This window comes from Equus caballus, chromosome 9 (assembly GCF_041296265.1).
Source record: "Equus caballus isolate H_3958 breed thoroughbred chromosome 9, TB-T2T, whole genome shotgun sequence".
Taxonomy (NCBI): domain Eukaryota; kingdom Metazoa; phylum Chordata; class Mammalia; order Perissodactyla; family Equidae; genus Equus; species Equus caballus.
In genome coordinates, this window is record NC_091692.1 from 49,855,150 (window position 1) to 49,927,238 (window position 72,089).

General features: G+C 38.5%; 2 long non-coding RNA genes across 2 annotated transcripts; both read left to right on the forward strand.

Moving 5' to 3' along the window:
- The first annotated feature begins 15,537 nt into the window (after positions 1-15,537).
- Positions 15,538-27,125, forward strand: LOC138915546 (uncharacterized). The gene is made up of 2 exons (XR_011421600.1): positions 15,538-17,072; positions 25,673-27,125. It is a non-coding gene; the product is annotated as an uncharacterized lncRNA (long non-coding RNA).
- A 32,346-nt stretch (positions 27,126-59,471) lies between these two features.
- LOC106780983 (uncharacterized) lies at positions 59,472-62,072 on the forward strand. The gene is made up of 2 exons (XR_001377460.3): positions 59,472-59,608; positions 61,548-62,072. It is a non-coding gene; the product is annotated as an uncharacterized lncRNA (long non-coding RNA).
- Positions 62,073-72,089: the final 10,017 nt, after the last annotated feature.

Genomic DNA, 72,089 nt, shown 5'->3' on the forward strand with positions numbered 1-72,089 from the left:
TGTGGACAATCCTGCCTCCAATGCCCTTCCTGTTGGCAGTACACACACCAATTAGCTCCTGAGATTTTTGGTGGCCTTCTAGTCCCTTGGTGGGATCCGTGGATACTCACCCATGGCATATCCCTTCTCTCCTTCAGGTTACCTTGAGTAGACTTGAGAGCCCCACCTAGCAGGACAGCTTTCCTTTTCATCTTCCACTTTATGCTGGTTATTAAGTGCCCTAAATGCAGCCACTAGTAGTTATGCCAGACTGGGATCAGGACCTATAGCCAACTTTTGGAGTTTCCTATGGATGTCTGGCGCACTTTTGAGATCTGAAGTCAGGATTAAGAATCACTGTACTGCCCCGGGCCATCAGATCCCAATTTTTGTATCATCTGTGGCAGTCCCTCAACTTCTGGAAGAAAGTGGAAGGGTTTTCCTCAGGACCCTGTTGGCCTCTCTTAATTTAGACCATTTAATGGGTGGCTGGCTTACTCTTTTCATAGCTTTCAAAAGCAGACCTCAAAAATATCCTAGCTTTTCTTGATCCTCAGGATCATTGGGCTTTTCCCTGGGTCACTGCCTGGCACGGCTTTTTCACTAGACCTCTGGATATCTGATCCTGGGTCATTTTCCTTATCTGCTTGTTATCCAGCTTTGAACAGGACAGATAACTTTTCCTTAGCCATGAGGAGGGTAGTCAACAGGCTTGGAATATCTGCCCAGGTTGAATCATGTGTGGAGAAGATTCCCTTTGTCAGCTTTATGAATTCCTCTGGGTCAGCCCTCAATCCTTTAGTCTGTGCCTTCGAATTATACAGATCATAGGTGGAAAAAGGGACATGAACATTAATAAATGTCCCCTCACCATCAGGCACCTGTCTTAGGAGGTATAGCCCAGGTGTGTAACTTGTTCCTAATCTATCTGGAAGAGGAGGGGGAAGGATCTTTGGTTGTGGTAGAGTCCAATTCCCTCTTGTGAGATCACTGGGGGAGATCTGCAGGGTTTTGGCCCTGTTCTAGCATCTGGCTTAAGCATAGTTGATGTTGGGGGATAAGGTGGAGGTCCTCCAAGGCTCACCAGCTGGTGTAATGGTGGGGCCAAAGCTGGAGTATCTGAGCAAGGTGGACTCTGACGTGGGCTTTCCTTAGTCCCACATTTCCTGATTTGGAGGAGCAGGTCCTCCTCATCAGAAAGATAAGTCTTTCATTCAACGTTTAACCCTTCATTGGAATACAGTGCCACGACGCACTGGACATAAGGGATTTCTTCCTATTTCTTGGTTCTCTTGCAGATTAGATCTAATTGTAGTACAGTGCTAACATTTAGGGTCCCATTTTCTGGCTATCTTTCCCCATCTTGTCGTGAATATTGTGGCCAGGATGAGTTATATAAAAGCATCATCTGCTATTGGGTTAAGGGGAATACCCAAAGGCCTTCCAATACTGGAGGATGCAGCACAATGGGCTTTCCTCTGGGATGGAGCTTGCTGCCCCATATGCTAGCATCTTTTCCAACCTTCCAGGTGCAACTTGTAATGGCTAGTGGTGGCACAGATGACATAAGGGTGTGCCCAGAGGAGGTTGAGAACCCTAATAGCCTGGAACAAGACCCAGGCCAAATATCTAAATCCTTAGAGGGAAAAGAAAACTCGTGGATGTTGGGTTTCACCCAGGGATTTCTGATAGGGAGGACATAGGAAAAAGAAAAGGAAACCTAGGATTCCAGAAATGCGAGACTGTGGACAAAGAAGAACGCTGTTGAGTGTACTTGACAAAAACAAATAAACTCCCAAGAAAACCAGACTCCAACTCCAGAGGGTCCTTGACCCCAGCTAAATTGTCACCTCCTCTGGTCATAGGCTCAACAAAAAGACAAACTTGGTGACTTCAGGGGAAGTTTAACCTCATATGAGGGGGCTCATTCTCTGATTACAGGCACAACACAAAGACAGATTCAGTGACTTCAGGGGCAGTTTAACCTTGTCTGAGGGGGCTTATTCTCTGATCACAGGCACAACACGAAGACAGACTCAGTGACTTCAGGGGGGCTTCGAATGGCCAGCTCATCACTCCAGAGAACACTCTATTTCCAGAGGGGAGTCGAGCCCCTGACTACTCAGCAGGGATTGCTCTCATTCACCAGAGTAGCTGGGTCATGCAGTCAGGTGAGAATCAATATCCCGAGGGGACTTGAACCCCTAACTAGTCAACAGGGATTGCTCCTGTTTTGCCAGAGCCAAGCATCAGCCCATCTGGAGTGGCCGGGTGGTGCAATCCTTCCAACCCCAGAGGGGACTCTCACTCCCCTGATCCAGACTACCTTTGATGAGGACTCAAACTCTGAAGCCAGGCCCCAACAGGCAGGCTTTGTGAGACAACTTAAAGAAAGAACTCTCATAACCATGCTGCAGGGTTAGTGCCCCTCACCTCTATTGAGAGCATCCCCAAGCAAAGAGCACTGTGGCTGCTGGGTCTCCCAAGGCAGCAGCAATATTAAGCTGGCAGCACAACCATCATGAAGGGGCAAGTCCCACGTTGGGTGCAAACTTGTTACTGAGACGAAGTGGGTTCTCTCCTGGTGAGTTAAATCAGACTCTAACCAGAAATAGTTGTCTCACAAAGTAAAGTATATTTGATGCAAATATGAGATCATCAGGAATCATTTCCAGCATCATGGCATCCCCCAGAAAAGGGAAGCAGGGACATTTATTTGGGATACGGAATGAATATTCAAAAGGGAGAGCTCTTGCACAGGCTCTGTTGGAAAACATGATTCAACATACACTGCAGGTATTGGTAATGAGGCCTAAGCTCCTCCTGGAGAGATATTAGTACTAAAAATAAGGCAAAAGTCACAGAGGTACTTCTAGTGGTGAGGCTTTGTCCTTGTCAGGGTGGTTGGTGATGGAATCTCTTTATCATAACAGAAGGAAAACGAAGAGTTTGGAAAAAGTTAAAATATCCAAAACCACTCTTGATTTCCTCAGCTTAACTATAAGTTAACAATAATTTTCCTTTGTCTTATGGGTGTGAGAGCCCATTGAATTAAAAGTCACTTATGAAGACAATATTAATGAGCCACAAGCAGGAGCTTATTTAAACTGTGTAGCTGCATTGTATGAAAGTTACACATAATCATTCCCAGCGGTTGTGAAACGATTTTAGTATCTCCTTGGAAGAAGTCTTATCATAGGTAGGGCCAGCTGAGGGCAGCAGGAACAGGCTTTCATGAAATTGGTGAGAGAGACTGAGGGGGAAGGCCATGAAATGCAATGTGAAAGCCTCTTACCTAGATGATCTCAAACAGCTAGAAGCCAGGACTTTCCTGCACAGTGTACTTTCCTGGAATGTATGTTATAGACATAGTCTTGCAGTAGTAGTGAAATGTTTAAACTCTCTCCTGGGAAAAAGTCACTACCACCTCATGGCATGGTGAGGCCACCCATAGTTTTCCTGCATCACATGAGTGTGAGAGCCTTTGTCTGGACTCCTTGGCATTGAATTAAAAGTCACTTATGAAGACAATATTTAAGAATGACAAGCAGGAGATTTCTAAACTGTATAGCCACATTGTAGAGAAGTTACACATGATCATTCCCAGCGGTTGTGAAATGTTTTCAGTCTCTCCTTGGAAGAATTTTCTTCACATCTTCAAGCAGCTGAGAGCAGCAGGTACATGATTTAAAGTCATGGAGCAGAGAGCCTGAGTGAAGGCCTAGAACTGCAATGTGTGAGGCCCTTAAGACAATGATCTGAAACAGCTAGAAGCCAGGGCTTTTCTGCACAGTGTCCTTTGCTTGAATGTGTGTCATAGATTTTGTCTCCCAGTCAGAGCGAAATGTTTAAAAGAGCTCCTGCTAGAATATGACTTCTACCTCTGGGCAAGCCAAGCTCAAAGTAATTTTCCTTCATCACATGCTTATGAGAACCTGTGAGTAGATTGCAAAGCATCAAATTAAAAAGTGGCTTATGAAGACGATATGAAAGAACCACCAGCAAGAGTTTTTCTAAACTGTGTATCCTTGATGTACAAAAATTACGTGCAACTGGTGCCAGCAGTAGTGAACAATTGTCCATCTCTCCTTGGAAGTAGTACCTTCACAGCTACAGGCAGCTGAGGGCAGCAGGAACACACTTTCATGACATTGGTGAGAGACCTTGGGGGAAGCCTGTGAACTGCAATATATCAACCTCATATCTAGAGGATCTGAAACAGTGAGAAACCAGGGCTATTCAGCACAGTGTACTTTCCTCAAATGGAGGTTATAGATATTCTCCTCCAGCTGTAGTGAAATGTTTAAAAGCTCTCCTCAGAAAATCTCACTTCCACATACTGGCAATCTTATGTCACCCATAGTTTTCTTTCATCACATGCATATGAGAGCCTGTGTCTAGACTGCTCCACATTGAATTAAAAGCCACTTATGAAGATGATCACAAACAGCCACAAGCAGGAGGTTATCTAAAGTGTAAACCCATTGTCCAACAGTGATATATAATCATTTGCATTGGTAGTAAAGGTTTTCAACCTCTCCTTGGAAGAATTCCCTTCACTGCTATAGGCAGCTAAGGGCAGCAGGAACATGATTTAAAGTCATGGAGGAGAGAGCCTGAGTGAAGGCCTAGAACTGAAATGTGTGAGGCCTTTAACTAGACAACCTGAAACAGCTAGAAGCCAGGGCTTTTCTGCACAGTCTACATTCTTTGTGTGTTACAGATGTTGTTTCCTAGCTGCAATGAAATGTTTAAAAGACCTCCTGGTGGACTATCAATTGCAGCTCCCAACAAGCTGAAATCAGTAATAATTTTCCTTCATCACATGCATGTGAGAGCCTGTAAGTAGATTTCTCAGCATCAAATTAGAAGTCACTTGAGAAGACGATATCAAGGAGCCACCAGCAGAAGGTTTTCTAAACCATGTAGACTAATTGTGTGAAAGTTACACATAATGGGTCCCAGTAGTATTGAACCATTGTCAGTCTCTGCTTGGAAGCCGTCCCTTCACAGCAACAACCAGGTGAGGGCAGCAGGAACTCGCTTTCATGACGTTGGTGAGACACCCTGAGGGAAGGATGTAACCTGTGATGTGTCAGGCAGGGACCTAGATGGTCTGAAACAGTTAGAAGCCAGGGCTTTTCTGCTGAGTGTAGTTTCCTTGAATGTGTGTTATAGATATAGTCTCCCCGTAGTAGTGAACTGTTGACACTTTCTCCTGGGAAAAAGTCACTCCCACCTCATGGCATGGTGAGGTCACCCATAGTTTTCCTGCATCATGTGAGTGTGAGAGCCTCTGCCTAGACTCATTGGCATTGAATTAAAAGTCACTTATGAAGACAATATTTAAGAAAAAGAGCAGGAGGTTTCTAAGCCATGTAGCTGCATTGCAAGAGAGTTAGACATAATCTTTCCAAGCATTTGTGAGATGTTTTCAGTCTCTCCTTAGAAGAAGTCTCTTCACAGCTTCAGGCAGCTGAGAGCAGCAGGTGCATGATTTAAAGTCATGAGGGAGAGAACCTGATTCAAGCTTGGGATGGCAATGTGTGAGGCCCTTCCCTAGATGATCAGAAACAGCTAGAAGCCACGGCTTTACCGCCCAGTGCACTGTCTTCGAATGTGGTTATAGATCATGTCTCCTAGCCATACTCAAATGTTTCAAAGATCTCCTGGTAGGATGGGACTTGTGGCTCCCAGCAAGCTGAGCTCTGTAGTAATTTTCCTTCATCAAATGCATGTGAGACCCTGTGAGTAGACTGCTCAGCATTGAATTAGAAGTCACTTATGAAGAGATGTGAAACAGCCACCAGCAGGAGTCTTTCTAAACCATGTAGCCTCATTGTAGGAGAGTTACACATAATCAGTCCCCATGGTAGAGAAACATTGTCAGTCTCTCCTTGGAAGAAGTCCTTTCACAGCACTTGCCAGTTGAGGGCAGAGGGTATAGACTTTCTGGACATGAGGGGATAGTCCAAGTGAAGGCTGTGAAGTGCAGTGTGAGGGGATCTTGTGAGCTGAAACAGCTAGAAGCCAGGGCTTTTCTTTCTGCGTGGGGTACATCCCCTGAATGAAGGTTAGGGAGATTCCCTTGCAGCTGCTGTGCAGTGTTTATAGGCTCTCCTGGGAAAATGTGACCTCTGCCCCCTGGCATGGCGAGGTCATCAATAATTTTACTTTTACCACATGTGGGTGAGGGCCTGTATGTACACTATTCGACATTGAATTCAAAGTCACTTAGGAAGATGATCTGAAAGAGCCACAAGCAGAAGTTTTCCTTAGCTGTGTCCCCTCATTGTCCTAAAGTTGGAACTATTCAGTCCCCATACTAGTGACTGGTCGTCAATCTCTGGTGAAGTCCCTTCAGAGCTATGGCCAGCTGAGGGCAGCAGAAACCTGCTTTCAGGACACGGGTGAGAGGCCCTGAGGGAAGAGCGGGAACTGCAATGTGTCAGGCTCTTACCTAGAGGCTCTGAAACAGCTGGAAACCAGGGCTATTCAGTACAGCATCCTTTCCTCGAATGGAGGTTATAGATATACTCTTCCAGCTGTACTGAAATGTTTACAAGATCTCCTGGGAAAAAGTCACGGCTACCTCATGGCCTGGTAAGGTCCCCAATAGTTTTCCTTCCCGCTTGGGAGAGCCTCTGCTTAGACTCCTTGGAATTGAATTAAAAGTCTCTTAGGAAGATTATCTTAAAGAGCGATGAGCAGGAGGTGTCTAAACCTGGTAGCTGTATTGTAATGTAATTATGAGTGAGAATGTAATCATTCCCACTAGTAGTGGGAGGTTTCCTTACAATCTCTCCTTGGAAGAAGTTCCTTCAGTGCCCCAGGCAGCTGAGAGCAGCAGGAACAGACTTTCTTGACATTGGTGAGATTGCCCTAGTCAAGGCCGTGAACTGCCATGTGTGAGGCTTTTACCTAGATGGCCTGAAACAGATAGAAGCAAGGGCTTTCTGCACAGTGTACATTCCCTGAACAAAGGTTAGAGATAGTCTCTCACAGCAGTAGTGAAATGTTTAAAAGCTGTCACCAGAAAATGTCACTTCCACCTCCTGGCAAGTTTAGGTCACCAAGAGTTTTCTTTCATCACTTGAGTGTGAGAGCCAGGGTCGAGACTGCTCTGCCTTGAATTAAAAGTCACTTATGAAGACAATCTTAAACAGCCACAAGCAGGAGGTTATCTAAACCGTGTAGCTGCATTGTAGGAAAGTTACACATAATCATTGCCAGCAATTGTCAAAGTTTTTCTCTCTCTCCCTGGAAGAAGTCCCTTCACAGCTTTGGGCAGCTGAGAGCAGCAAGTGCATGATATAAAGTCATGGGAGAGAGAGCCTGAGTCAAGACCTGGGACAGCAATGTGTGAGGCCCTTCCCTAAACAATCTGAAACAGCTAGAAGCCAGGGCTTTTCTGCCCAGTGCACTGTCCTAGAATGTGGGTTATAGATCATGTCTCCCAGCAGTAGTCAAATGTTTCAAATATCTCCTGCTAGATTATCACTTGTAGGTTCCAGCAAGCTGGGCTCAGTAGTAATTTTCATCACATGACTGTAAGAGCCTGTGAGTAGATTGCTCGGCATCAAATTAAAACTCACTTATGAAGATGATATGAAAGAGCCACCAGCAGGAGTTTTTCTAAACTGTGTAGCCCCGTTGTATGAAAGTTACACACAATCTGTCCCCATGGTAATGAACCATTGTCAATCTCTCCTCGGAAGCAGTCCCTTCACAGCTACTTCCAGCTGATGGCAGCAGGAACACGCTTTCATGAGATTGGTGAGAGACCCTGAGGGAAGATCATAAATTGCAAAGTGTCAGGCTCTTTCCTAGAGGGTCTCAATTAGCTAGAAACTAGGACTATTCTGGACAGTGCACTTTCCTCAAATGGAGGTCAAAAGACTCTCTTCTCGAGCTGTAGTGCAATGTTTGAAAGCTCTCCTCAGAAAATGTCTCTTCCATGTTCTGGCAGTTTTAGGTCACCCATAGTTTTTGGTCTTCACATGCATGTGAGAGCCTGAGTCTAGACTGTGCCACATTGAATTAAAAGTGACATATGAAGATGATCTTAAAGACCCACAAGCAGGAGATCATCCAAACTGTGTAGCCACATTGTATGAAACTGTGACATAACGATTTGCATTAGTAGTAAAAGTTTTTGATCTCTCCTTGGAAAAACTCCCTTCACATCTTCCAGCACCTGAGAGCAGTAGGTACATGATTTAAAATCATGGTGGAGAGAGCTTGAGTGAAGGCCTAGGTCTGCAATGTGTGCAGACCTTTTCTAGACAATCTGAAACAGCTAAAAGCCAGGGCTTTTCTGCACAGTGTACTTTTCTTGAATGTGCCTCATAGATATTGTCTCCCAGCAGGAGTGAAATGTTTAAAAGATCTCCTGGTAGAATATTACTTGTAGCTCCTGGCAAGCTGGTCTCCCTAGTAATTTTCCTTCATCACATGCATGTTTGAGCCTGTGTGTAGATTGTTCAGCATCAAATTAAAAGTCACTCATGAAGAGAATATGAAAGAGCCACCAGCAGGAATTTTTCTAAAACGTGTATCCTCATTGTATGAAAGTTTTATCCATAATCCACCCCAGCAGTAGTGAATTATTGTCAGTCTTTCCTTGGAAGAAGTTCCTTCACTTCTACAGCCAGCTGACGCTGGTAGGAAAATCCTTTCATGATGTTGGTGACAGACTCTGAGGGAAGGATCTAAACTGCAACGTGGCAGGTTCTTACCTAGAGGATCTGAAACAATGAGAAACCAGGGATATTCTGCACAGCGTACTTTCCTTGAATGTGTGTTATAGATATAGTCTCCCAGCAGTAGTGAAATGTTTAAACTTTCTCCTGGGAAAAGTCACTTCCACTTCATGGCATGGAGAGATCAGCCATTGTTTTCCTGCATCACATGAATGTGAGAGCCTCTGCTTAGACTCCTTGGTATTGAATTAAAAGTCACTTGTGAAGACGATGTTGGAGGTCAACAAGCAGGATGTTTCTAAACTGTGTAGCCGTATTGTAGGAAAGTTACACACAATCGTTCCCAGTGGTTGTGACATGTTTTCAGTCTCTCCGTGGAACAATTCTCTTCACAGCTTCAAGTAGCTGACTGCAGTAGGTACATGATTTTAAAGTAATGGGGGAGAGAGCCTGAGTGAAGCCTGTAACCTGCAATGTGTCAGGAAGTGACCTTGATGATCTGAAACAGGTAGAAACCTGAGTTTTTCTGCACAGTGTACTTTCGTTGAATGTGTGTTATAGATATTGTCTCCCAGCAGGAGTGAATTGTTTAGAAGCTTTCCTAGTCATCTGTGACTTACTGCTTTGGTAAGGGGAGATCAGTAATGGTTTTTCTTCCTCACATGCATTATGCATTTGAGAGCCTGTGTATAGACTAAATGAGTATAATTTAAAAGTCACTTATGAGGATGATCCTAAATAGCTACAGCTTGAGAGGTAATGTTCAAGTTTGAGTGTACTTTGAACTCACCTCCACCCATGAACACAACCAAGTTACAACTATTTGAGAGAGAACTGAAAATTGGATAAAAAGAACCCCTGTGTCATAGGACATTCTTTACTGAGCTGGAACAGCCAGAAATTCCTTTCTGGGGAAAAAAGCCAACTGCATTTGCTGCAGAGCTTCACAGCTAGTGGGAGCAGCCCTAAAGTATGCAGCCTTCCCTGGAGGAGTGGACAACCTGACCAGGTGAATGTTACTGCTATAAGCATCATTCTCACTCAGCACAACTGAAACACTTGCCATAATATCTGGCTTTTCTGGCTGTTAACTACAACAGGGAATACCCCTAGAAAAGTTACCATAGAGAAGGAGAAAAAGGCCACCTCTTAAAATGCCCACACACAAACTCACCCATTTTTAAAGGCAACCTAAAATCACCAGAAAGTGATGTACAAAGTCCTTTGGTGAAAATAGACTCACCTGATAGTGTCTGGGTACATCTTGGTGAGATGTGAGACCTCTCCAAGAACTGAGACATTGGCAGCAGTGATTATGGTTACCTAGTTCAGGCATACTGACACAGATGATGGCAGATGCCACTGGAGTTCTTCCCCTGACATGTTAGTCAAGGGTGTTCCCTGGCCACTAGAGTACTTATTTAATCCAGCTCAGCCCAAGTAGGCAGCCCACCCTAGGGACAGACCCCACCCCACAGCAAATCCTTGAGTAACTTTTAGGCCTACACAGACAAGGTACCTGGATGTTCTGCAGGAAGGTGAATGGGTCTCCCTCTTTTGGACAGACTGGGGCTTAGGAGTGGGTAGAGTGTGTGGGGTCTTCTTCAGTGGGGCAACTGGGTCTGCTTCAAGGGACTGGGTTGTGTGCACTGGCCAGGACTGTGTTGCAGGTGGGTGTGAGCCTTTGGGCTGTGGGGATTATCAAGAGAGAAGACCAGTGCTTCTCAAACAGCCACATACTTGATTGGCCCTGCCTTCCAAGGCCTGAAAAAGTTGGGTGATCCTGTACCTGAGGCACGCCCCACTAAGCTACAAAACTGAAGGAGTGGACAACAGCCTTACAGATCAGAGGACTGCAGAAATTCTATGCCCCTGAACCTATGAACCAGCCACACAGTGGGCCTACCCACTTAACTGAAAAATTGCAAGAGGAATGTGCTGTTAGACCTTGCAGCCAACTGTGCTGGGGCTCCCCAAACATGATAAACCGACTGAAGGATCCATAGCAGACTCATGCAAGTGAGCATTACCACCATCCAGCCAGGGGGACAGCATAGATTCCCTAGGAACCTGCAGCAAGAGCAACCCTGCTGCCACAACAGAAGGACACATGTAGCCCACACAGGGTTCACATCTGGAACATTTGGAACTGGTGACAAGAAGGAAGCACACTGCTGGGCCTCAAAAGGTGTCTGCTACATAAAACCTCTTCTCCAAGATCAGGAGACATAGCTGACCCACCTAATACATAGATATAACCACAGAGAAAGAGGCAAAATGAGGAGGCAAAGGAATACATTCCAAGCAAGGAAACAGGGAGACACCCCAGGAAAAGTACTAAATTAAACAGAAACAATCTACCTGACAAAGAGTTTAAGCAAAAAGTCATAAGGATGCTCACTTATCTTGGGAGAATGATGGATGAACACAGTGAGAACATCAACAAATAATTGGAAAATATAAAAAAGAATCAATAAGAATAAGGAATACAATACTGGAAATGAAAAATTCACTAGAGGGACTCAATTGCAGAGTAGATGATTAGAAGAATAGATCAGTGAGCTGGACTAAAGACTAGAGGAAATCATCCAAGCTGCACAGATAAAAGAAAAAAGAATTAAAAAGAATGAGAACAGTCTAAGGAAAATCTGGGACAACATTGAGTGCACTAACATTCATATTATAGGTGTCCTAGAAGGAGAAGAGAGAGACAAAGTGGAAGAGAACCTATTTGAAGGAATAATAGCTGAAAACTTTCCTAACATATGTAAGAAAACAGACATCCAAGTACAGGAAGCACAGAGAGCACCAAACAAGAGACACCTAAAGACGTCTACACCAAGACACATTATAATTAAAACGTCCAAATTAAAGAGAAATAATCCTGAAAGCTGCAAGAGAATGGCAACAAGTGACATACAAAGGAAACCCCATAAGGCTATCAGCTGACTTCTCAGCAGAAACCATACAGGCTAGAAGGGAGTGGCGTGATATATTTATTTAAAGTGCTAGAAGGAAAAAACCTACAACCAAGAATACTCTCCCCAGCAAGGTTATCATTCATAATGGAAGGAGTGATAAAGAGTTTCCCAGACGATCAAAAATTGACAGTTTTACAAGAAATGTTAAAGGGACTTATTTAAGTAGAAAGGAGAAGATCACAAATAGGAATAAGAAAATTATCCAAAAAGCAATAAAATCACTGGTAAGGGCAAAAGTACAGTAAAGGTAGCAGATGAACCACCTATGAAAATAACATGAAGATCAAAAGACAAATGTATTAAAATTACCTGTTTAAGTGATAAGAGGGTAATGCATACACACACAAAAGAAGGGGTTAGATATGATATCAAAAACATAAAATGTGGGCAGAGAGGAGTAAAAGAGTATAACTTTTATATTTTAATTTTTAAAGATTGGCACCTGAGCCAATCTTCCATTTTTTTTCTTCTTCTTCTCTCCAAAGCTCTGTAGTACATAGGTGTATATTGTAGTTGTAGCTCCTGCTGATTGTGCTACACAGGATGACACCTCAGCATGGCCTAGATGAGCAGTGTCATGTCTGCACCCAGGACCCGACAGGTGAAACCCCAGGCCACCAAAGTGGAGCATGCAAAATCAACCACTTGGCCACAGGACCAGCCCAAAGGGTAGAGATTTATTTGTTCATTCGTTCGTTTATTTTTCCTTCTTCTCCCCAAATCCTCCCACTACATAGATGTATATTCCAGTTATGGCATGTGGGGGACAGCCTCAGCATGGCTTGATGAGCAGTGCTAGGTCTGCACCCAGGATCCAAACTGGCAAAACCCTTGGCCACGAAAGAAGAGCATGCAAACTTAACCACTGCTGGCCAGGGTAGAGCTTTTAGAAAGAGGTCAGACTAAAGAGACCATAAAGGGGCCATTCCAGTGGTGTAGTGGGTAAGTTCACACACTCTGCTTTGGTAGCCTGGCGTTCCCCAGTTCAGATCCTGGGTGTGGACATATGCACCACTTATCAAGCCATGCTGTGGCATGCATTCGACATATAAAGTAGAGTAAGATGGGCACGGATGTTAGCTCAGGGCCAATCTTCCTCAGCAAAAAAAGAGGAGGATTGATGGCAGGTGTTAGCTCAGGCCTAATCTTCTTCTTCAAAATAAATAAATAAAATTAAAAAACTATCAACTCAATATAATTGCTATGTATGTAGACTAATATCTATGAACCTCATGGTAATCACAAACCAGAGAACTATAACAAATACACAAATAATTAAGCGAAAGGAACCCCAACATAATACTAAAGAAAGCCATCAAACCACAAGGGAAGAGAGCAAGAGAAAAGAAAGGAACAGAGGAGAACTACTAAAACACCCAGAAAAAAGTAACAAGATGGCAATAAGTACCTATCTATCAATAGCTAGTTTAAATGTCAATAGACTAAATACTCCAATCAAAAGGCATAGGGTGGCCTATTGGATATAAAAACAAGATCCACATATATGCTGCATACAAGAGATACACTTCAGACTTAAAGAAACTCACAAACTGAAAGTGAAGGGATGGAAAAAGATACTCCATTCAAACAGCAAAGAAAAGAAAGCTGGGCTAGCAATACTTATATCAGACAAAATAACTTTAAAACAAACACTGTAACAAGAGACAAAGAAAGGCACTACATAATGATAAAGGGAACAATCCAACAAGAGGACATAACACTCGTAAATATCTATGCACCCAACACAGGAGCACCTAAATATATAAAGCAATTTATTAACGGACATAAAAGGAGAAATAGTAACAAAATAATAGGGGGATTTTATACTCCACTTACACCAATGGATAGATCATCCAAACAGAAGATCAATAAAGAAACATTGGTCTTAAATGACACATTAGACCAGATGGCCTTAATGGATATACGTAGAACATTCCATCCAAAAACTGAAGAATACACATTCTTTTCAAAGACACATGGAACATTTTCCAGGATTGATTACATATTGGGCCACAAAACAAGTCTCAATAAATTTAAGAAGATTGAAGTAGTACCAAGAATCTTTTCTGACCACCAAGGTATGAAACTAGAAATCAACTACGGGATGAAAATCAGAAAATACTCAAATATGTGGAGATTAAAGAAAATGCTACTGAACAACGATTGGGTCAATGAAGAAATCAATGGGAAAATCAAAAAATACCTGGAGACAAGTGAAAAGGAAAATACAACACACCAAAATCTATGGGATACAGCCAAAGCAGTTCTGAGGTATAAGTTTATAGCAATACAGGCCTACTCAACAAACAAGAAAAATCTCAAGTAGGCAATCTAACAGTGCACCTAAAGGAAATGGAAAAAGAAGAACAAGCAAAGTCCAAAATCAGTGGAAGGAAGGAAACAATGAAAATCAGAGAAGAAATAAATGAAATGGAGACTAAATAAACAATAGAAAAAAAATCAATGAAACCAAGAGCTGATTCTCTGAAAAGATAAACAAAATTGACAAAACTTTAGCTAGACTCACCAATGAAAATAGAGAGAAGGCTCAAATGAATAAAATCAGAAAGAGAATAAATTAAAATACACACTTCAGAAATGCAAAAGATTACGAGGGAATACTATGAAAACCTATATGCCAAGAAATTGGATAATCTAGAAGAAATGGACAAATTCTCAGAAGCATACAACCTTCCAAAACTGAATCAAGAAGAAATAGAGAATTTGAATAGACTGATCATCAGTAAGGAGATTGAAACAGTAATGAAAAGCCTTCCCCAAAATAAAAGTCCAGGACCAGACGGCTTCCCTGGTGAATTCTACCAAACATTCAAAGAAGACTTAATACCTATGCTTCTGAAACTCTTCCAAAAAATTGAAGACGGGAAGCTTCCTAACTCATTCTCTGAAGACAACATCACCCTCATACAAAACCAGACAATGACAACCCAAAAAAAGAAAATTACAAGCCAATATCACTGAAGAACATCGATGCAAAAATCCTCAACAAAATACCAGCAAATCAAGTACAACAATACATTAAAAAGATCATACACTATGATCAAGTGGGATTTACACCAGGGATGCATGAATGGTTCAACATCTGGAAATCAAGCATGATATCCCACACTAACAAAAGGAATAATCAAGATCACATGATCATCTCAATAGATGCAGCGGGAGCATTTCGCAAGATACAGCACCCATTTGTGATAAAAACTTTGAATAAAATCAGTATAGAAGGAAAGTATCTCAAAATAATAAAGGCCATATATGACAAGCCTACAGCTAATATCATTCTCAATGGAGAAAAACTGAAACCTAACCCTCTAAGACAGGAACCAGACAGGAATGCCCACTTTCACCACTCTTATTTAACACAGTATTGGAAGTCTTAGCCAGAGCAATCAGGCGAGAAATAAAAGGGATCCAAATTACAAAGGAAGAAGTGAAACTGTCACTATTTGTAGGTGAGTGGTATTATATATGGAAAACTCTGACTTCAAAATATACTATAAATCTATAGTAACCAAAACAGCATGGTACTGGCTCAGAAACAGACACAGATCAGTGGAAAAGAATCAAGAGCCCAGAAATGAACCCATGCATATATGGACTACTAAATGTCGACAAGGGAGTCAAGAACGTACAATGGAGAAAGTAAATTCTCTTAAATAAACGGTGTTGGGAAAACTAGATAGCCACATACAAAAGAATGAAAGTAGACCATTATCTTACTCCATAGACAAAAATCAACTCAAAGTGGATTAAAGACTTGAATGTAAGATTTGAAACCATTAAACTTCTAGAAGAAAACATAGGCAATACACTCTTCATCTGTCTTAGCAGCATTTTTTCAAATATGATGTCTGACTGGGTAAGGGAAACAATAGAAAACATAAACAAATGGTACTACATCAAACTAAAAGCATCTGCACAGCAAAGGAAACCATCAACAAAATGAAAAGACAGCCTAGCAATTGGGAGAAGATATTTGCAAACCAAATATCCGATGAGGGGTGAAAATCCAAAATATAGAAAGAACTCATACATCTCGGCAACAAAAAGCTAAAAAGACAGTTAAAAATGGGCAAAGGATCTGAACAGAGATTTCTTCAAAGAAGATGTACAGATGGCCAACAGGCACTTGAAAAACTGTTCAACAACATTAACTTTCATGGAAATGCAAATAAGAACAACAATGAGATATCACCTCACTCCCATCAAAATGGCTATAATTAACAAGACAAGAAACAATAAGTGTTGGAGAGGTTGTAGACAGAAGGGAACCCATGAGGGTTGCTGGTGGGAGTGCAAACTGGTGCAGCCACTATGAAAAACAGTATGGAGATTCCTCAGAAAATTAAAACTATATCTACCGTATGATACACTGCTGTGTATTTTCCCAAAGAACTGGAAAACACAAGTGCACAAAGATACATTCACCCCATGTTCATTGCAGCATTATTCACAATAGCCAAGACTTGGAAGCAACATAGATGCCCATCAAGGGATGAATGGGTAAAGAAGATACATACACGATGGAATACTACTCAGCCATAAGAAACGCTGGAATCCAGCCATTTGTGACATGTACAGACCTTGCAGAAATTATGCTACGTGAAATGTCTGAGACAAAAAGTCAAATATCCAAACAATGACAAACAAACACACAGCAACAGAGATTGTATTGGTGGTTACCAGGGAGGGAGTGGAGAGGGAGGAGGGCAAAAGGGGTGATTAGGCACATGTATGGCGATGGATTGTAATTAGTGTTTGGGTTGTGAACATGATGTAATGTACACAGACTTGGAAATATATTAAGATGTACACCTGAAATTTATTTAATGTTATAAACCAATAATACTTCAATTAAAAAAATAATAAAGGCAAACATTCACTTACGGAGAGGATATTAAAGAGCCACAAGAAGGAGATTTCCAAACTGTGTAACCTCTTTGAGTGAAAGTTACAGACAAACTGTCCCGAATGTAGTGAAGACTTAATTGTCTCCTTGGAAGAAGTCCCTTCACAGATAAGGGCAGCTGAGTTCAACAACAACCTGTTTTCACGACATGGGAGAAAAGCCTGACTAAAGGCAATCGTTGAGGCACTGACCTAGAAGATATGAAGCAGCTAGAAGTCAGGGCTGTTCTGCATAGTGTACTTTCCTTGAACAGAGGTTATAGATATTATCTCCCTGCTGTAGTAAAATGTTTAATACTCTCCTGGGAAGATGTCACTTCCAGCTCCTGGCATAGTGAGGTCTGAAATAGTTTCCCCTCAACACATGCCTGTGACAGCCTCTGTGAAGACTTGCTTGGCACTGAATTAAAAGTCCCTTATGAAGATGATGATAAAGAGCCACAAGCAAAAGTTTTTCTAAACCACGTACCAGCAATGTACGAAAGTAAGTGATAATCTGTCCCAGTGGTAGAGAAAGGTTTTCAATCTTTCCTTGGAATAAATCCCTTCACAGCTACAGTCAGCTGAGTTCAGCAGGAACATGCTTTCATAACATGGGAGAGAGAGCCTGAGTGAAGGAAATGAACTGCCATGTGTGTAAAGGAAGTTACTAGGTCGATCCTAAAGAGATATAGGCCGGAGCTTTTCTGCACAGTGTACTTTCTTTGAATATGTGTTATATATATTCTCTCCCAGCAGCAGTGGGATGTTAGAAGATCTCCTGGGAAAATTTCACTCTCCAACTCCTGGCATGGTGAGGTCAGCAAAGCTTTCCTTCATCACATGCGTGTGAGAGCCTGTGTGTAGACTGCTTGGCATTGCATTGAAAGTCACTCATTTATTTGAGCCTTCTCTCTTTTCTTCTTTGTCTTGTTTGTCAATTTTGTTTATCCTGTCAGAGAACCAGCTCCTTGTTTCATTGATCCTTTGTACCATCTTTTTTGTTTCAATTTCAACTTCTGCTGAGTTTGGGCTTTGTTTGTTCTTGTTTTTCTAATTCTGTTATGAGTAGTTTAAAATGGTTTATTTGAGCTTTTTCTTATTTGTTAACATGGGCCTTACTGCTATAAATTTCCCTCTTAGGATCACTTTTGCTGTGTCTCATAAGAGTTGGTATGGTGTGTTTTCATTCTTCTTTGTCTCCAAATATTTTTTTATTTCTCTCTTTATTTCTTTGATGACCCATTGGTTCTTCAGTAGCATGTTGTTTAGTCTCCACATTCTTGTTCCTTTTTACAGCTTTTTTCTTGTAGTTGATTTCCAGTTTCATGGCATTATGGTCAGAAAAGATAGTAGATGTGATTTTAATCTTCTTAAATTTATTGAGGTTTGCTTTGTTTCCCAATATATGGTCTATCCTGAGAATGTTCCATGTGTGCTTGAGAAGAATGTGCATTCTGCTGTTTTTGGATGGAGTGCTCTCTATATATCTATTAAGTTCATCTGGTCTAGGTTTTCATTGAAGTCCACCATCTCCTTGTTGATTTTTGTCTGGATGATCTATCCATTGAAGTAAGAGGGGTGTTGAAGTCCCCTAGTATTACTGTGTTGTCTTTGATATCTCCTTTTAGATTTGTTAATAGTTGTTTCATGTACTTTGGTGCTCCTGTGTTGGGTGCATACATGTTTATAAGTGTTATGTCCTCTTGGAGGAGAGTCCCTTTTATCGTTATATACTGCCCCTCTCTGTCTCCCTTTACAAGTTATATCTTGAAGCTACTTTGTCTGATATAAGTGTGGCAACATCTGCTTTCTTTTGTTTGCCATTAGCTTTGAGTGTTGTCTTCCATCCATTCACTCTGAGCCTATGTTTGTCTCCAGAGCTGAGATGTGTTCCCTGGAGGCAGCGTATTGTTGGATCTTGTTCTTTAATGCATCCTGGCACTCTATGTCTTTTGATGGGAGAATTCAATCCATTTACATTTTGAGTGATTATTGATATATGAGGGCTTAATATTGCCATCTTATCACACACTTTCCACTTCTTCTGCATAAACTCTTTTTCTTGTCCTGTCTATATTGGGCTACTGATTTGATCAGGTCATTTTCTATGTTGGTTTTCTTCATTTTTCTCTTTGTTTAACATGAATGTTTCTATTCTAATTATTTGTCTGGTGGTTACCCTTAGGTTCATATAAAAAATCTCATAATTGAGATAGTCCGTTTTCTGATGGCCTCTTATTTCCTTAGACTATACTGATTTCATCTCTTTCCTCTTCACCTTCTAAGTTATTTTTGTCATATCTTTTTCCATCTTGTCTTGTGAGTTTGTGGTTAAAATGATGAGGTCATTTTTGTTTTGGTATTTTCCTTTTCTTTATCTTTGATGTTAAAGTGAAGTGTTTACTAACCTGATCTGATAGTGAGCTGCCATTTTCCGATTATTGTCTACCTATTCATCTCCTTGCTCAGGGCTTTGTAGCCCTTTTGCTATTTTTTTTTTCAGGTATGACAGCCTTCTTGAGAATTTCTTTTGGGGGGGGGGGTCTTATGGCAATGCACTCCCTTAGCTTTTGTTTATCTGCAAAAGGTTTTATTTTTCTGTCATATCTGAGGGAGATTTTCACTGGATAGAGTATTCTTGGCTTCAAGTTTTTGTCTTTCAGGATTTTGAATATATCATTCCACTCTCTCCTAGCCTGTAAGGTTTCTGCTGAGAAATTCACTGAACTCTGATAGAGGTTCCTTTGTAAGTTTTTCTTCCACCTTGCTGCCCTTAGTATATTTTCTTTGTCCTTGGCTTTTGCCAGTTTCACTACTATATGCCTTGGAGTGGGTCTTTTTACATTGACAAAGTTAGGAGAGCTGGAGGCCTCTTTTGCATGGATTTCCAACTCCCTCCCCAGGTTTGGGAAGTTCTCAGCTATTATTTCTTTGAACAAGCCTTCTGCTCCATTGTCCTTCTCTTCCCCCTCTGGAATACTTATAATCCTTATGTTGCATTTTCCTGATTGAGTCAGATATTTCTCTGATAGCTTCTTCATTTGTTCTTAGTCTTAGTTCTCTATTCTCCTCCCTCTGAAGAATTTATATATGACTATCCTCTAACTAACTGGCTGATTCTCTCCTCCATATTGTCAGCTCTGTTCTTTGTGAGATCCAGATTTTTCTTTATTTCATCCATTGTGGTTTTCATCTCCAACAGTTCTGATTTGTTCTTTTTTATGGTTTCAATCTGCTTTGTGAAGAAGCTCCTGAATTCATTAATTTGGTTTTTGTGTGTGTGTCTTTTCTTGTAACTTGAGTTTTTTTTATGATAGCTGTTTTGAATTCTTTGCCTTTAGGTTATGGATTTCTGTTCCTTCAGGGTTGATTTCTGGGTACTTGCCACTTTCCTTCTTGGCTGGAGATTTAATATAGCTACACATATTGCTTGATGGACTGGATTTTGCTTCCTCATGGTGATCTTATCTGGTCCCAGCTGCCACGTGCCACCACTGCATGGGGAACAGGCACTGTGTATTCTGGGCCTGGCATGAACAGGGGCTCCCCAGCTCTGGGCACTGATGGCTTTTCTCTCTGAGTGACAGATTGATGACAGATCTGGAGGGGCAGGAGGAAGGCTACCCTCCTTCCCCAGTGCTTCCCACAGCCCATGCTTGGCTCTCTGGAGCTCTGGGCGATTGCAGGACTGTGCACTTTCCCTTTTTCCAGCCCCCATGCCCTCTCTCACCACTCCATGCACCAAGTGATAGTGGGGCTGGAGTGCTGGACGAGGATGGGGTATCTCTCCTGACCTCTACACTCTCCCCACCACCTCTGCCATGCTCTCTGCACCATGCTCCAGATGATTCTGGGTTTGAGCACTTTCCCTGCTCCCACTGCCAAGCTCTCTGGGCCATACTCCGGCTGATCCTAAGGCTGGAGTGCTGGGCGTGGATGGGGCACCTCTCTCTCCTGTGCACTTTCCCCTTCACTGCTGCCACATTCTCCACACTGTGAACTGGGCGATCCTGGGGCTGCAGACTTTCCCTGCTGCTACTACAATGCTCACTGCACTGTGCTCTGGACGATTCTGGGGCTCGAGTACCAGGCGGGGATGGGGTGCCCTTTTCACCTGTGCACTTGCCACCACCATGGCCCATCTCTCTCCATGGAGCTTCTGGAGATCAACTTCCACTTCCTCCAGAGGATCCAGCTCCACCACCATCTTCAAGCGTGTGGCTGCGTGGGTCTCTCAGACATCTGTTGTGATGCATATATGTCCTCTGTTGGTGTATGAATGTCCTTTTGGTTGTATCTAGAGGGAAGAGGTCAAGGGAAGAGCTCATTATGCCATCATGCTCACATCATTCAACCTACATATACTGTTTTAACGCCTACAACGCACAGCCAATATACATTTTAATTCAAAAAATGGCACCCTCATTCATCCAGTTATTCAAACCAGAAATTGTGGTTGCATCCTTGATTTATCTTTACTTCTTACCCCTCACATTGTCCTAAGTCCTATCAATTCTACTTCTTAAGTACTTCAGAATCTGCTGCCTTTGCCACATTCCCCACTGTCAATACCTATGTTGGAGTTGCCATCCTCTCCAGCATAGACTACTATGAAAGCCAGCTCACTTGCTCCCTACCTCTCCTCTTGCTCCCAATCAATCCATTTTCTGCAGGGCTGTTGCAACAATCTTTTAAAAATGCAATTCTGATCACGACACCCCCTTTTGTTTAAAGCCCTTTTATGTTTTTTCATTCTTCTTCTGATAGAGGCCCAAATCTTTAACATGGAACTGCACGATTTAGGCTCTGTCTTCCTTGCCAATCTTGGGAAGTCTTACTGGCATTACTGGCCACACAGACAAGGATGAATTCCATTATTTCACTCTCTCAGTTCCTTGTTTCTCTCCCTTAGGCCTTCATCAAACTGATAATTAATCATTTATGTCATACTGTATGTGATTTATTTGTGCCACTATTGGTTTAATGTCCATCTTCCCTACTAAACTGTAAGCTGCTCATAAGCCTAGTTGTTTTCTATATTTCTCCCCACCTACATTCCCAGTGCATAGGTAATGCCTATATTTATAAGATAGAGAAGAAATATTTACTATAGAAATAAAAGAGGAAAACGTGAATATTTGTCAATCCCCCATAAACAGCTGTTACAGTCATGCATCACTTAAAGATGGGGATGTGTTCTGAGAAATGTGTTGTTAGGTGACTTTGTTGTTGTGTGAACATCACAGAGTGAACTTACACAAACCTAGATGATATAGCCAACTACACACCTGGGCTATATGGTACTAATCTTATGGGACCACAGCTGTATATGCAATACATTATTGACTAAAATGTTGTTATGTGGCACATGACTGTACAGTGAGGATTTGCTCCCACCTAATGCATTTGCACTCTCTAGCAGGGAAAAAGTTATATTAAAGCAATTTTTTAAATTTTTAAGTGGATCTTATTTCCCCTTTAGGAAAGTTCACTTGAATATTCACATCTTCTTCTCCTGCCAACATGTCTCAAAGTCGCACACTGAGAAAAAGATCTGAAAAAATTCTGAGAACAGCTGGTTAGCATACTTCTTGATTTTTTAAAAACTTATATAGGAAATAAGTAAAGGTAAAGTCCTGAAGATCAGGCCTGCATATTGTCTTCTCAAAGAAGAGAACCTTAATCTAACCCTTTCAGTTGACTTTGCTTTAAAGAAACCAGCATATGACAAATTCTAGAAAATCTCCCTAAGTAAACGTTATATTTTTTTCAGGAGACCTCAGTTTCTTTTCCACTCTTAATTAAGCAAGCCCAAACCGAGGCTGTTGAAAACCATTCAAGCTTGGTGGAACCATTCCCAAAAGTGGTGTTTGTGTATAGGGGAGGAGGAGGGTAAAGAGTCACTAGGCTATTTTCAAATGCTAATATTATACTCCCAACATCTTTGGTTTATTGCTTATCAGAGCAATTTAAAAGATGAGAATGAGTAGGAAACAATGAACCATTTAAATAGATCATTCAAGCTTACAGTAAAATCTAATCATTAAATCTAATTACAAAGAAAAGGAAATCACTAAAGAAATTATTGCAAGTATATTAAGAACAATACAATAAGGATATTAGAAGTTAAACAAGTGGCTGCCATCTTAATGGCATTATTTGAACAGATGTAAACAAATAAAACACCTGAAAAAGAGGAGGGCAGTGATTTCTGACACCTTAGGCTACCTACCATAAACATATATGCTGCATTATATCAAGCTAACACTACTAAAATGAAGATAGCATACATACTCATTTTTGAGGGCTGCCATAACAAATACAACGGACTGGGCGGCTTAAATGACAGAAATTTATTTCTTGACAGCTCTGGAGGCTAGAAGTTCGAGATCAACCTACGGCAGGGTTGGTTTCTTCTGAGGGCCTCTCTCTTTGGTTTATTGATGGCTAACTTCTTCCACTGTCTTCACATGGTTGTCTCTCTGTGTCTGTCTGTGTCCTAACCTCTTCTTCTAATAAGGACACCTAATCCATGTTGGACTGGGCCTACCAATATGATCTCATTTTGCATTAACTACCTCTTTAGAGGTCCCATCTCCATACTAGGGGTTAGGACTTCAACATATGAATTTGAAGGGACACAATTAAGCCTGTAACAGCATATCTGCTAAAAAGATGGTCTCATATTTTCCTTCTACTTCCTATTTCTTATTTTTTTAATTGAGACATAATTCACATACTATAAAATTCACTCTTTTGAAGTGTACAATTATGTTTCATAGGACTCTTTGGGATAGAAATCTGTATATGTTTGCTTCCAGAAGGAAGGCTGTGTTTTCTAAAGTACAAACTTATGAAAATCCAGCATCCTTCATAAAATGATGTGGAGAATTTAGTTGAGACCCTGGTGAAAGTGAAAGGGTGTCATATATTTTTAGCAGTTTAATAGAATTTGTATACACTTATCAAATAAAATGGTGAATTCTTCTATTTTTCTACCTTTAATTTCTTACTCATTTAACCCAATGGTTTATTTAAAGTTTGGAAGTCAAATATATATGAGTTTATTTCCCAACTCAACTACCAATTATTAAATGCTAGTGGGGCATCGCCAAGAAAGTACCCATTCCCCCACTAGCCTTCCATAACAGGAAGATGGCATCTGAACAGTTTTCTTCCAGAAGGAAGTACACTGAGGCACGCATTGACATGGGTAAAAGTGGAGCTGAACACAAATGCTGCTAAGCATTTGTCTCATAATAATAGGTCATTATCTTGCCAACTAGAACAGCTCTTTGTTAAAATGTACCTTTCTCCCTGTGTGATTGGTTTGGAAGTTTCCTGTCCTCTTGAATAATAATCTTTGCTTTTCTATAACAGAAGAATTAATGTACACTTTCTCCAATAGAAAACCAGGTAGATTGTACCCGCCCCCGCCCCCACCCAACACACACAGAAAGAGAGAGGGAGATTTACACATTTATGGAGGGTAAATTCTCAGCCTACACAGTGAATATAATCTTTTAAAGAAAAATAGTGATATCACATCTGTAGTAATCTTATAAAAGTTGTCTAATTTTTAAAATGAAATATATACTTTATTCATGTTTGCTGTTTGGTTTTACTAACCATACTATTTCCATATCTGATAACCCTTTGCAGAAAAAAATTTCTGCCAAGTAATTTTCTCTTACCAGAAAATTAGTAAGTCACATTGTAACTTTATTGATAGTAAAATATATCATTCTAAGTAAATAGAACTGCCTTTTTCTTAGTCTAGAAACAAGCTATGACATAGCAGCATGCCAATTAATATTTCTGTGTGTTTTCCCACAGGCTGTTGGTATCCATGTGAGAGTAGATAAGGGGACTTAAATTAGCACTTCATTTTCCTTGGTGGCTCTATTAATCCAAAAGCCCACTGAAGTCAACAGGATTTTGCCTATAGCAGAAATGTTGTAATGTTGCACTTAGATTATCTCCATAGGAAAGTACAGCAGAAAAATGTTTTAAACTGGCCCAAATAGCTCAGTTACTTTCAGACACCCAACCTGGTTTATTTTAAAACTTAGAAGTTTCACTAATCTTTAAATTGGTTTTAGCACATCACTGGTAATGCTTATAATAGTGGTATAAGGCATCAAAAAAAAAAAAGATGACTTGTCTAGTTGATATTTAATGAGTTTCCTCCCTTTCATGGAATATTAATTTTCTTTGGTTTTATGGTTCCTTTAAAATTATGTCAGTATACAATAGCTCCCCTGTGTCCCTGACTAGGAAATCACAATGAACCAGTCCTGAAGCCTTTCTTCACTGATCGCCAATGCAGATCTGATTGCTCCAGAGACCTTCCTTCAGTTTCAGGGCAGAAGTAAATGCTTCTCTATGTGGGACACCAATCAGAGTGGCAGGCATTTCCTCTGATCTGACTAATCATCACTGCAGGATGAGAGTGAAGGAAAAAATAGGAAATATTTAGAGACACTTTCTTTCTAAGGGCTGGGACCTTAGTCATTAAATAATTCCCCTGAAGCTCTATCCTCTCACAAAAAAATCTGGTCAAGAACACCATCCGTTAAGATGTCTCTCACCTGGGTATCTGGGCTGTAGAATTAGATATATTCCATTCTTTTTCCTTCTTTGGGAGAGTTCTTATTTTCTTTCTGTCTCATTGCCCTAATCTGCAAGGTGCTTTTCAGGATTGCTGTGAGGATTAAATACAATGAGACTGGAAATGTGTCGCACACAGTAGCTCTCAAAAAATAGATGACAACAGTCATCTATTAAGCTACACAGGCAGTAGAGAATATCTGATTTACAGAAATAGACTCAAGAAGACAGCACTACAAGTCAAAAGAGAATAGAATGTAGCAGAAAGGACATTGGAAACTGGATTTGAACCAACATTCTCAATGTAATCAGTTATGTCAACAGAGAAAGAAATTTTCATTTTTTTCAAGCTAGAAACATGTCAACACTATTGCTCATACGTTGATATATACATTCAATTTTTCTCTGCTTTTGAAAAAAGTGTTTTGCTTTCTTTATCTCTAAATTTTTCTTCCTTTTTTTCATTTTCTTCTCCTTGTATTTAATCATCAGGTGCTGTATATAAGGCACTGGAGAGCCAGAACTGAATTATGAAGATCCTTAGAGAGTGACCTCAGTCTAATGAAGAAGACAGATATATAAAGCTACTTAGTGGGGACATACACATTGTGTCCTACTCTTTTCCTTGGTTTTTATTTCTAATTATTTTGCTTTGTTTCTAAAGTCTCAGTTTTAAAAGACAAATCTGATTCAATTGTGTTTAGATCAGAGAACGGACCCAGGGTGCCTAATTCAGTCATTCAGAGATTATTATCCTAGTGCTTAGTTAAAGATTAAAGTTGACTGAGGCTGTCAGGACAACTTTTACTGCTCCAAGAAACAAACCTTCAAGGATTCCTTTTCAGATGCTGAAGAACAACAATTAAGTTGTTGATGACACCATCTCCACCCTCAACAACCATCCCACACCCCAGTGGGGCTCTTCTGCTGGCAAAGTGTGGGGACCCTTATTCCATTCTTACTGACAGTTACTTCTTTCATTACAGCAAGTTTCTGTGCCTGTATACCTTATAGTAGATGGTGTGGGGGACTGGAATTGGCCACCCCAAGATATGTCTCTTTGGCATGAGGATTATTCTGGGCTGGTTACTTTTAAAAAACTGCAGACAGGAAAGAAACTCTGAAAAGTAGAATTTACTTACCCTTTGTTAAGAGATATTTACATTGTAAAGGAAATCTCCATCTGTAAAGGTGCCTCCCTCTCTGTACCAGGAAGGAGGGATGACCTTACCTCTAGGAACTCTTACCAATGTAGAAGGCAAGGACTTAAGTCTGCATAATAACCTGACTCTTGTTTACTGTACTTATGTGCTACATGATCCCATGATCGACTTCCACCCCCCACCCCCATCATCCTCCTTTGCCTTTAGCTGAAGATGATATTTAAGGTGGTGGTTTCAGCCATTTTGGCAAGTTGCTCAGGTTGCCTGAGCCTCTCCCATGTATACACGTTATAAAGCTTTGTTGAATTTTCTCCTGTTATTCTGTCTCATGTGAATTTAATTCGTTCTCTGGCCACAAGAACACAGAGCAGGTAGAGGAAATGTCTTCCTCCCCTACAATGGTGAGGAGGCTTTTAAAAAAATTGCACAATTGGACTTTTTCACAGCTTGGCTACATTCTGGCTTGGATGTTCAGTAGTGCTTAAAACAGGCTTTATATCTTTTAAAGTCAATTCCTTTTTATAAATGAAAGGAGAAAGAAGATAGCATTCATGAAATGCCTGTCCAGGTGTAATATATCTCATGAAGGAAACTGAAGACCTAAGACAAAGATCAGCAAACGTAGTCTGTAATTTTAGAGCTAGATAGTAAATATTTTAGGTTTTGTACGCTGTACTCTTTCTGTTACAACTTTGCTATTTTAGCATGAAAGCAACCTTAGACAATATGTAAACAAATGACTATGCTGTGTTCCAATAAAACTTTATTGATGAACCCTGAAACTTGAATTTTATATGGTTTTCATGAGTCATGGAATATTATTCTTCTTTTGATCTTTTTTCAACCAGTTTAAGATGTACGAACTGTTCTTAGCTCAAAGGTCAAATAAAAATAGGAGCCAGGCCAGATTTTGGCTACAGGCCATAGCTTACCAACCCCTGACCTGAGATATAAAGTACTTGTCTAATCTGAACCAGAGCAATATCCCTATCTTTTCAATTGCAGCTCAATACTCTCTTCACTATGCCCCATACCACTCTATAGCCCACTAAATAAGAGAGATGCTGACAGTGATGTGAGAACAAAATCATGAGAAAATAGGGAGGAAAAATTGAAGACACTTAGCCCATAAAAACAAAGGGCACGTTTCCAAGTTTCAATACTCCTTTGATTGGGTAGGTACATAGTCACAGGAGCTGGATGAAGTTGGATAGGTTTTAATCTTATCTTTGAGTTCATTTTAGCTTGGAATCAGTTGGGGAGTAGACAGGAGACAAGTCCTGTTCCAATAGCATGGATTTCAGCAGGAATGGCCACATTAAGTACAAATGGTAGCAATTCAGGAAACAGGGCCATCACCCGTCACCTCATTTTGTTGCCGCCAACATTTTACTCCTGCTGCTACCCATCTCTGAAATCTTCTCTATAGTACCATCATCTCAAACTGAGATTCCATCCCGTTTTTAAGAGCCATATTAAATGACTCCTTTCCTTGAATCCTTCTCAGTTTCCTCCACATAGAAGAAATAGCTCTCTACTTTGTCCTCTATAATCATCTTATATTTTGCTCGAGACGTATTTGTGCATCAGATATACAAAAGACAGGTAGCAACTCATCCCTTAAGAAAGGAAGTCCAAGTGGAGACTAGAGAGAATCAGTTCATCAAGGTGAGAAGTGTGGGCTCAGAGCATAGCTCTAGATGGGTACTAACTAAGCTGTAGAAACTGAACTGAAGCCCAAATATCCCAAGGTGTTATAGGTTTAGGAATGTTTTGGTCAATCTTGAAGTTCAATCTGCAGGTATGACAATGTAGTAATGGCTCCAAGCCAAAGCTACAATTTGAGAGTCAACCAGGCTGCAGCCATATTTCCAAAGGTTTTGCTCTTACTGGATAGTGAATAGAGGTTATGCAGAGACTATAGTCCTAGGAGGATCAAAGTCATGAAAACTGAGGCTCAGAACAGAGTTCTCAGACAAATAGGGTAATAGTAATTATAATAACAGTAATAATAATGATAATAATATTAGCTAGTAGTCTTGAGTAATTATACCATGAGTGCCACTGTTAGGTATTTTATATGCATTAACTCATTTAATCCTCAAAACAATCTTATGAGGTAGGTATTACTATAGCCCCAAATTTATATATGAAGAAATTAATCCTTCCAAATCTTGAGTATCTATCCCGAAGTTAAATAGATAGTGTTGGTCTGCTGGAAAAAGGACCCCAACACAAGTATTCCTATAAGCCAGTAGAATTAACCAGATGAATCAACACAAGAGGAGTTAATGAGGACTGAAAATGTAGTTTATCTCTGATTAACCAGTTTTTAGGTACAACTAGAGTAAAGTGTTCTAAAACTATATAGAAGTACGTCAAATGTGTGATTTTCCCCAAATCTTGGGTATGAGTCATAATTCTAAACCCTATTCACAATAAAAGGCTGGAGCTTGTGATAGTCAATTGAGGTTGGCTTAGAAATTACAGCAAATAGGGTGCATAGGTTTGTCCAGTGGGAAAGGTAAATATGCAAAGGCAAGGGAACAAGACAAGAGTTTATAGACGAGACGAGTGAGGGAAAGTAAATTTTATAGGATGTTTGCCAGGTTTCTGGTTTAGATGATTAAATGGATAGTAAAGACTTTCAAATGGGAAGGAATAGTGAATGGTTTTAAATTTCTCAAAGATGCCAAATAATACAAGGACTAAAAAATTAACAGTGACAGCAATTCCACTTCTGAGTATTTATTTGAAGAAAATGAAAATACTAACTCAAAAAGATATCTGCACCCCCATGTTTATTGGAGCATAATTTACAATAGCCAAGATATGGAAACAATCTAAGTGCCCGTTGATCTACAAATGGATAAAGAAAACATTATGTATACACACACACACACACACACACACACACACACACACAGTGGAATATTATTCAGCCATAAAAAGAATGAAATCTTGCCATTTGCAACAACATGGATGGACTTTGAGGTCATTATGCTAAGTGAAATAAGTCAGGCGGAGAAAGACAAATACATCACGATGTCACTTATATGTGGAATCTAAAAAAGAAAAGAAAGGCTCGCAGAGAACAGAATGATGGTTGCTGGAGGTGGAGGTTGTTGAATAGGCAAAAATGGGTGAAAGGGGTCAAAAAAATTAATGTTGAATTTTTCAGTTAGAAAGTCTTTGGTAACCTTGACTTATACTCTTCTAGTAGAAGGATAGGGCGAGAATGCAGAAGTCCAGGGATTGAATATAAAACAGGAGTGGAAATAATGAGTAAACTCTCAGAAAGAAGTCTCAAGAATCATACCCTATGCCACATGACAAGGCAAGATTTCCTCAAGGTAGAACACTACTTAAAGCAAATATGAGGTCTCTGAAATGTTTTTAAAAATATAAAAGCTTCAAGAGTATATATGCTAACTTCTCTTCAGCCTTAATGTCTCAATTTAGATACCAACTCCTCTAGAAAGACTCTGCTAAGACTGATTGGGAGCCCCTCCAATGTACTCTTACTGCACCTTGTGACTTATAACAATTTAATGCGTATCATGTTTCATTGAAATATCTTATTTTCCCTTTTTGTCTGTTTCATGAAGATAATAATAATACTTGCTTCACAGGGTTACTTAGAGAACCAGTGTTTGACTCACAGGAAGCACCACATCATGTCAGGTCCTGTTATTATCATCATTGTCATCATGATAACTGGATGAATCTAAACTACCTAAGTGAGGGGGAAGTCTTATCCACATTATCTAGAATAAGTAGGAGCTTTCAATAAATATTTGTTGAGTTACTGAATAGGTGGAGAAACACATTTACTAATTATCAATTGATTAATAAATGCCATAGAAATAAACTTTGAAGTTGATTTTGAGATTATTTCCTGCTTTCCCAAAAGGAAGACCAATAGCTGTATACCAGATTGAAACGGACAATATTTCTCGCCAGAACCATGAAGATCTCTAAGTGCCCCAAATATCTAGTAATTAAGCAAAAGTAAAATTAGCCATCAAAACATTTAAATTTATGCCATAAGAACTTACCTTTCTGAGAAAGCTTCTCTCACAGGGTAGAATTTCCAAGACACTTCAAATCAAAGGGTAGGTGGTTTTGTGAGTATCTTGAGACATAAACCCTCTAGAGAACAATTTGGCAATATCTATCATAAGCCTTAAAAATTCAGCAATTCCTTTCCTAGAAATATCCTAAAATAGTAAGTAAGAACATGAATAAATGTTTGGTTTTAAAGCTACTTATAACAACATGGTTTGTAATATTTAAAGACAGAAAACAATCTAAATGTCAATAATAGATTTAAAAATTATTCTACACCTGTACAATGAAACACTGAGCACTTATTTAAGTTTATATTTTATATCAAGATTATTATAATGAAAGATGCTCATGAGATGATAGGCTACAAGACAATATGTAGAGTGTAATACCATTTTTGTTTTATTGAGAGGGTATAAATAAAAAGAATAGGGGAAGAGAGAGAAAATTAGCAAAATGATAATATGCAAGCCCAGAAGCTGGTAATCTTTCCTGGGTACTTACTTCCCTTATTTGTAACCTATCCATTATCTGGTCCTCTCCTTTCTACTTTTTAAAAGTCATCTAAATTTACTGTTGCCTTCATCTCTATTGTCATAATCTTCATTTGGAAATGTCATTATTTTTCAAGTTTTTGTAGAAACTTCCTCCATGGGGAAGAGAGAGAACGGTTTCTTAAATGCCAATCTGAATATGGCATCACATTGTCAGGCCAAGGTCTAAACTCCTTGGCATCACATATTAGGCCATAAAAGCTATGACCCACACCTACCTCCCTCTGCAGTTCATTTCACATGATTCTTCCACGATTTGAGTTGAAACCAAACTGAACTATTTGCATTTTTCCTAAGCTTACCGTGGTCACATCTATACATCTTTACACATGCTGCCTTATCCACCAAAAGCAAATTGTCTCCTCATGTAGTTGCTATTCATCTTTTGTAGAGACAAAGTCATTGTTTTTTTAAAAATCAAACTGACTGTAGACTCTTCAGTTAATGCAGGCATTCATTTCAGTCGTAAACTATAGCTCCACATACAGAAATGGGTAAGGGACAATAGAAGCTAAAATTTTAAGATTTCTGTGAGCTTTTCTATGAAGCTAAACAAGAACCAGAGTGAGTCAAGCAAGTAGCCCCTTGTCTAGCTCAGCACTTTTCCAAGACTTTGGGTAGGCAAAGGAAGGACTTATTTTAGAAGAATGTTGGGAGTCAATTGTTTTGTATAGTATCAAAAGTCGATTTATATTTAGAAGCAATAAGGCTGGCCAGAAAGTGGAGAAGCAAGGGAGTCTTGAGAGAAAAATGGAGATGAGCACTATTGCAGAAAGCCAGAGCTGATGGAGGAGCCTGTCCAGTGAGAAATTGTCACAGCAGAGCGGCCATAGTAGAGGTTGTTGGTGTCCCACCCACATCCCCTTTGATAAGCAAGTATAGGTGCACTCATCCCCCAGCTTCTTGAGCATTGACTGCTAAGAGCTCACAGCTGCACCTTTCTTCTGAAAATTGCCTGTTAACAACAGAAGTTCTTAGTCCAGAAATCCCTGAGAAGTTATACCTTCCTCCCAGAGGTAGCCTGCAGCCAGTGACTAACATAGAGGTACAAAAAGCCTGGTCCCTTATCCCCAGCAAGGATGATACTGTAGTGTCTTTTTCCTTCCAGAGGTCACTATGGAATCAGGTGAATCCAAGTTTATGACTAACTTTTCCCCTTGTCCAATCCTGCTTTCTTCATTCCCTTACAGATTACACTGGAGCCACTCCCTAGAAAATCATTGTCCAAGAATCCCTGTCTCAGGCTCAACTCTTAAGGAACCTAGCCCAGGATTGCTAACCTAGGACTTTTCAAGACCAAGAATGTGTAATAGTAAATTTTAAGATATTTTTATTGTAAAGATGAAAACTCTCCCATTAACTTCATCTTCTGAATATTTTGCTGCACACACATATCCATCAAAACACACCCTATAAAAATGCTTCCTATAACTTTTCAGAGGAAATCAAAGATAAATGACTGTTTCATATGGGGTTGGCACAAAACAGTAGGAAAAAACAGCTACAATGAGATAGTTCACTGGAGTTAGGAACTCAGAACGAACCCAAAGCATAAGAATGTAAGTCTGAGAATTTAAGGAAATAATAGGGAGGGATAAGACTACCCACAGAAGATGGGAATTGTAGTAGATGCAGATTGATGCCCTACCCCGCATCCATTAGGCTTGCCTCAGTTTACCTGTAGATCGTTCCCAGCACATGCCTCTTTTATTCTCCCTGAGGGCTTTCTCCTCTACCACAGAGCTTGTTCCACTGCACACAGGTGAAACCAGGAAGTACATTGGAGATAAAGTTCCCAGGGGCAATACTCAACCAGGAAGAGATGGAAGTCATGGATAAATGCCCTGGCCCCTCTGGCCAGATGGGTTCTCAGAGAGTCACCAATGGGACTGAGTCTCAGTTGCCCATACTAATTTGCTCCTTAATAGACCCTTTATTGGCTTTTTTTCCCATTCTTGTCTCATTTTTCTCCACTCTCTCACTTGTACTTCCTGGAATTACCTCCCAAATAAATTACCTGTATCCAAATCCTGTGTCATGGTTGGCTTTTGGAGAAACTGAAACTCAGGTAGGAATCAGGCCAATTTTATTTATATGTGCATGTCCTTGAAGAATTAATTCAAATATCACTTTTCTGGGAGGCCTTCTCTGCTCCCACCCCAACCTGTGCTTCCTTATCACTCCATGAATAACTCTCATCCATTGGAATAATGTATGTGTGAGTGTGTGTGTGTGTGTGTGTTCCCTCAAGGACTGTGAGTTCCTTGAAGTCAGAAACCATGTTTTATATTCTTCTATATCCCAAGTACCAAGAGTGCTGCCACTAATTTTGATGCATGTACTGTTAGAATTATTTCTGCTCTTAATAACAACTTATTAGATTGTTAAATATAATAGTGAGAAAAGCTATTCTCATTTCCAATACTTCATTCATGAACCTGGGAATCCTAGCTTTGGAAGAAATAGCACCATACTGAAATATAGCATATTCTATAGCCTGGAGGACATTACCCTAGCCACCTAGCTAGTGATATAACTAAGCATTCAAAAAAACCCATTTAATCCATCTATCAGGTCTGCTGCCTCAGGGTTATGGGGAACATGATAAGATCAGTAAATTCCATAAGCGTGGGTCAATCCACTATTTCACTTCCTGTAAAATTAGTTCCCATGTCAAAAGCAATGCTGTGTGAATTAACATAACAGTGAGAAAGGCATCTGAAAGCTCATGGATGGTGGTTTTTGAAGAAGCATTTTGGGTAGTGGAAGCAAATGCATATTCAGAATTTCTATTCCAAGGGGGGAAAAAAATCACTGCCCTTTTATGATGGAAGTGATCCACACATCAATCTGCCAATAGGTACTGGCAGATCTTCCTGGGAAATAATGCCATATTGGAACTAAGTGTTGGCCCCTGCTGTTGGCAGGTTTGGCACTCAGCAGTGGTTCTATCCAGATTGGCCTTAGAGAGTAGAAATCCACTTTGTTGGACCCATGACCATTTTATTCAAGCATCTACTGGGCAAAAACAGGGTAACTGGTGAAAGAGACTGACTGACATCCACAGAATAAGTGGTCTTGACCACCTGGTTATTAAGAGTCTCCTCTGTTAAGAATGCTCTTTACTGAGCATTCACATGGAACACAAATATCTTCACATTCTATGCCCATTTGGAAACATTCATCTTGTGTGACCTCCTTATCACCAATTTTCCAATCATGTTTTTTTCTAAACTAAACCGTTAGTCATTTCAGGTAGTGTCCATATATTATGCAGAACCATCTGTAATCCAGGCCCAGAAATATTTTTTCTCAGTGGATTGGTCAAAATGAACCACCCAGGAGGCCATAAGTTTGCGTTGAAAGAAAGGAGAAACTATAGAAGGAGTAGGCACCTTGACGATCTGTGTCACCTGCAGATGCAACTCACTTGTGCTTTCAGGACCTGCTCAAGCCTAATCACATACATACCACTTCCACTTAATGATGGACTGAAGCTCTGCATGCCCAAATTTATCGCTTAATGGGTCAGACAACATCTGATTCGTGATGGGCAAATCAGGTTACGTGACAACTTGGTGACCCATGATGGTAGTTCAGACTCTGGGACCTAGTAACTAGCTGGAAGTTTCTCAGATAAGAGAGTTGTTATCTGAAGAGGATGGCATGGTATACACCAAAACGCTAAGTGTTTGCACTGTGACTTACCTATAGGGTCCTGATAAAACTTCCATAAAACATTTCTGTTTGCCACAGACATTTCAAGTACCATTAGATCTGCCAGGTTATATGGTCCCAGCCTTAACTTTCTTCTGGGCCCCACTCAAAATTTGTGCCTTTCAAGTTACTCAATAAATGAGATACACGTTATCTATGTAAGATAAAGGTGCCTATGAGACAGAGACATTGAACCTTTTTCTCCATGGTGGGAGGAGCCAGATATAGCGAGTTGTCCTTCATCTTGGAAGGATATATCTTGACGTATCCCAGGCCACTGTAACCATAGAATTTCCTGAGCCACAGGCCTTTTAATCTTTGTGGAATTTATTTACTACCCTCTGATTTACATATGTCCTACCAAGGTGTCTGTAGTAGTTACTACTTTTTGCTCACCAAGCACAAGGATCACATAACATCAATACGGTGGAGGAGTGGGATGTTCTGTGAAATGCAGAGACAACTAAGGTCCCTGCAAACTACATCATGACAGAGAGCTGGAAAGTTGCTATAGCCCTGAAGTAGGAAGGGAAATGTATCCTGCTGGCCATGCCAAATGAAAGCAGTTTGTGGTGGTCTCTAGTACGTGTAGGAAAACAAAAACATTCAACGAATAAATAACTATATGATAGGAGATGTTTTGATCTGCTCCAGTGAAGAAACCACATTTTCAACAGCAGCTACAATTGGATTTACCACCTGATTAAGTCATTCTGAAATATCTGTCTTCTTCTGCACAGGTCAAATAGGAGAGTTGATTGGGAATTTATTAGAAATCATCATTCCTACCTTCTTAAGTTTTTGATGGTGGCACTAATCTTGAAACCCTTCCAGGAATGAGATATTGCTTTTGGTTTACTATATTTGTAGATAAAGGCTATTCTAGGGGCTTTTCTCTTGGCCCTTCTCACCATAAAGACTCTCAATTCATGGGTCAAGGAACCAATATGGGTATTCCGCCAACTTTTTAGTGTGTCTATTCCAGTTAGGCATTCTGGACCAGGAAAATAACCATACGGGTTTGGGGACCCAGTTGTGCCCCTGTGTGACAAACCCAGTCCAAACATCATTAATATTCTCATCTCCAAAAGCCTGTCCTCTGATTGGTTGATCACAGTGGCATTCTATGTCTCTAGGAATTACTGGCAGTTCAGACCCAGTGTTAAGTAATCCCTGAATTGTGTAATAATTTTCCCTTTCTTAATGCACTGTCACCCTTGTAAATGGCCACAGATCCTTTTGGGGAAGGTTAGAGAAAAATATACCGGATGAGTTTTTGGCATTGCCGTATCCTTTCTTGAAGAAACCTAGCTCTACTTATCCAAGGTGCCCTGTGTGTATCGTATTTTTTTTCATTTTCTTTACATTATGATGTTTTGACATCTTAAAAAACCTTTCTGGCTAGAGAGTGACTGCCCCTCCTAGGGGTAGCCAATTTTTAAAGATAACAAAAGGCTCACCCGAGAGCATGCCTTTGATAAGCAAACTAACTGATCCAGAGCCATACCTCCTCTATCTGGCCTGTACACCCCAGGAGGCAATATTCCTCTACCTTAACCATCCCAGGTCCAGATACCAGGCACTTAGGCACCACTCCTACAGCTTAGAGCCTGCTGAAATTATCCAAACTAGACAATCCTAAACCGTTTACCCTGGCCCTTCCTTGCCTTTCCACAGAAACCCCAATAAAGGCTCCAGCTGAAACCTATCACTCACTCCTCCTTCTGCTTCCTGATCAAAACTTGGTGCTCTTCCTGTGGCCCTGCCTGGCCATCTGTGTCTCTTGTTTCTAGGAGAACTATGAGTAACATTCAACTTTTCTTTCAATGGCATTGACCCCTCTGTGTCTTCACTCAGTCAACCTTATAAACTAAGACCTGGGCATAGAACACCCTAGAAGTATGCACTGGCTCAAGAATTGAAACTGATTCCCTATTTAGGTGATTCAAGTCAAACTTCTGTTCCCCAGACTTAGAATTTTTCCATTTCTACAGATCAAGTAAGACTTCAGCAAACTGCCCATATATTTCAGTTCTTGGGACACCATGATCAACCAGCTAAAGACAAAGGTGTCTGTGGGTGAAATCATTCTGATTACTGCTTCAGCTGTGCTGCTCATTATAGTAATTCTACCCACGTTATCTCAATCAGTTAAGTGATGCCACTTGGCCCCCACCCCCTTGAGATCCTATGATCCCTGTTGAATTCAGGCATCCTATTTTGATGGCAGCACTTCTTACCATCATTCCTGGCCTGTAGAGAACAGCCACTACAGGGCTTTCAAAGATGACAGTACTTCTTTCACCAATGTATTTCTCAAGGCCTTAATAAAGGAAACGTCCTTTGGACATATATATGGGTAAGTGAGCAGTTCTTACAAGATAAATCTATCCCAAATTTGAAATATCCCTAAGCCTTTTGATACTGTCCTCTCTAGTATATCAAGGGAGTTCTGGCAATTCAACTTCATTTTGGTCAACAAACCAAGCCGAAAGTTAGAACCACTTAGCTGCTTAAAACACACTGAATACAGAATCTTTGCTTAGTGAACCAATTTTAATACATTCAAACTGACACAACATCACATTCTCTCACCCAGATCCAATCCATTTCCATACATATTCCCCAGGTTTCCATTAATATGAATATAAATTATATAAATATAATTCTTTTGGTGTGTACAGTGCTTTTTGTCACGTCATAACCATGTCTATCTGGTCTCTAGAAGCATCCCAGAACCTGAGTCTTGTCATAGATCCAGAAGCAAGGGGAGGTGGTGAGGTATGTCAAGGAGGGGATCAGCATTCCCCTGAAAATCAAGTTCCTCAGCCCAGGACAATTAAGTTCTTCAGGCAAGGAGAGACTAATTTCCTTAGACTTGGGCGGAAAGATGCTTCTACTGGCAAATGAGGCTCAATAAAATGCAAAGGTTCATGTTCCTCTGCATCGTCAATGATGCCCTACTCATTCCCAGTCAATGCCTTAATTCTAATATAAGAAACCCTGAAAGTTTGGGTTGAATTGTAATTCAGCTACTCTGCAAATTAGACTTTGGGTTTGACTTTAAGAAATTTTGTAGGAAATATGGGTTTCTCTAAGAGCAGTCATAGAAGCTTTCTAATCCATAACCTAGACCTTGCTAAAAACTCTGAACTCATTTTCATTCTCCACAGTTTCCAACACGTGTAGAAGCAACAAATCAACACCATTATATTCATTTTAATTAAAGTATTCTACAGCAGCAACTACTTGGTGACCCAAAGCCTTGCCTTCTATAGACATTTGATTACAGGTGAAACCAATTTTGCCACTACATGTCATGAACTGCCAGTGTCCCCTGTGCTACTGGCAGCAAGACCATTAATGTCTTAAAATCTAATCAGATCAGGGAGCCAATTATAGATGACCATCTTTAAAGTTCTGTTATGCTGAGATCAATTCTGGTACCAACAATTCTGGCAATCAGAGTTCAATCATGGAAGGAGAACCTCTGCGACTATTGTGGAATAAGAGATTTATTATAGGAATAAGACTCTATGCAATTGTTGAAGTTGAAGAAATGACAGACTAAAAGGAAAAGTTGGAGGATTAGAGAAAGGGGCCTTTCTGAAGCACTGGAGTGAGTGGACAAATTGCAGTTTTCCAAGGAATTCAGAAGATCAGGTATATCCAGCTGATAGAATGGGACTACAAGGAAAGATGGTAGAATAGAGGATAGAAGGCTCTTAACTCTGCATTTCTTTGGGAGTCTGGAGTCTCTACTGTTGAGGGATGGCATTTGTGAAGAAGATCTGGATATGAACAAAGGAGTCAGGACACATTTGCAACATTCTCTCACCATTAGTGACCAGGAAGACCTTCAGCTCATAAAGGCTCCTGCTTCACTTCCACCTTCCAAGTCTCACAAAAATGTCCCTTTTGGCCAACTCTAACTTAGAACCCTGTGGAGAAAGGAGTTCTGGGAAATATCGTTCCAGCTTTGCCAAGTTGACACAGTATAAAATATCATAGCATATTTCCCATATTTAAATCCTATTATATTTAAATCATGTGCCATTGGTATTAAATCATAGGGCTGCTGCGTTTTGTTGTTGTTTTTGGTGAGGAAGATTGCCCCTGAGCTAACATCTGTGCCAATCTTCCTCTATTTTACATGTGAGATCCCACCATAGCATGCTTGACGAGCAGTGCGTAGGCCTGCACCCGGGATCCAAACCTGTGAAGCCCAGGCCGCCAAAGCAGAGTGTGCGAATTTAACCACTAGGCCACCAGGCTGACCCGTGGGCCTGTTAGTTTTTAAATCATGTGCCAACTCTGACTGAATAAAAATAGTATTGAGTATCATTTTTTTTGGTCTCAAGTCACAGAAAATGACTCTAGCTAATTTGTGCCAAAACAGAAAAACAGGTTTATTGGAATAATATTATTGGGAAGTTCACTATTCTGATGGGAAGGTGGGAAGGCTAGAGAAGATGCTTAGAAATAAAAGAGAGATCAGTAACTCCCTACTGCCTCATCAGGGTTTCTTCTCTGGAAGGAATGTACAGTTCTGTTTTGTTTTTTCAATTCTGAATAACTCTGCTCAAGATTCTAACTCTTTGGAAAGAATGTCTTTGTCTAGTCAAGCTTAGGTCACATACTCAGTTCTTGGTCCTATTGAGACAGTGAGATCTGACAGAACTATCTCTTCATGCTCCATATATGAGGGTGCTTTACCTTGTTTTATAGTTTCACTCAGCTTTCTCAAAATGGTGGCAAGGTAATTTCCCAAAGGAAATTGGAGTGATGGTAGGAAGACAGAATGGCTATGGATCAACCAAAAATTTCCAATGAATATCCGTTAATAATGGTTTTGAGACTATTTCCAGGCCCAGTAAGAAGTAGCATATTTCTATAGCTAGCACTAGTATTGCCTGCCATGGTTTCAGGAAAGAACAGTAGTAGTGAGCTTGCTGTATATTTTTGCCAACAACTCTTGGTTTGGGTATAACCTCTTCAATTCCACCAAATGGTCAGCTGAAAGAATGTTATAGTTATCCAATAGAGAATGCTCAAATGCTTCCTCTGCGTGACTTTGAAGGCCTGTCATAATCTAGATCCAGGTTTACTTTTGTTATTTCAATCTCATATTTTCATTCTACTTGTGGCACATCAGCCGATGGTGGAGAAAGTAATCCTTCAGAGTAAGGCAGAACTGAATTCTAATACTATCTTCACCATGTGACAGCTTTGTGAACTTTACAAATTTACTCCAAACTTTTGACCTTTTAGTATCCTCAACTATTCACCTCAAAGAGTTAGTGAGAGAATTAAATGAAAAGACAAGCTAACGAATACCACAGTCTCAGGTCAACTTGGTGCTTAGCACACAAGGAACATTCCGTATGTTAGAGTTAGTATCTCTTCCTTCCTTTGCCCCCATAGTGCCCCTTGCCTAAAAATCTACTTCTATTACTTTTACCTGATCAAATTATAGAACTTCAAATACAGTTCAAATATTACCCTTTCCTTGAAATTTTCCAAAGAACAAGTTTTCAACCTCTATAGAACTTTTTATGTAAGTTATACAGTACTGAACTATAACTTACAGTTACACAGAGGTACTATATAACTTCTCATATAAAATACTCATGTAGGCATTTTATTATCTCTTTATTTTTAAATTGTCATTAATTAACTATTTTATGCATTATATCATCTCCATCCTGGGTCACTATCACTATGAATACTCAAAACCTTCATACCGTTCAACATTTGAATGCCACCTATTAGCCAGATACTGGCTTGGAAATTGGTAATACAAAGATAAAGACAAAAAGACACTATTGGTGCCTGCAAGACGCTCACTTCATATTAGAGAAGATAATTATAAAATGCTGAATAACATGGTGTTATAGAGTAATGTGTGCACAGAAAATTAGGAGGGCAAACAGGACACTCGATCCAGATTGTGAAAAGAGTGGTGGGAGGGAAAGTTCTTGAGGAAAGATTAAGTGGAACTGAATGTTGAAGAATGCATTGGATTTAGCTACACAAACAGTCAAAATCAAGAAATATTAAAGAATGTACAAAAGAAAAGAAAGAAAGAGTACTTTTGGAAAAACTGTAAATAATTCACTATGCTTGGAGGATAGAGTGAGAAAGAGAAACGGCAGGAAGTGAGATTGGAGAGGCCAACCAAGGCACCATCATAAAAGGCCTTCTATATCACTCAAAGGGTTAAGACTTTATCTTAAACTCAGTAGAGAAACACTGAAGAAATTCAATGAGGAAGAGTTATAGTATGTATCAACGAGAACAAGAAGAAGAACCATGATAATAGCAGCAGCCAAATATTGAGCACTATTTATTTGTGAGGTGCTGTGCTAAATAGATGACTCACTTAATTCTTAAGGCAATGCTCTGATATAGGTAAATCCCAAGGTACCAATGAGGAAACTGAGGCTTGGAAAGGTTAAGTAACTTGCCCAAGGTCACAGCTAGTAGGTGTTAGAACTGGCTATAAATCCAGATCTGTCTCATTCAAGAACCCACAATCTTAACCACAATTTTCAGAAAGATTTTTGGAAAGATCACTTTGGCAGAGGGTGGAGAACTGACTGAAGGAGGCCAAGCCTAGAGGCAAAGACTCCATTCAGTAGACTACTGCCCAAATTAAGTTTTAAAAGGTTAAGAGCCCATTCCCAGAGAGTAGTAGCACAGGTAGAAAGAAAGAGATGGATTTAAGAAATGCGAAGGAGATTTAATAGGCAAGAGTTGGTGACTGGCTAGATATGAGAATGAGGAGGAGAAATCAAAGGTAATAACCAAGTAACTGGGTTGATGGTTGTGTCATCAATATAAGATGTTTGGGATGGAGAATCTGGGAGATGATAAAATTGGTCTGGGCTGGGGTAATTGGGAGATGATAAAAATCAATGTTGAGATTGTGGTACTTGTAGAAAATTCACATGGAACTGGGTATCTAGAGAGAGATTTGACAGGCCTTAGAATATAGGTTGTAGATGCAGCTATGGAGCTGGAAAAAAGGGAACTCAGCCAGGGAGAATCTATAGAGTAAATGAAATAGTGAGAGGAGGATACGAAGCTGGAAACATCAATATTTGAGTGTATTTGGGGTACAGGATGAAGGTTTATCAAAGAAGACGGAGAAGGAACTTCCTGAGGATTGTGAATACAGCTAGAATAGTTTTTAAGAATTTTAAATAATTTTTAAAGTTGCAAGTAATGACAGAAGCCACAGAGAATAATTTTTTAGTTCTGCATGGAAGAATTATGGGTGATTTTATATTATTATTTATAAGTGACTATAGTTTATTTTTTTAATGCAACTATTTTTAAGTCATAGATAGAATGAAACACATCCCATAAAATTTAGCAACAAAATCATTGGTGATCAGACAAGAGCAGGTTCATTGGAATACACCGAAGAGACAAAGACACACTGGAATTTATGAAGAAAGTGAAGAGAGCAAAAATACATTTCTTTTTCAAACTGAATAACCAGGAAGGAAAGAGAGAGACAGGGTAAGAGATAGCCAAGGAGATCTAAAGTTAGGAAGAGTGAGTTTTATGTTTAAGATGGGAAATACTTGAGCACGCTTATCTTGTTAAAGAATAAAAGGCTGCCGGGCATAAAAAACAAAGCTGGTTTATCTGCTTGCCAGTCAAGAGAGAGAAATCTCACTCAGGAAATGCCGTTCAGTCAGTTTTCCCTAATTGAAAGCAGAGGGGCTACATACGAGGGTGGAGAGGTAGTTTATGCCATATTAGAAGGAATTCTAAGGATGAGGAGAATATTAGAAAGCCTGCCTTGGGTCTGGCCATCCACTGTTATGTGTTACAAAAGTGTGGGCTTGGGAGAAAGGCTCTATCAAGCTCAGAGTCGAGTAGGGAGACTTTCTTAAGAGCATGCTTGGACTCAGCAAATTTTCCTTTAACACTGTGCTTAGGGGACAGGGTTAATAGATATGAAGATGTAGAAGACAAAGCAGAAAGAGAAGATAACTAATGCAGCCAGGTCCGTGGCCAGATACTTTTTAGTGGATTGGGTAGGAAGTTGAGAAATTTTCCACCTGACAGCCTCTGTTTTCTCTGTGAAGTAAGAAATTATGCCTTTCATTGAAAGTAAGGAAAATGCAGTTCAAAGAGTGGGTCTGATGAAACTAGGGTGACCAACTTGTTCCAGTTTGCTTGGAAATTGTCTGGCTTTAGTACTCAAAGTCCATGTCCTGGAACCCTCAGTCTTGGATAAACCAGGATATTGGTCACCCTAGACAAGATTGTGATTAGTTATGATAGTTGGGGAGAATGAAGAAATAATTTGAAGATAAAATAATAATAAGTAATAACAGAAGAAATATTAGAACATAACCAAGGACGGAGACCAGGAATTTGTAGTAATTCCAGTCTATATAGTCCTGTGATTTAGCAATGTTCTGTGCTTAGGTGTATTTTGATATGTCCAAAATGGTGAGACAGAACAGCAAATATTTTTAAAATAAGAACTTCAAGCACCAAATGTCCCTATTGTTCATCATTTCTGTTCCTCCTGAAGAGTCAGAAGGAAAGAAAGTAGAAATAGAAGTTCTGCTGTTCCACCGTTCCCAAAGGGAAAAATTCACATGGGCCTTTCTGATACCAGGCTGTCCCTAGAATTTCAATTTAAGTTTTCCAAAATAATAAATCACTTATTTCTTCCTTCCATAGGAAGCAAAGCCGGGTAAGACCAGTTTTGAAGACTCAAAATAGTATTGTGTTATTGTCAGCAGGGTAGACAGAGAAACAAAAATAAATCTTCCTTTGTTTTTAATTTGGGGGCAGAGAACAGAGGGACATCTTAGCAGAGAGGCATAACATTTTGAGATATATGTGCATCTCCAAGTCAAACCGGCTTGAGGTTTTCGAGCAGGGTTTTGAAACCTAGCTGTGTGTCCAAATCACCTGTGGGGCTTGTTAAAATTACAAGTGCCCAGGTGTACCCCAAACTTCCTGCAGAATCCTCAGGGGCTGGGCCCTGGAATCAATACTTGCAGCAGGCTTCCCAGAGTGGTTCTTGTACACCACCAGCTTCAGCATCCAGAAATCTAGGGCAAGATCTGGAACAATATACAACACTTGGAAGCTGCAGTAAGAGCTCTAAGAAAGTTTTCATCCCTAGAGATGGCCCACTCATAAAAGAAAAATAAGTTGGAGCCATCCTTGAACCTAACTGGAAACAGATTTCTTTCTCTCTAATTCTTTTTTTACAACGCGTTTTCATTTTCTCATACATACCTGATCAACACTATTTTTAGTTTTGCTCTTTTGGAGGCAAGGAATGGAGGCTAATTCAATCTGCCTCAAGAAGATGGGAATTTATTTTGAGACTATATGTAGACCAGACCTGGAACTATACTACGTTGAGGAACTAAATCTAAAGCAGCTCCAGGAACCAACCACACAAGATTGCTCTCTCAGGGCATCTCTGCTTCTCTCTATAGGAAGAAAAAGCAAAGATGAAGGACCATGTGGTATAAAATGTGACCCCCGAGAAACAGAGCTTGGAAATGGGCAATTTTCACTAGAAGAGGATGTGGGTAGTGGGGTACAGTGGGAATTTCTAATGCAAATACCTATGCTGCTTTTTTGCTAAATATTTTTTTTACAGCAGGAAACTGATCATGTTTCCCATCCACATCATTATAAATACTTTAAAACTGATCCTGTTTCTTTCCTTTTTTTCCCTAAATCTCCCTCAGATACACTTCACTCCACATGCATCACTCCTGTTGGTAAAATGAGAGCTCTTTTTATAAGGCCTTGAAAATTTTCCCATTCAAGAGACTATACTTAAGGAATTCAAACTTCCTTGAGTGTCTGAAGCATACTCCCAGGTAGATTGTGAAGTACTTGAAGTCGAGTTCCTCTTCCATTCCCCCTAAACACATGCCTATATGGCCAGGAGAGCACATTAGACTCTGTCTTATGATATTAGAAATGATAAAGGAGACCCATAGAGATGAACTGATACCCCGGTTAATGGTGACAAATGGATATAAACCAGGTCTTCTGCCTCTCTAATGTCTTCCTACTCCAAATTATCCATGGACTGAAAATTAATTTGTGTAAAACCCCAAACTTATAGGACTTCAATCAAATCATCTAATATTTAGATGAGTGAGTAAAAAGATTTTGATAAAATATTATTTGATTCGAACACTCTGAAATACATCTAAAATTAAAGTCATTTTGTTTGGCATGTTAAATGGCTGAAACATTACAAGCTCAAGTAATTCTATACTTTTTACAGATTAATATATAGACTAATTTACTGGCTCATTCTTTAAAACAGTGCCTTTTAAATTGTTATCACTTGAATCTGCTTGTTCCACTGGTTCTTTTCCTCTAATATTGTCTTCTCAGAAAACGAAATAATATTGCCAAGTTCAACCTGAACTTCTTCCTTAAACATATTATTATTCGAGATCTATGAGTGAGAAGTGACAATGATGAATATGGTCTGTGCCCTCAAAGTACTTGCTATCTGTTTAGAAAACAAACACATAAACAGGTAATTACATTAGAATGTGAAAAGTATAATGCTAGATGTCCCCTGGGTGTTATGAGAGCACTGTAGAGGGGACACTTGCCCCAAATGGAAGAGGTCAGAGAAAGCTTCCAGAGACATGTGATGTGAAGCTGAATCACAGACTTCTTCATGCTCAGTCCCTAACCTGCCTTAACAGGCTTATGTTTCTTTGGCCACTAGCAAATCCTGGTAAATATGTCTCGACTCCATAAACTTCTATCTCATCTGCAGCCGCTCTACTCTAAACCACCATCATTTCTCACCAAGACTACTACAATAGCCTCTCATCAATTTTCCTCACTTCTATTCTTTATTTCTGTACATTTAGTTTCCCACACGGTATCCAGAGTAATAAACCAGATCATGTTACATTTGTTTAATTCTTTCATGCTTCCCATCACATTTCAAATAGCAACCAAACATCTTCCTGCAACTGATAAGCTCTTGCATTGATTTCATTTCCCGTGTGCTTCTCCGGTCTCACAGCTCATTCCACTTTCCTCCCTCGCTACCCTTCAGTCCCACTCACTTTCTTTAAGTTTCTCAAACAGAAGTTCTGTATCCCTTCAGGGGTCCTGCACATGCCATTTTCTCTATTTGGAACATTCTTTGCCCTCTCAGCCTCTTCTTTCCTTCTCTGGCTACTTTTCATCTTTCAGGTCTGAAGTTAAATATCTCCCCCTAAGAGATTTCTGCTTATCTGAAGTGCACCTCCCTTGTTATTTATTTTCCCCCTCCATCCTTTGCTTATGTCTTTGTAGGACCTATTACAAGTTGAAACAATATGTTGATGGCTTGTTTACTGTTCACTGTCTGCCTCCTCGCCAGGTAGTAATTTGCCCCATAGAGCACAGACAAAGTCTATTTTGTTCACCACTATACACCTGGTACCTAGTAGAATATGGCCTCAGAACTAGGCATTCATTAATTATTTGTTGCATGAATGAATGAATGCATGCACCTTTGATTTAGAAATCAAGACCCACTCACTATTTTTTAACTGACTTCAGTCATGCTTTCACATCACTCATGAATGCCCTCCACCCAGCCACTAGCTCTGCTTATAGTTGGGGGCCATTTCTAAATTCCACTTCCTTTGTGAATACTTGCCTAATTTCTCCTTCATGGTTCATCACTCCTTCCTATGAATGCACATAAAAACTTTTGCTTCTTTTAGGCCTGCTTACAGTATATGTTTTTGCGTATTTGTCTATCTCCCTTACTGGATCATAGGTTCCTTAAAGCCAGGAACCATGTTCCAATCACCTTGAATCTACCATAGCACCAGGTTATGTTCATGTACAGTGATCACTCTGTAATCGTGATGAGTGGATCAACTAATAAGATAATTTTTGAACAAGTTAAAATGAGAGCTTTTTTAGAAATAGAATTTAAAGACAGAACCTAGATAAGGTTCTGGAGTTCTTTGTTGTGTGTCTTAAATGAGATTTTGTACTCACACTTAATATTGGTATCTTGATCACACTTTGTCCTTTCTCGGTGAAGCGGTCAAAGCCAAGCTGGGCTGGCCAACAAGATGTTTGCGTTGCTGTTACACCTTGTCAACAATGACTCTCTCTGTACTTGCTATAAAAAAAATTAGTATGTTATACAAAAAGGAAAACTACATCAAGAATAATGTGAAGGGATTATTGTTAAGCGGAGTTTCTGCATTTGGGAACAGCCCAAAACAGATAAGACTGCACACATTTCTATGACCACTTCCACATGATTTGCTTATCCCATAAACACTAAACTCTAACTCAGATTTCAATAAATAGAGAGGCTAAGAGATATTAGCTTTAGCTTTAACAGAAACCTCCAAAAAGACTTTAATTAAAGAGACCTATAGCAATATGGTGTGTACATGTTTTCAATATAATTCATCTACCACATACCTTACGTCTTAAAATCCTATTTATGTAACTTTGGTTTCATGAAATAAAAATGCTAGCCACAGTTATTTATAGCACAATGAACGTTGTCAAAAGTCTGAAACATGACAGTGACCTTTACACTATTCTGTATTACTACCCAGAAAAGGCAATTTATTTCATAGCCTGTTGAATATGGAAGCCATCTTCAGATATATGTAGTTTAAGTGGTAAAATTGCAGCAAACTGCACATAAAGCATGATAGCTTTTTTTTCCTACTCTAAGAAAACCTCCAAAATGCCTTCAAATTCTGTGAAATCATTACTCTTTTAGAATCAATGGTTTCCTAAATTATCATAAGCAGTCAAATTTTGCAACCAAATTTGATTATTTTATGGTTAATACATATTTATTGATGACCACTGATTTAACGTAGATTATAAGGGGTACCACACTGGACCTAAGCAAACCTCATGCAATAGCACCCAGTATCATTCTATTGATACAGGAGGGGGAAAGATCAGTAAGGAAGTGAGAGAAAACACCCCTTATGGAATCATCAGTAAAGACAGCCTGAAGGAAGACATGACCCACTCACTGACAGTTTCTATCCCTTTATGGGTCTTTTATCTCTAGATTTATCTAAATTCTCAAATTTTATTAACTATACTGTGCTACACACTTCCTCTCATAATTCTTTAGAATTAGGATTGGTAAGTATGATAAGTGTCCCACAATTCTAATACTGAGAGTTTTAACAAATCTCCCTGTTAATTCTTTTCAATTTTTATCATTGTATAAACTTTGATCTTTCTCGTTCATCAGCATTTGACCTTTCAGACAAATTGTTTTTATCTGGCTCAATATTTCTATTCCATCATCTTGCAGAGTTTAAGAATCTCAATCATTTAAATTGCCCTTCTTTGGAACTTTCTAGCTCTTTTAGAGTGTTCGTTACTATTCTTTTTAACTCTGTCAAAGCCAGGTGATTCCTAGTATTTGAGATCCAAGATGGTTAACATGCCAACATTTGAAGATTTATGCATTTTCTAACAGATGCATGAATCAATGGAAAACCGTATCTCACCTTGAAAATTGTAAATTAAAAGCAACTGAAGGTTCACTCTGTAGCTATGTAGGATGCTAATATCTACCTGGTAGTCTAGTCTTATCTGAGTGTGTCAGAACACCTGTCTCCCTAAAAATTCTCTTCTAACTTGCCATATACTATGTTGTAAATTTTTGATGTTAAACCACTCCTTAATATGCTAACAATTTACCCTATCTAGGAGAGGAAGTCTGCTCATACATTGTGATCTGGTTAGAGAACAATACATCCTTCAGCCCTGAGAGATTAGTGTGACAGGCAGGTAGAATTTGATGAGGTAAGTTGTCAAGAAATGCCTCAGTTCAAAGAAATACATACAAAAGTAGGCCTAGGTAGGACTTCTTAAGAGATGGTGTATAATCAGGTACAAGCATCCACACAAACAGAACCTCAAAGATGGGCACCTAAAAAAGGTGAAACAGGATGCAAGTAGGTTTAAAATAGTCCCAAATGAAATTTGCATTTATCTTAATTCAGATGCCATAGTTGTGTTAGAGACAAATTGCAATCTATAAGATTAAGTACATGTAGCTGCACAAATACAAATAATAATTTACTTATTTTGATGGTTAAGTCTCACAAACTGATAGTAGATTTAAAAATAGTGACAAGGTGTATCTTTAATTAAAAAGACATATGAATGGATTCTTAAGAAAGAACACGTGGAAAAAATCAAAGATTATTAAACAAAGACATGCAAATAAAACAAGAATAGACGACATTTTTACCTATCAAAATGGCAAAGATTAAAAAACATTATCCTGGGGCTGGCCCCGTCTAGTGGTTAAGTTCACGTGCTCTGCTTCGGAGGCCTGGGGTTTCCATGGTTTGGATCCTGGGCGCGGAGGTGGCACCGCTCATCAAGCCATGCTGAGGTGGCATTCCACGTGCCACAACTAGAAGGACCCACAGCCAAAAAATATATGCAACTATGTACCGGGGGGCTTTGGGGAGAAAAAGGAAAAATAAAATCTTTAAAAAACGGTATCCTGAATGCAGCTGCAATGCAGCTGGTGGGACTATAAATAGGCACAAACTTTCTGTGAAATACTTCAGCAGTATGTACCAAAGTCCTCAGTAATATTATACCCTCAGAGGAGAGTCTGTTTTCAGAAATCTCTCCTTGGGAAACAATCAAAGATGCAAAAAAAGGAGATGTTACCAGCATTATTTGTAGCAAGAAAAACTAAGAAATAAATAGCTATAGTTATATAGATATATAGGTATATCTAAATGGTTGGATAAATTAAAGTTGAAATATAAAAGAATATTGTGCAACAATTAGAAATATTTTTATGAACATATAAAAATATGGGAAAATAGCTTTGAATCTTAAGAAGAAAAGCATGGAAGTAAATATTAAATCTTATATGAGATTTTCTATGGGTGATGGAATTGTACTTGACTTTTACTTTCTCTTTTATACTTTCCTGTAGTTTCTACAAAATGATGTAGTATCTATTCTGAGTGGGGAGGGAAGACACGTGTAAAGCAAACAAGACCGTAAAGGAGAACTTCTTAGGCCTTACTAGTAATTGAAAACTGCTTCCAACAAAGTAGAACACAGATAGGAAGCCGAAGTCTGGACATAGAAGGGGAGTGTCAGTGTCCAACTCTTCTCCACAGTTTCTAAGTCACCTGACACACAATTACCTAAATTACTATCTTACTATCTTACAATTTTGAACGCTGAAGTGATGGATTCTGAAAGACAATGTCCCTCTTACAGAACAAAAAGTTAAAAGAATGTTAACCAGCGTTTATTGAATGCTACATGCTTTACCTGTATTAATTTATCCTCACAAACCTATTTTTACAGATGAAGAAACTGAGAGCCAATGAGACTAAATAGTACATGGTTGCCAATAAATAATAAGTAACACAGAGCTGTCAAGCAATAGGGCCAAAATTGGAACTGAAGGAGTTGGACATCAGAACATGTGCTTTTAACCATTAAACTATTCCACATCTCTAACGGCATCATGCTGCTTGAAGTTTCTAACTTATTAGTCCTCAATTTTGACAGAATCCATTAGTTACAATAGGCGGTGATTTATTTTTGACCTATTTATTTCTCTGTGACCAAATTTATCACAACTACAAATTATGTGGTCCTTGGTCCCTGAGACAATCATCTTAGCTCCTATCATTTCCATCAGAAGTTTACAAGTAAAGGGGCAGGAAGGGGGATTAGAATAGGAACAACAAAAGGATATTTTATTCTGTGAAATAACTATAGGTGATTGTGCCAGTCAGTTTGTAGCATAGAGGGGTGATTGGCTTCTCCAAGTGTCCACATACAAAGCCAAGACAGAAGATTGCTTTCCCCTCATCATCTGGTCTATGGGCAAGAGTCTAGGACTCAGGATGTAGCTAAAATTTTAATGAAACGTGTATTCCTAGTTTAGCTTCAGTGTTATGGTTGGTTTAAAATTAATTGAGTTCTGAAACCGTATGCTTTACTTTGTCTTCCAAATGGACAAAAGGATTTTCCTATAACCAAGAACCTGCCATTTTACGGCTTTATAAAAATTCAGTTGTTAACAAATTCTCCATCAAAAGCTTTCCTCAACCATTTTATTGCACTTTTAAGTAAATCAGAGGAGCATTCTATTTCAGATGAAAAGCAGATTGAAATGCAATAAATTCCTTCTTTTATGACAATTTTCTCTGGAGCTATGTTTATCAATGCTACTGAGACACCACAAACATTTGTTGTAGGATCAAAAAGTAGAAGAGTTGAAACAGCGACCATAAAAAGCTTGTTCTTTATTTGAACTTAAAGGAGAGAAGGTTGTGATATTTTAAAAGCAAAATAAAGGAGATAGGGCAACTGGCACATCAATTATTTAAGAAAAAATAATAAGCCAAATCTTTTCCTCAGGACTTTCAAAACAAAAAAGGAGAAGAAAAGACAAACAATCAAATGAAATTCTAGCTAGGTTAAAGATATAAATTGAAAACAATAAAACCATAACAGAAAAAATATGGGCACATTATTTGATAAACTTGAGGCATAGAAGGCTGTCCTAAGTATCATACCAGGCCAGAAGCCATAAAGGAAAAGACTGATATGTTTTACTACAAACAAGTAAAAATTTTATATCACAACAGAGTCAAAAGACAAAGAACAAACCAGGAAAAATATTTTTGACACCTGTGAAATACATGGGATTACATCAATTTTTAAAGATCACTGGACAGTAGAATGGAGAGAAGCAGGATAGGGGAGGCAGACTTTTACATTTTACTAAATATCCTTCTGAAATAAATAACTAAATACAAGCATATATTTTTCTTATAACTCAGAGGGAAGAAGAGAGAGTATGGGAGAGATAAATTGTAGAAAAAAGAAATTTAAAATATAGCATACTTTCCATACATATCAAGATTTTCATAGTCCAACATCCTCAGCCATCTAATAACTAAAAGAGGCCGCAGTGATTTCCAGGTGAAACCACATCTGAATTCAATCAACTGGCACCAAGCTTTGGTGCTCTTGATATTCAGAAGTCATCAGATGCATGTTGCTTTTTAAAATTTTAAACCGAGTACCAACCGTTTTGACTCCTCCTGCTGGTCAAAGTTTATGTCATAAAGATGCATTGACATAAACTACGGCAATTGAAATTTAAATACAGTAAATGAGCTTCCTTCGGTTTATAAACTATACTTTCCCCATGAGAGTATGCTGTCTTTTTTTTTTTTCACTTTGCTAGAAATTAACCTCAAATCACACTTCTCAGAAAAACAATTGGATTCTAAACTGCATAATTAGCATTGAAGAGGGTAACAAATACCTGCCAAGATCAAATTTCATAGTGACCTACAGGATTCATATACTCAGATCATAGTCCAAGTTTTATAAATGGAATATATCAAAGTCTGTGTCATGATGAAGTATAAAGAGATCAGCTATGGTAACAAAAATTATTATTTTTTTTAATTTTCTTCTTCTTGTCCACCTACTTTTCCTCCTGGCCTTACGAATATACAGTATCAATGTTTTAAAACAAATAACAAAAGAGGAACACATGGCTTTACAAATTTTTCTAGTTTGTGAATTTATATTAACTCTTACAAAAGGCATAAAAATCAATTTTCATTTCGATGCATAAGTAACACATTATATTTATTTTAAAAGTATAATTATATGAAACCAATAGTATCTTAGATAATCTAGGATCAAATATGAAGCAATATTTATTTCTTCTAAGATTAAATAAGTATGTACTCTAATTTTCAACTTCACGAGGGACATTTCTTGAACAAGCTATTAAACCTTCTTTGAATATTTGACAGAATTCTCCAGAGAAGCCATCTGGTCCTGGAGTTTTGTTTTTGGGAGGTTTTTGATTACTATTTCAATCTCTTCACTGGTAATTGGTCTAGTCAGATTCTCTACTTCTTCTTGATTCTGTTTTTGGATGTTGTATGAGTCTAAGAATTTATCCATTTCTTCTAGGTTATCCAGTTTCTGGGCATGTAGTTTTTCACAGTATTCTCTTCTAATCCTTTGTATTTCTATGGCATCTTTTGTAATTTCTCCTCTTCTAATTTTATTTATTTGAGCCCTCTCCCGTTTTTGCGTAGCAAGTCTGGCTAAGGGTTTGTCAATTCTGTTTATCTTCTCAAAGACCCAGCTTTTTGTTTCATTGAGCCTTATTACTGTTTTTTTGGTTTCTATTTCATTTCTTTCTGCTCTTCTTTTTATTATTTCCCTCCTCCTGCTGACTTTGGGATTTTTTTTGTTCTTCATTTTCTAGTTCTGTTAGATATAGTTTAAGATTACTTACCTGAGACTTTTCTTCTTTGTTAACGTGGGCCTGTATTGCTATGGATTTCCCCTTTAGGACAGCCTTTGCTGCATCCCATATGAGTTGGTATGATGTGTTTTCATTTTTATTTGTCTCAAGGTGTTCTTTGATTTCTCCTTTGATTTATTCATTGATCCATTGGTCGTTCAGTAGCATGTTGTTTTATCGCCACATATTTGTCACTTTCCCAGCTTTTTTCTTGTAGTTGATTTCTAGTTTCATAGCATTATCATCAGGAAAGATGCTTAATATGATTTACTCTTTTAAAATTTATATAAGCTTGCCTTGTTTCCCAACATACGGTTTATCTTTGAAAATGTTTCATGTGCACTTGAGAAGAGTGTATATTCTGCTGTTCTTGGATGCACTGTTCTATGTATATCTATTAAGTCCATCTGGTCTAGTTTTTCATTTAATTCCACTGTTTCCTTTCTGATGTTCTGTCTGGATGATCTATCCATTGATGTAAGTGGGGTGTTCAGGTCCCCTACTATTATTGCATTGCTGTTAATTTCTCCTTTTATGTCTGATGATAGTACTTTATGTACTTTGGTGCTCCAGTGTTTGGTGCATATATATTTATAAGCGTTATGTCCTCTTTTGGAGTATCTCTTTTATCATTATATCCTGCCCCTCTTTGTCTCTGATTGCCTTTTTTACCTTGATGTCTACTTTGTCTGATGTAAGTATGCAACACTAGCTTTCTTTTGTTTGCCTTTAGCTTCAAGTGTCATCTTCCATCCCTTCACTCTGAGACTTTGTTTATCTTTAGAGCTGATGTGTTTCCAGGAGGCAGCATGTTCTTGGGTCTTGTGTTTTAATCCATCCAGCCACTCTGTGTCTTTTGATTGGAGAATTCAATCCATTTACATTTAGAGTTTCATATTGATATATTAGGGCTTAATATTGCCATTTTATCATTTGTTTTCTGGTTGTTCTTTATTTCCTTTGTTTCTTGTCCCTTGTATTTCTGACTGCTAGTTCAGTTTGGTGTTTCTCTATGATGATTTTCTCAGTTTTCTCTTCATTTGTCATTTGTGTTTCTGTTCTGAATTTTTGTTTATTGGTTACCGTGAGGTTTTTATAAAAGATCTCATAGATAAGATAGTCCATTTTCTGATAATCTCTTATTTCCTTAGTCTAAGCAGTTTCAATCCTTTTCCTCTTCCCTAAGTATTGTTGTCACAACTTATTCCATTTTGTGTTGTGAGTTTGTGATTAAAATGAAGTGATTATAGTTATTTTTGATGCTTTCCTTCCCTTTATCCTTAATGTTATAACTAAGTGTTGGCTAACCTGTTCTGATAGAAAGCTGCAATTTTCTTATTTTGTCTGTCTGTTTATTTCCTTGCTCAAGTCTTTGTAAACTCCTTCTTTTGTTTATGAGGCCCTTCTTGATCATTTCTTGTAGGGGGCTTTTGTGGCAATGAACCCCCTCAGCTTTTGTTTATCAGGGAGTTTTGTGGCAATGAACTCCCTCAGCTTTTGTTTATCTGGGAAAGTTTTTATTTCTCCCTTGTATCTGAAGGATATTTTCACTGGATAGAGTATTCTTGGCTGAAAGTATTTGTCTTTCAGTATTTTGAATATATTATTCAATTCTCTCCTAGCTTGGAAGATTTCTGCTTAGAAATCTGCTGAAAGCCTGATATGGGTTCCTCTGTAGGTTATTTTCTTCTGCCTTGCTTCCCTTAATATTTTTTCTTTGTCATTGACTTTTGCCACTTTTACTAATATACGCCTTGGAGAAGGTCTTTTTACATTGATGTAATTAGGAGTTCTATTACTTTCATTTACATGTAATTCCAGCTCCTTCCCCATGTTTGGGAAGCTATTATTTCTTGAATAAGCTCTGCTCGTGTCTCCCTCCCTTCTCCCTCTGGAATATCTATAATCCGTTGTTGCATTGCCTAATTGAGTCATATTTCTTGGAGAATCTCTTCATGTGTTTTTTTTTAGTCTCAGTTCTCTCTCCTCCTCCATCTGCAGCATTTCTATATTTCTGTCCTCTAAATTACTAATTCTGTCCTCCATAATATCAGCACTCTTTTGCAAGGACTCCAAATTTTTCTTTATCTCATTCATTGTGTTTTTCATCTCCAACCTTTCAGATTTTTTAATAGTTTCAGTCTCTTTTGTAAAGAATTCCCTCTGTTCATTAATTTTATTCCTGACATGATTGAACTGTCTTTCTGAGTTTTCTTGTAACTTGTTGAGTCTTTATGATAACCATTTTGAATTCTCTGTCATTTAGATTGTAAATTTTTGTGTCTTCAGGATTGATTTCTGGGTACTTGTCATTTTCCTTCTGGTTTGTTGTGTTAATATACTTCTTCATGCTATTTGATGGCATGGACTTTTGCCATCACATGGTGGTCATATCTTGTGTAGATTCCACCTTCTACCGCTAGGTTGGGCAGGAGCTGTGTTTTCTGAGCCTGCTGTGACTCTTGGCAGATGTGCTTGTCTGTTGGAAACAGTGCCAACAGGACCTGTCTTCACTTGCCCATATGCTCTCTGGCAGGGATCCCCTACTCTAGCTGGCCAGCCAAGGTGGTGCACCAGGCAGAAGCAGGGAGAGGCACTTTATTTTGCTGGCACAATCCTGTGCGTTCCCGGTCTGCACTCACTGTCTGCCTGCTTGGGCTGCTTGGCTTGGTTTAGATGCCCCTGCAGTTGCTTAGCTTCTTCAGTGTGGAGCATTCCCACAGGCTGTGAGGCAACTCCAAGAGTGCAAGCATTCCCATGGAGGGCTGCCTTTTCTCTCATCTCCTCTCAGAGTCATGCACCAGCTGCCATGTGAGGTCCCACACCCTAGATCATTGCCACTTGTGAGGGTGGGGGAGATCTTTTTACCTCCTTCCTCTGCCTCTTGGGGGAGTCTTGCACCCCCAACTTCAGACATATGGCTGTGTGGATCTCTCACATGTCTGTTGTGTGAATGTCCCCTGTTGATTTGTGAATGTCCTTTTTGTTGTATCTTATGGGACAGAGACTAAAGGAAGAGCTCACTCTGCCATGATGCTGACAGCACTCTCCATGAATTTTTACCTGTGAGAAAACGTGTGTTTTATTTTTGAAGTTTATATTTTATGTTGAAAAACATTTACAATAGAAGGGAATTATAAAAGAAAACAATCTATTTTTTTACCATTACTTCAGTGTTTTTGCCCAGTTGATATCTTTGACAGCAAGATATCTAGATGTGATACATTAGACACAACGGACTCAAAAGGGTTGGATTCTGCCTTGGAACATAGTGGCTGCATACCCTGCAAAGAGTCATTTTGACTTTTCTTAGTTCATGCTTTCTTCATCCTTCACTTTGTTTTCTTTCTCCAGATTGCTCATATTCTTTCATGGTACTATGGCCATGGTTCCCTCTGTCCACAGAACTATTCATAAAAGATTAAGAAAACAAAGTGCAGGGGATGCAAAAAGACAGAAATATCAGCCAAAGCTGTCATCCGTCTGGGAAGGGCTCCATCTGGAGGGTCATCCTCCATTCTGCTAGAGGGTCCAAGCAGGCAGAGTTATTTATAATTCTCGGGCATCCACAAAGCTTATGTTAAATGCCTATGTCTATCTCTGACATTTCTGGAATTTGTAAGACTGTCGATGTAAATAATGAAAGAGAAATATATGAAATGAGAAGTACTTATCACTATTAGCCATAGGAAAGAAAGGTTTCAGGAGAGCAGGGAAATAGTAGATGTTCTGTGTTCCCTTTGAATATTAACATTTTTAAAAAATCTCATAATTAAAGAGGGAGAAGTTTCTAAAATTTTAGGAATTGAATGTAGTACTTTTTACATTTTGATGCCCTCATAATTTGAAAATTCCTGTAGAGAAAACCATTAATGTGTCTTTTTAAAAGTCTTGTCATATTCTCCTTAAATGTGTCTCTAAATGTTTGGTTCTGATAAGCTTCTATTTTGTATTTCAACCTCTTCATAGAAAGTAGCCTCTGTAAGATCACAACTATCTGATATTGTGTAAAATGATTGTTATGGAAACTACTGAATTTAGGCCGTAAGTTATTTTATTTATTAATTAGGTAGGAGTAACAGAGGCTTAGATTAGTTCATTAAAATGACTGTCAGACAAATTCTCTTTTACTGGAAAAAAAAGTCAAGTTATGGTGTCATGCTAGAAAATGTACGGATAATGCTTGGAGTGTGTTAACTTTCAGGTATTAGAAAGGAGTGCAAGAACCTACAGTTTGGTTAACAGTCTGGGAGGATAACTCAACATAATGTCTCAGTTTAGTGTACTAAGCAGTCAGTTTTCTTTTGATATAAGGTAGAGCAATGCAAGTAGTTGTGGTTAGGCCAGCTTAGTTGTAATGAGCGTGGCCTCTGTAATTCAAGGGCCTGGGTCTGAAACCTGGTGTTGCTAGTTACTGATTGGGTGACTTGAGGTAATTTATACAAACTCTTTGTTCCTCTTTATTTATTATGTCCATATTTTTCCTTAAATCTTTGAATACATTTTCTAATATCTTAAAATATTTGTTAATTCCAATATTTATGTCATCTTTGGTTGTTTTCCTACATACAGTTTTCTCTTGATTATGTGTCACATTTTCCTGTTTCTTTACATGCCTACTAATTTTGGTTTTATACTAGACACTATAAATGCTACATTGTTGAGAGCCTATATTTTGTGATCTTTATTAGAGTGTTGAGTTTTTTCTGGTAGCAGTTTCCTGGCTGAGAAGTTTTATCCTGTTGAAGCTTGTATTTGGGTAGGTCTAGTGTAGTTCTTAGTCTAGAGTCAAAATATTACTACTTTTACATTTTTCTTTTGCAGGAGAAGATTCACCCTAAGCTAACATCTGTTGCCAATCTTCTTCCTTTTTCCTCCCCAAAGCCCCAGCCCATAGTTATGTCTGGTTTTAAATTCTTCTGGTTCTTCTATGTGAAGCACCACCACAGCATGCCTACTGATAGATGAGTGGTGTGGTTCCACACCCAGGAACTAACCTGGGCCACCAAGGCAGAGCATGCAGAAATTTAACCATTAGGCCATCAGGGCGGGCTCACTACTTTTAAAGTGTGGTCTTTCTGGGGTCTCAGCTGAATGCAGGTGGAGTTCAGTAAAGCCACTTATTCTAGATAATTAGAACTTCAGTGTCTCTCAGCATTAAGTGATCTCTGGGTCCTTCATTCACCTCCCAATCCCCAGTAGCTATTCTCCACCATGCCTCCTGGAGTCTTGCCCTGAATATATGCAGGTTAGTAATGGCCCAAAGACTCAAACAGACATCTCTGCAGATGTCTGGAGATCCTTCTCTACATAGCTCATCTTTCTCCAGTATATTATCCCAAAAGTATCTGTTGCCTCAGCAGCCCTTAACTCTGATACTTGTTTCCTCTATCCAGCAAGAACAGTGCTTTTTTGTTCAAGCTACTTTTCTGTGCTGCAGTTTGGAGCTCATCTCATGTGTCTTTTCTCTCAAGGGTCACAGACCTGGGATGTCTGTTGTGTAATTATTTTAAGTGATTGATTCACATATTTATAATTGTTTAAGGTGGAATAGTAAGCCCAATGCCAATGCCAGTTGTTCTATTGTGACTGGAATTGGAATTGTTCACTTTTAAATTTTGAAGTTATCTATTTGATAACAATATGCTTTAGATATTAATTTCATTTGATAGAGTAATTACTCAAGTTCCTGTGTGTCTTAAGAGGTTTTTATCTGGGATATGTGTTTCAGGATACTTTATCAACTCTGTATGTTAAGGAGGCTATAGTATTCTCAAATTGAGTTATTTCAAGCCATATTCAGCTTAATTTATTTTGCTTTGGATAACTATATTTCAAAACCTTCTTACTCATTTGTTTTCCCCTTGTGGGTTAATTTTGGAGTTTAGAATTGGTTTCTTGGTAATATCCTAAAAATGCTTCATTTTAGTGCCCATAAGTTTTATCCTTTGGGACCTTTCACTGTCTTATAATTTTCTATAACTCTACCCTAGTTAGTTTATTGCTAATGGCTAAAGTGAACCTACTTGTTGAATGACTAAAATGGAGCTAGCTACCTATGAACATGCTTCTACCAATTGTAAGGTGTCTAGTAATTGTGATACTGTATCAGCATTCCCTAGTATATTAATTAGCCAGGTATTTTTGGTGGACATGGTGCTCTTAGTAATTTTGGTGGATTCTTGTGTCTCTTGATAAACTCATTCAATCACGGCTAACCACTTAAATATGTCTTTTGCTTCCAGGATTGTTTTTATTTCTTTGCCATTAAGGTAGATGTTTTGGCTATAGACAGACTGTTGCCAGGGTGCAAACACATAGCAAAATCATGAGACTTTCTCTAATTTAACCAGATCTCTGAGATGGCTTATGTCTGACCCAATGCTTGTTTGTATCATGAGGAATGACAGTGTTCTAATTTCATTTTTGTTAGTATAACAATTTCTGCCCCTATGGCGTAAAATCTGATTTACCAGGACAATCCAACTTTTGCCTTCTCTTGGGAAAATATCTTCCTCTTCCTGAGATGCCACATGGAGGTGAACTGGAAGAAAAAGAGCAAAAACTGGTCAGTTTTCATGTACTTAATTCATAGTTAAATACATATAAGTTTTCACAGTTTATTTTCTTGGAGATTTTGACACTTGTCCAGCTTGTCCTGTGTTGTGAAGTACATGGTGTGCTTCCTTAAGCATAATAGCACTTGTATATTTTTATGTAATTTAAAAACTTGAGTGAGATTCAATAAACATTGTAAAAAACCATAATTTTAAAAGATCTGTGAAAATTATAGTTTATAATTGCTTTAAAGTCATAGAGATTTTAACTTTTAAAAGAAGTTTAAATGTTAATTGTGTTTCTTAATTGTTATTTTAACTCAAGCTTTACACTTAATTCCATTTATTTTAAGTATAAATATGTAATGATGGATAAAAGAAGTTAAAAACCCCCAGTACCTTGCCTGAACATTTCTCATAATTTGTTAATATTTAGATACTAACATTTTGCAAAAAACCATAACTTGTAGTTAAATGTTCTGAGGCTGTAAAGAATGAGTATATTTTAAGTTGTTAACGTTTCTTCAGATGAGCCATGATTTCACTGCTTTTAAAAAGTGCTTTAGAGGGGCTGGCCCCGTGGCCGAGTGGTTAAGTTTGTGTGCTCCACTGCAGGCGGCCCAGTGTTTCGTTGGTCCGAATCCTGGGCGCGGACATGGCACTGCTCATCAAACCACGCTGAGGCAGCACTCCACATGCCACAACTAGAAGGACCCACAATGAAGAATATACAACTATGTACTGGGGGGCTTTGGGGAGAAAAAGGAAAAAAATAAAATCTTTAAAAAAAAAGTGCTTTAGAGCAAAAGTAGAAGTTTATATACTTCTACTTTAAAACTATGATTTATGAAGATCTGTTTTGCTAAAGTTAAACCTAATTAAAAGTTTAGTAATATTTCTTTGTGGAGATTTTTTCAGATAATTTAAATTATAACGTTCATTAATTCATTTTATTCTCTTGCAGAAGGAAAAATATCATCAATGTTCATTAAATATTTTAGAAATATTTAACCATAGAGAGAACTTAATTAAAATTTATGTCCCAAGATATCTATATCTTTCTGTCCAATATCGTAGCCACTAGCCACATGTAGCCATTTAAATTTAAATTAGTTAAAATTCAGTAAAACAAAAACATCAGTTCCTCATTTGCACTAGCCACATTTCAGTAGGGGCTACCATATTGGACACCACAGATATTAAACGTTTCCATCATTACTGAATGTTTTATTGGTCAATGCTCATGGTTATTTATCTGAGATCATTGATTTCTAATAGAAGACGTAATAATTCTTTTTAGCATCTACTGATACACTATAATACATTTTATCAGTGGCAAAAACCTGTTCAATAGGTCTCAGGTGGTAAGAGTGAACCTTTATAATTTTTTTTGGAGTTCACATTTTTTTAAAGATTTTATGTTTTTCCTTTTTCTCCCCAAAGCCCCCTGGTCCATAGTTGTATCTTCTTTGTTGTGGGTCCCCCTAGTTGTGGCATGTGGGACACTGCCTCAGCATGGTTTGATGAGCAGTGCCATGTCCCCACCCAGGATTCAAACCAACAAAACACTGGGCCACCTGCAGTGGAGCGCGTGAACTTAACCACTCAGCCATGGGGCCGGCCCCTGGAGTTCACTTTTTGATGATTATTCGTATGTCATTTTTGAGTAATCTATATTTACACTTTCCATTAAAAGCTAAAAACATGGGTAGAAGTCACTGGTGTTTGCTTATATTTACAAACTGTTTACAAAGTGACAGGTAGACCTATTTAGACAGGAAAAGTCATTTATACGGAAATAGAGGAATAGAAGTAGTTACTTTTTAATTGGTTTTCTTGTAGTGGCCAAAATAGATTCTCCAAAGGAGCCATTTTTTGTTTGTTTGTTTGTTTGTGAAAGAATAGGTTCTAGAACACTGACAAAAATTTTCTTTGCCATTTTGTGCATAGAAACCTGAAGAATGGAGGCTGTCTTCAAACAAGCCCAACGGAATTTGAGGATGCCAGCACCTTTCCTACATATTTAAACTTATCTGCATTCCCGTTTCTGGAATACCCTATACCTGCATTCTAAGTAGACTCATGGAAGCTTCAGAGGTCATTTAACACATAATGTCTCATCTGTACATCTTGAAGTGGTGAGTGGCTTGCCTAAGAGAACACAGATGCTCAGTGGCAGAGCCAGAACATGAACTCATGCATAATGACCTCTGTCATCTGGGGCCATCCTCTGATTTGGTACTTGTGGTTGGTACAGACTCTCTGCGCCACACCTCATTCCACTGTGAAAGCATTCTCATACTGCTTCTAATTTCATAACTGTTAAAAATTATTTGGCTACGCATATTTCATGCACTATCGAGTAAAGTGAAGAGGAGAAAAATAAAGCTACATAAAAAATCCAATAAGTAATACATTAAATTTGAAAGTAAACTTTGTATGAATAAGTTCTAAAATAAAAATCTTAAAATTTTACTATTCTTAATATGAATCTTTTGATATTCATGATAAATTCTTAAATAAAGAGAAGAAGCAAAATGCAGATATATAATATGATTCTTTTTTTTAGGGAAATGTGGAGCCGGCCAGGTGGCACAGCGGTTAAGTGCACACGTTCCCTTCGGTGGCCCAGGGTTTGCTGGTTAGGACCCTGGGTGCGTACATGGCACCGCTTGACAAGCCATGCTGTCGTAGGCATCCCACATATAAAAAGTAGAGGAAGATGGGCATGGATGTTAGCTCAGGGCCAGCTTTCCTCAGCAAAAAGAGGAGGATTGGCAGCAGCAGTTAGCTCAGGGCTAATCTTCCTCAAAAAAAAGAAAAGGCAGAGAAGGGACAAATGGAAATGGGCATCTTGGGAGAGAGGACACAAGAATGGCAGACCCAAGGGCAGAGTGACATCAGCAAAATGGCAGGGTGAGCCGACCCTGGACTCTCTCCCCTCCAAACTACAACCAAAGAACCAGAACAACTGAATTTCAACCAATAACTCTAATCCAGGGACTCTCAGAGACCCACAGCAAGACGATGGAGGACGGAGAGGCTGAAGCCGGCCTCAGGAGCTAGAACAGGGTAAGAGAGAACTTCACTCCCTCCCCTAGAGACTGGGATCGCTGCTGCGGGTGAGGGAAGGAGCAGGGGAGGGGCTGCACGTCCGGGGATCATCCAGGACTCCCACCACTGGTGCAGTGGAAAACCTGCTAACATGGGAAAGCTTCCACGTGCAGGGACCCCATCAAGCCTTTACAGACGGGAGATTTCCTTTACAAATGTAAATGTCTCTTAACAAAGGGCAAGTAAATTCTACTTTTCAGAGTGTCTTTCCTGTCTGCAGTTTTTAAAAGTGACCAGCCTAAAATAATCCTCCTGCCAAATAGACATATCTGGGGATGGCCAATTCTAGTCCCTCACAAACTTCTTTACTTAGACCAGGATGTATTGGTCATCTTACTTATCAAAGTGTTGACATCATGCCAAAACTACAAAATGATGCAAATTCCCAGACACTGGTGAAAGTAATCAGTCCAATCACATGTTTGAATTGACTAGTTAGATATGTCAAGGTTCTTTTTCCTGTTTATGCTTATAATCACAAATTCAGACCAACAAACTATCCAATTTTCATCATTCATCAATAATTTATTAACAATTAAAAATAATACCAGGAACTTTGGTAGGAGATGAATAGATCAAATTCATCTCCTTGAGGAGCTCCTATTGTGTGATCTATACCCATTCTCATCTTCCTTAGCTGTCTTGATGTGGATCCATGAAAGGAAAAGGAAAAAGCTATTTTGGGGGATGCCCTTGCTCATAGAGTTATCCTCAAACTTGATGTTTCTCTAGATTAACTCAGCTCAGTTTTCCAAATTAATGTATTTCACTCTAATAGTAGATATCTGCCTTCCTTTCAAGTAAACCATATTAGTCCCTTCAACTGAATAAGGGATAACTGTATTTGCAGGATACACCTTATAAAATGTAAAACATTTGTTTCTCAGGTTGAGGTAGGTTTGCTACAGACACACAGATTTATTCTAAGTTACTGCTAGTAGTTTTTCAAAATACAATCCCAACCATGTGATGGAAAAAGCCCTTCTTGTTGAGGAGTGGAGGGAGGTCTCAAACTACATGCTCCTATATTTTAGGGGAGAGGAGAACCACAATTTATTCATCATCAGATATTTTACATGGATTATTTTACATAATCCTTGAAACAGTTTTATCTGGTAGTATTTTTACTTCAATTTTTCAGAAGAAATGATGGAAAATTAAAGAGGTAAATAGCTTGCCTGAGGATTTAAACACATGTCTGTATTGCTAAGAAGCCTGTTTTATTGCTATTATATACCACATGGCCTGAAAATGGAAGGGGATGTATAAATGTATGTATCTTGGAACACTTCCCCATGAGGTGATAAAGCACAGATAATGAAGACTGCTTTGATCAAGAAAACAAACTCTGAGCTTATTTACTTGCTGGGCAAGGGAACACAGTACACATAGAAGTAAAGAAATTCTTTAAGTTGGTCACTTAGGAGAAAATGTCATGGCAAGTTGTATATGCTAGAAATAGGGAAGAGATTCTTGGGCTCAGTGTTAATTGAGAAACCAAAGTTTGCACTCTGGATAACGTGGAATGAATCCATAGATCTGTGCACTGTTGGTTAGCAAAATTCCTTGTGCACGGGTTGGGAAAGAGTCTTCATCAAGAACAGAAGTTTCTGCAAGAGGGGAAGTCAAAGTTCAGGGTCATTTAACAGCTTCAGGTGATTAGAACCAGTTACAGTAACAGCAGTGATTACTTTTTTGTTTGGTTGATTTTTAAGTACTTATTAAAGATTTATTTAACACATCAATGACGGAATTAGCAAGGTGGCAAATGTGGTTCAAAGGAGAGACACTTGTATTTATAGCCACTAAAATAAAGAAGGCTAGAATAAAATTGCTAAATTATATACAAAATTAGTTAAGGGCCCCTAGGGTAGTAATACTGTAAACTTTATCTTGTAAACTCTTTTCCATAAAAAAAGCATTTGCATTTCTACTAGACAAAATAAATTTGCATTATTATTCATTGGACAAAGATCATTTATATCATTGTTTTCTGCAAGTTAACAGCTAACCTTACAGAGGTGTAAAATACCCTAGTCAACAGCAAATAGTAAGTCAAAGAAATCTACATAATCCTGAAGAATTAGAAAATTCATAGGTGGACATATTAGATAATGCTCCAGGAGAATAGTGAAAAGATATGCATTTATCTTTTCGTCTCTTTCCAAATTTTGGATTACTTTTTCCTTAACATTCCTCCTTTGTGATAAAAAAAAAAGATAACCAATGATTAATGCTGATCACAAAAATGTTGGTCTCATTATTTGGTTTGCTCTCTGGACACAGGATTTGCAAAATTTGTTAACTTGTATAAGTCTTCTTGTAGTATGGTCAACAAATCTAGTTATATGGTAATAAGCAACTCCTAGGTACAGGAAATTATCTTCTATCTGGAGATTTCATAAGGAATCTAGGATGGTATTTATAATAGTCTCCATCAGTTAGAGGTTTATTTTGAGTAACTTAGTACTTGTAAAGTCTGAGAAAACTAAATAAGTAGAGAATTACCTTACACAGATGGCAAGATATAAACAATTAAGTGGGAAGGTATCAGAACAAGGTTTAATAGAAATCCTTAAAAAGATAAGCCAACAAACAGAAAATAAAGCAACAGCTAAATTCAACTGAAGAAAAATAATGGACTCTGATGAAGATGACAATTATTGAATTAAAAATGTTTAGAAACTGAACCTTAATAAAACAATTCTAGGACTGATAATACTTGGCAGAAGTTAGATCTGATTGATGTTTACTTTGTTTGTCGTCTATATGGCTTTAAAAACAATTTTATTCAAAATTAAAAAAAAATTGAGGAGTTTGCCATGAGGTCCTGAGACTGTAATTCTTTCTTGAAAATTGAATTTCTAAACTGGAGCTTCAAGCAATTCCAACAATTTCAGAATTCTTTTTAAGTGCTCATTAGGATGTTATATGTGTGATAAAGGGTTAATATATATAGAATTCATACAACTCAGTGAAAACCAATCTGATTTAAAAATGGGCAGAGGATATGAAGAGACATTTTTCCAAAGAAAACATACCGATGGCCAACAGATGAAAAAATATTCAGCATCACTAATCATCAGGGAAATGTAAATCAAAATCATGATGAGATATTACCACACACCTGGTAGAATGGCTATTACCAAAAAAATTAAACAATAACAAGCACTGATGAGGATGTGGAGAATAGGGAACCATAGTGTACTATTGATGGGAATGTAAATTGATGAAGCCACTATGGAAAACAGTATGGAAGTTCCCCCCAAAATTAAAAATAGAACCAGCATATGATCCAGCAATTCCACTTATGGGTATGTTTACAAAAGAAATGAAATCACTAACTCAAAGAGATATCTGCACTCCCATGTTAGTTGCAGCATTATCTATGATAGTCAAGACATGGAAACAACCTATGTGTCCATCAGTGAATGAATAGATTTTTAAAATATGGTTTACATATACAGCATAATATTATTCAGCCATAAAAAAGAAGGAAATCTTGCCATTTGCAACAGCATGGATGAATAATGAGGGCTTTATGCTCAGGGCTTTGTCAGACATGAAAGACAAATACTATATGATTTTGTTTATATGTAGAATCTAAAAAAATTAAACTTACAGAAACAGAGTATATTGGTTTTTGTCAGAGACAGGGAGTTGGGAGAGATGAGTGAAGGTGGTCAAAGAGTACAACTTCCAGTTATAAGATGAAGAAGGTCTGGGGATCTAATGTACAGCATAGTAACTGCAGTTAACAGTACTGTATTATATACTTGAAAGTTAAGAGAGTAGATCTTAAAAGTTCTCCCCACACACACACAAAGTTGTAACTATGTGAGGTAGATGTGCTAACTTACCTTATTGTGGTAATCATTTTGCAATATATGCATATGTCAAATCATCACATTGTACACCTTAAACTTACACAATATTATATGTCAATTATATTTCAATGAAGCTGGGAAAAAACTCATAATTCAATAGCAAGATAAAAAACCCAATATAAAAGGCTGAAAAGAATTAGAACAGAAACTTAATCAGGGGAGATACACAAATGGCCAATAAACACATAAAAGATGCTCACCAGCCTTAGTTATGAGAGCACTGCAAATTAAAACTACAAAAATACATCCACTAGTATGCATAAATTAAACAGAAAATACTAAGTGTTGGCAAAGATGGGGAACAACTGGACTCATATATTGCATGTGGGACTGTAAAATATTATAACCACTCTGGAAAAGACAACTTCTAATAAAGACAAATATACATTTACCATATGACCCAGAAATTCCACTTTTGAGTATTTACCTAAAGAAAATGACATATATCCACAAAAGGATTTTCATGCAAATGCTCACAGCAACTAATTACTGATATGCTCAATAACATGGGTGGATCTCGTAAGCATTATGCTGAGCAAAAAAAAGAGACACAAAAGGGTACATAATATATAATTGATTATCATGTCTTTTTCTATTTAAATGAAGTTCTAAAACTTTCAAATTGTTAAAACTCTTCTATAGTAATAAAAATCAGATCAGTTGTATCTGTGGTGAGAGGTCAGTATGGTGAGATTGACTACAAAGGAGTACAACCAAACTTTTTGAGGTGGAAAATCTCATATGTTGTTTAGGGTGGTGGTTACATGAGTATACACATTTGCTAAACTCATAAAATTGTACACTAAAAAAACTGTGCATTTCAATGTATGGAAATTACTCTTCAATAAAGTTGACTTATTCAACAAAATCTATTCAAGGATGTCATTCCTGATGTGGTGTCCTAATTTATATTACTATTCTTATATGGGAATATTAGGGTAATGAACCAACATAAACACTGATCTAAACCAGAGATATCCCAGGCACAACTGATCAGGAGGCTTACTCTGATAATATAGGGTACACAGAAATAGTAACATAGTAACTTAACTCTGCTAAAGATGACCTTTCAATAGATATATATCTGTAGCTGTATCTATAGCTATCTTTTTATCTATCTCACCTGGTTGTAAAGTCATTCAGGATAAAAATATCAATTCAGGGTAGAAAGCACAAATTTAAGGTAAAAAAATCAAAATAAAATCAAAGATCAACCTGAAAAAAGCCATGAAATAAGTATACTTACAGTACTAGAAGAGACAAAGAAGGATTAAAAATTCTAATAAAAGAGTTTACTATGCTTTAAAAATGGCATATATTTAAAAGGAACCAAATACAACTTCTAGAAATAAAAAATAACTGTTGTAAACAAAACTCAGCTGGACTGATTAAATAGCAGATTAGACATATCTGAGGGGAAAATTAGTGAGGTAAAAGAGTGTGGAAATCAATTAGAAGGCAGAACAGAAAGACAGCAATTTAGATAATATGAAAACACTGTCAAAATGAGGTGAAATATTCATCTAAAAGGAGTTCCAAAAGGAACAATTACAGAGAAAGGAAGAATGGTAGATTGATTGCATTAATAGCCCCAATTTTTTGCCACTCCCTGTATCAGACCCTTTACATGTGACTTTGCTGTTCCTCCCATAAAGAGGTTGAAAGTATTTTCTTACCTCTTAATTCTGAGATAAACCACATGGTTTGATTTAGCCAATGGGTTGTTAGCAGATGTCATGCAAGCAAAGACTTAAAAAATGCTTACAATTTCCGCGTATCTCCTGAGCACTGTGAATGCCAAGAGAACATGTGGGCTGGCGTACTGGAAGATTAAAGTTGACATAGAGCCAAGTCACCAGTCAACTCAACTGAGGTCATGCTAGATCAGCTGGCCGAGTGCTGACTCCCAGAAATGTGAACAAACGTAGCCAAGATAAACAAAGACCCCTAGACAATGCACAGCTGATCACAAAAGCACAAGTCGCCCAGACCAAATCAATCAAGCTGAGCACAGGCCAGAGGAACCCCACAGCCCATGATCTAAATAAATGTTTATTGCTGTATGTTACACAGGTTTTGTTGATGTTTAATATGCAACATTATTGTGACAATGGAGAGTGAATACAAAAAGATAAGCAATATTCAAGGAATGGTGAGAATTCTCCAGAATTGAAGAGAAAACAGAATGAGAAAAAATGTAATACTGTGTGAATTCAGGAATTGTGAGTAGTTCAGTAGTCTGGATTATGAGTAGGATGCCCAAAGATATCTCAAGAAATCTGAACAAATTTTTAAAAAGTGAGTTAATATTAGCTCACTATAATTTAAAATACATTAGCATAAGCCATTCAGTTCTTTGATGTAAAGAATAACACCATAAAATCAAATTGTTCCAGGTCTTATATGCCAAATGATTGACAGGCACCAATATCATCTCTACCTTTTAACTATATACTACTTTCCTAGAGCTACTATAACAAAGTATCACAAGTTTGATGGCTTAACACAACAGCAATTTATTGTCTCACAAATGTGGAGATTGGAAGTCCAAAATCAGGATGTCAGAAAGGCCATGCTCCCTCCACCGTCTATAGAGGAGAATCTTCCCTTGCCTCTTCCATGTTCTGGTGGCTTGTCAGCCATCCTTGGCATTCTTTGGCTTGAAGCTACAGCACTTCAGTGTCTGCCTCTGTCATTACATGGAGTTCTCCCATTGTGTCTCTTCTCTTCTTATTATAAGGATACCAGTCATGTTGGATTAGTGCCCACCTTAATTGAATATGACATCATCTTGACTTTACATTTGCAAAGACGCGCTTTCCAAATAAGGTCACATTCACAGGTCCAGGGTTTAGAACTTCAACATAACTTTTTGGGAGACACAATTCAACTTATAACAAGCATATTTATAAAACATAAAATGCATCCATAGTTCATCACAGTTTTTATGCTCCATGTGCATTCTAATGTGCACAAAGATCACTTTAATATTCAGTCAATTACATACACTTGAGATTAACATGTGCATATTATTAATTAGTACATACTGGTTTTAAATTAAAATTAATGTACCATTATTCCTGACTCTTTATAGACAAATATGAAATCATATTCTTTTGACTAAATTAACTAAAGTATTGAAACCCCATGAGATGTAGTGTTTTTCAGAATATGACGGAATTCTTGGGATAAGTTTGTGAATGTGAGTAGACTATACCCTTTCATACTATTGCAATATGAAAGAACATAATATTTTTAAGGTGCTTTTCAAAAGAAGAATATTTTTTAACAGAAAATCAACTTTTATTTTTGGCACATTCTAACCAATATGTGTTCATATTGTCAAGATTATTACGTAAAAATTTTAATAGAATGTCTAGCAGAATTCTTGATATGTAGTCAGCCCACAGTATATATTAAATATTGCCTTTTCTCTTGTTGTGGTTAAATTCTTCTTTCTTTCTCTTTTTTTTTTTTTTTGGTGAGGAATATTGTCCCTGAGCTAACATCTGTGCCAATCTTCCTCTATTTTCTATGTGGGTCAGCATCACAGCGCGGCTCGATGAGTAGCGTGTAAGTCCATGCCCAGGATCCAAACCCATGAACCCTGGGCTGCTGAAGCAGAGCACATGAACTTAATCACTATGCCACCAGGCCAGCCTCTAAATTTTTTTTAACCTTTTCTTGTTATAGAGACAGCGTTTTAAATTAAATTCTAGTGGAAATGATTCATTCCTTCTTTTCTTGATCTGTCACATAAAGAATTATAGCTACTTATATTCAAAAGATATGATGTTTTAAGTGTTCCCTCTTCTTTGGAAAAATAAATATGTAGGAAGCACAGAGTTCACATTCTCATTAGTGACTAGACATTTGTAGTTAATTGGAAAAAAAACTGTTAAAAATTTTCAAACAGAGGGGCTGGCCACGTGGTTGAGTGCTTAAGTTCACATGCTCAGCTTTGGCAGCCCAGGGTTTAGTTGGTTCAGATCCTGGGCATGGACATGGCACCACTCATCAAGCCATGCTGAGGTGGCATCCCACATGCCACAACTAGAAGGACCCACAACTAAAAAATATCTCAGAATATGTAAAACTGCAACTCTAAGAAGTGTTAAGAAAGAGAGGTACATGGAGCTAAGGAGCATGTTTAATAATAGTAGCTGGCTTTATCAGAGAACACAAGGGAAGTCCCCCTGAGGAAGTGACAATTACACAGAGATCTAAAGGATATATACCAGGCAAAGTGAGGAAAGAAGAGTTTCTAGGCAGATAGAACAGCTTATAAACAGGTCAGGAGAAGGCAGGTGTGACTGAATGAGCCAAAACCAGGAAGACTTTCATGGGGAAGTCTTGGAGATAGATCAGACACATGGCAATTAGTCAGTAAACAGTATTAGAGGAGGCTCAGCATGAAGAACTAAAAGATTCTACTTCATAAGTGACATAGACACAGCCAACGTCTACCTTCTCTTTACAGAAACTAGAGGCATTCTAAACCATCTCACAGAGAGGTACAAAAAGGAATTATGTTTTGATTAGGCATTTTAAATATTTAGAATTAAGTAAATAAAGGCACAAACCTGTAAAAATAAAACAAACATTTATCAATCATATTCTAGGCTGTGGAAATTTGTCATGATCTACAAAAATGTGGCAAATTCTCCAACAACTGAGAGCTATCTAGTCAAAATAGTGGCAAAGGAATAAACTACTGAGTGAGCGGCATTGCAACAGGAGTAAACAAATTGATCTGTGGAACATAGTAGAAAGTTCAGAAATAGATCCTAGCATTTAAAGAAACATCATAAATGATAAAGTCAACATAAATGCTTTAAAATTCCAGGTATATTAAAGATGTAAATTCATGTTTTCAATTATTGACTCAATTAATATTTATTGAAGACCTACTGTGGCTTTTCTAGGAAGAGCAAATACCGTGATGGAAAAGATTGACTAGGTCTCTGTCTCACAGAACTTGAGTGTAGTGTGGGAAACAGACAATAATCTAAGAAGCAAGGAAATATGTAATATATGATACAACATATGATATAACATCAGGTGCAGACCTACTGCAATAGGATAACTAGGATGGGCCTCTCTGAGGAGGCAACATCTGAGCTGAGGCCCAAATGAGTGGGTATGAGAGCCATGTAAATGTCCGGAGTAAGAGCATTTCAACAAGAAGGAAAAGCAAGTACAAAGATCTGAGGAGGCATAAGCTTGGCATATTTGCAGATCAAAGGCAGGGTGGTGGCTGGAGTGAAACTGGAGCAAGAGCTGGGGAAGAGGTTGAAGAAGCAAGCAGGGGTCCAATCCTGAGGGACCTCATAAGCCATAGTAAGAGTTTGGATTTTATGCTAAAGGAAAAGGCAAATCCCTGGAGAGTTTTGAACTGTGTTTTACATGATTTATGTTTTATAGAAATGATTCTAGATGCTCTATGGAGAAAAGACTTCAGGGATAAGAATGGAAAGGGAGAGCTCAGTTG